Raw genomic sequence first — 72,089 nt, 5'->3', positions numbered from 1 at the left:
TAATTCCTGTAAGTCATGTGCTGATATATTTGTCTTTAAACTGGACACAGAAATCAATACACTGGAAATAGCAACTACTATAATCATAGTCTAGGAATAATAATACATAACAAATTAATAACTGATATATTCCAAAATTGGAAGAAGAAAAGCTGTTAAATTTTTCTGTGCAAAGTATTAAACAATAATACAGATAAAATTTTGAAGTTCAGTGTAAGAGAACATAAAAAAATCAGAAATGACTGCATCTGTAGATTTAGAAATAAGTGCAGTTTCTAAATCTGTGGATTTTGAATTAAATGTCATTGATATACTAGTAAAAGGAAAATAAAACTAATTGTAAGGAATAATTTAAAATTTAGAAACAAGTTCAGAATCCCTGAGTAGACTGATACAATATAATTAGGTAAGAAGATTCCATAAAGTAAGAAGGCTTAGGCCCCCTCCCTTCTCATATGTCTAATCTGATATCCAGGAAATAATAAATATCTATGAGACTACATTTAAACATAATATGAGAAATTCTCAATATTGTTGAAAGATGTAAATCATCTGTTTCATGTGGGACATTATATTCCAAGTAGGATGAAGAAATTCAGACATAGCACAACCAAACAGAAAAGCCAGATCACATGCAAAAATTGAATATTAGACTTAAATCATTTTTTAATAACAGAAAAAGATATTACAGCGATACCATCTAAGTGTCAGGAGAAAACAGCTGTTAATATAAAAACCACACACCTAGACAAGTATGTCAACATTGAGAGGAAAACAAACACATTTTCAGATTAATTTCAAACTGGTTAAGAAAATTAGAATAAAAAACTTAACAAATATTTTGAACACAAAGATTTACATCCAACAGAGTACTGAAACCACAGCTGGCAGAATGCTTCAGCTCTATGAGCTGCTTACTGGATGTAAGGATTTGTTGCAGATGGGATAACAGAAGAAATGCTAGTGAAAGGAACATAAATATTAAAATTGTAGGAAGAAGTTTACTAAATCTTGAAGAAGTCACATAGGTTCAAATGGATCTAAGAGCACTAATATCACTGTAATACCATTCTATTAATACTGTATATCACCTAAGACAAAGACAGTTATGTCTCCACAATATACAGGGTATTCTGTGAACACAACCTTTTGTGTCTGAGTTTACTATGAAGGTTTGTATTATTATTTTATAATGTTGTGTAAGTTGATAGAATATTGGTTTTGTAATTCTATTGGTCAGTATCAATAGTTGGATAATAGTATTAAATAAATAGTTTTTTTTTCTTTTTGAGAAGCAAAAGAATTTCTGACAGTCTTAAAAAATGGTTCTGTTTTTTAGGACAAATTCTTAGGTATGATTGTTTCTTTGAAAGACTATAAATTTGCTGGTGTTGATGGCTTATGCCTGTAATCATAGCTATTTAGGAAGCTGAGAACTGAGGACCGTAGTTCAAAGCCAGCCCAGGCAGGAAAGTCCATGAAATTCTTTTTTGTTGTTGGTGGTAGTGGTTGTGGGGCTTGAACTCTGGTCTTGGGCACTGTCCCTCAGCTATTCAGCTCAAGGCAAGCACTCTACCACTGAACTACAGTGCCACTTCCAGTGTTCTGGTGGTTTATTAGAGTTAAGAGTCTCACGACCTATCATGACCATGCTGGCTTTGAACCGTGATCCTCAGATCTCAACTTCCTGAGTAAATAGGATTACAGGCATGAACCACCGGTGTCCAGTCTGTGTAACTATTATCTCTAACAAACTACCAGAAAACTGGAAGTGGCAGTGTTGCTCAAGTGGTAGAGCACTAGCTTTGAGCTGAGAGACAGTGCCCAGGCCCAGAGTTCAGGCCTCATGACCGACAAAAAGAAAAAAAAGGCATTTTATTTGTTTTCTAAAATATGTATCTTTGGAGATATGCAGCATAATGATAGGATAGTGACAACTAATGATGCAGAATAACAACAATTTAATGAATTAAGTTTTATCAAAATGTAGCAGAAAATGACTGGAGTGAGACTGCATTAAAGTATGTCTTCTACAAGAGTGAATATTGACTTCATTGTTTCTTTCTTTATAGGATGCTCAGTATTTACTGAGTAGTAACAAAAAATTGGTAGTTACCAATAGTTACAAAATTTAGCTAGCACATTGTAAGTATTGAATATTTGTAAAAGGTATATTCACATTAATTATATATACATTGTTATATATAACTAATAAATATATGATCAAATGAAGTGGGTCAAGTGATATCTTCAGGCCTTTAACTTGTATTCTCATATCTCTACTCTCTTCTTAAAAACATGATATGTCCCCCATAACTTTCTACATATTCTCAACCTAGATCAGTCATAAGTAGTTGCAGTTTTTCAGGAATGCACGTGTATTGCATTGTATTACTGTAGTCACTTCCAAGGAATGTAATAAGGGATTAGGACAGTTAAACGTGTCCTCTTTCCCATCTCTATAATCAGAGAAGAACTAGAAAATGTTACAGAATTGAAATCCATTCTCTCTGTTTTTGCAATAATAATCTAAACAAACAATTCTAGAATGACAATGCCATCATATTTTCTCAAGTATATTTAGATAGCGTTATCCTAATTATATTGCATTTTCAGATAAACATTCATGGATTCCTAATTTATAGCCTCTTTAAATTATCTGAAACCTTAGCTCTAAAACTTCATTATTTTAGAGTTTTTTCTTCCTTTAGAGAAGGTCTTAAATTCTCTTTAATTTTCTCTGTTCCCAGTCTCATGAATCATTCAATGACACTCCATGTAGGCAGCAGACATCTCTTATTTGATAGGCAATAATATGTCTACCTGCTTAAATTGCTAATTAGTCATTATTACTTTTTTGGTTCTGAAGATTAACTTACTTGATTGGTTGGTTAAAACTTTATTTATTTATTTATCATTGTAAAGATAATGTACAGTGGAATTACAGTTTTTAAGTCAGGTATTAGATACATTTCTTTTGAACAGTGTCACCCTTTCCCTCATTTTCTCTCCAGTTTTCTCTCTTCAAAGCCTCTCCAGCCCCATGTGTTATAGCTCATTTCAAATGAAGTGTCTAGTGAGTATCACTGCTGAGTTAGTTCATCCTTCTTCCCACCATTTTTGTGCTTCCCCTTCCATGCCCCAAATCAGATCAAAGGCTCTAACTATGCTTGTCCTCTGGTGTGTTTATAACCCATACCTAACTGACTGGACCATAATGGGTGTTCAATGAACATTTGGTGAATGAGTGAATGAGTAACTGTTTCTCTAGATTACTTTAAAGTTTTTGAAATGGTTTGAAAATACAAGTTCTTTGCACTGAAGCATGAAGAATTTTTTTTCCTCTCCTTCATCCAGCTTTATAGTTATCAGACCTTTATTAACTAGAATTTCAGCACTTATTTAAAATGATGATAATGTGAACACCTTGATGCTATCTGACTTATTATCCATTAAAATCCATTCAGTACAATTTGAACAACACTTCTGATATGCTGTATTTAGATTTTTAAAAAGTGATATGCACAATAGCATTAATCCAAATATTTGATTAAGTATAATACCACATTTCCCTGTCATTACAGATAACAGATGATTCATTATACTTGTAGTGATATTAAAATTCTAAGTAAATGAGTCTATTTAAATCTAACATTAAACTTTCACTCTGTCTGATTAATATCCACTGGTAATTTCTGAGACTGAATTAATATGTTTTAATGAACTATATGCATTTCTTTCCAATGTGTGGAGAACATTTTCCACTTGATATATTTATGGAATGAGAGAATCAGCAACCAATAAACATTTCCCGTTTTCTACTTGTCCTTGGGAGTATATCATCCATATAATAGGTCCTTCCCACTTTCTGTGAGGTATTTAATACTGTGTTGTCCATAAATGTATCCCAGCAACAGTAAATGTTTCCCTTTGGGGAGGGAAAATGTTGCAGTGATATAATGGCTAATAAGGCATTGTGATTTCAAATCCAGGGATTCTGTGGGTAATGAGGAGGTAAAAGCAAATCAAATAAACTATGTTAGATGCAATAAAGAAGTAATCTGAACCCTCAACCAAGAAACTAGCTGGAAAGGGAAACCAGCCTGAGAAGAGTTACAGACCAGTCAGGCTTGGCCACTAAATTAATAAGTAATCAGACACCAGCAGAAGGAAAGACCTATTGATTAGGAGTAATCCACAAAGTGAAAAATATGCAAGTTTGAGCCCTGGAAGTATATAACTGCTCATTATGGAGAAAAATGTAAATGGATGTCATAGTATTATTTTAAATGCAGGGGTAGTGCTATGAATGTAGTTCTAGCTACAACAAATGAATTCTAGGAAATAATAGACAAAATATGACATGCTAGTGTTTTCAAGTTCAAAGCTGGCACAACATTATTCGTACCAAACAAACGTTTGAAATAATTTTAAGGATAGACTATGAGCGCTGAAAAACGACATTATTATTTCAATGAATATATCTGTTCACAAAGGAATTTTTAGGTGTGCAAAATGTCTCGTTTTCTTAATCTGGTTATCACCTACCTTTTATGGTGACTATTTAAAAACTCTGGATAAATTATTACTTTATTCATTAATTCCATATAATGATATGACCAGTTGTATTGTTCCTAGTATAAAGTTTTCTGGTTAGTCAAAAGGATATATAAGTTAGTTGTGGAAAATATATTTTTTGTTTTATTTTCCACTAGGGGCAACTGATTGCAGGGAATCAACGAAATATTTGATCTTCTTGTGAGATACTTGGCTATAAAAGTTTTAATTTAAACCTTGTTTCTTTGTTCCTTTCATTGCTTTAAAGTAATGGTGAAATGAGGCCCAACTAATGTAATCTTTACAATGTTGATTTCATCCAGAATAACCGCCACCAGCAAAGAGGGCTGTGCTGTCAGTGTTAGGTAGAGGTTCTCCAAATCATTAAACAAATGAAAGAGAGCTCCTGCATGTCCAAAAAGCTTCAAGAATGCCTTAAAAACATTCACAAGCAGAATTGTACAAATAGAGCATGATTAAACTGTGCAAACACAAAACAGGAAATAGAATGATTTTTTAAATTAGGATTCACTAAAATGAAAAAGTCATAATCTAAACAATGAATACAATCATTTATTAAATCTTCATGTTTATAAAGAAGATGCTAGTTGTAGATATATCACTTAGTGGATGCAGTTAACATAAATTTATTAATTCATCTAACTTCTCATTAAATTTTCAAACTCATAGCAAATATGACTAATAAACAATTTGTGATGTCCACAAAGAAAATTTCATATTACAATTTTCTTTTATTGACACAATTGTGATACCAAAATGGTCTTTTCCATTATGGGAAATAATTATAGTATCAATTCTGTTGACAGATGTTAAAACATTAAAGTATTAAAGAATAATTATTATTAATGAAAATAAGATGAGAGCTTTTCTTAATATTGCTTACTGGCTCTCCTATCCCCATTTTATACACAGTCATTTGGAACAAAAATAAATAAAATTTATTTCTGTTGTGCTGAAAACCATTATTAATCACAAATCTTCTGAGAGCTAAAGAATCAAAATGAACCCATCTTTCCTCTAATATATTTGCAAAAACTAGAAGTAACACGTTTTTATTTTTATTTTGTCTTGTTTAAAGCATACTTTTGACTCCTTTGTGACTTGAACTATCATTTTTGTGGACTTTCTTCGCTCAATAGCTTTATTGAAAATGTAATTAGATGATTATTCAAAAATATATGTCCTAGTGTCATATTTTGAGTGGCATATATCAATCATCAAAAAAATGAGTCTCAATACATATGATACGATGCTCCTGTATGAATTGTAATCAGGATATACAAGTACTTGGTTTGTTAATTGTGAGATAATAATATGTATGCATAGATTATTGTATATTATATATAATAATATGTTTTTTTAATTTTATTTTATTTTATTTGAGAACATACTGTACAGAGGGGCTACAATTACATGGGCAGGATAATGCATACACTTCTTACCAAGCATTGCAGCCTCCTCCTTTGTTTACCCTTTTTCATGTATACTATTTTTTATTGCCAAGGTGATGTACAGAGGGGTTACAGTTACATAAGTAACGTAATAGGTACATTTCTTCTCAAACTTGTTGCCGCTCCTCTCATTCTTCTACTCTCTCTCTCCCCGTCCCCCAACCCCTAAGTTGCACAGATCATTTGGGACATATTGTCTTGTGTATATCACTGTTTCACTGGTTCCTCCCTTGTTTTAGTCTTACCAATTTTTAAAAGTACTAAATATTAATTTTAAATAATTGGCAGAAACAACATTAAATGGAAAAATTAAAGTCTGATTGTGATGATTTAATGATCAGTATTTTATTCTTCACAGGATTATGACACAATTTTGATTAAACATTTTACACATGAGAAAAATTGGGTTTGGAGAATGTTAAGTTCTTTGTGCAGAAATATTCACATATCCAGAATTAATCTGGTCATTCAAACCAGAGCTCTCTCTATAATCATTGTGTTACAATGTTATTAATGGCATAACTCCTCTCCCAAGCTTCAAGTTCATTATGTCCTACTCTGCCTTATAGACAGAAAACTAATCACAGAAACACATAGCTTTATACATTATTTTGTCAGTTCATCAAAATGATAGGGAAAGTTAAATAGAAATAAATGTTTTAACTCTCATAATTTCATAGATATACTTGTTATAATACAAAACAAACTAATGCATTCTTGTGAAAGAATACATATTTGTAGACATGTTTTCTTTTAAATAAAATTTAACTTTGATTCAAAGACAAACAAATTAGATGAAAAAAGGTTTACAAATCAAGTTTTGACCTAGGTAGGTTTATAAAAGAAAATTGAAAAGTCTTCCAGAATATAGTTTTATCAATTACTGGTTCTGAATTTAAAAAGAGAAATAAATAAAAAAAAGAAATGTTAGAGTATAGGCTTCATTAGTAATATAGTTATTTTGGTTTTGATTTCAAATACAAGATGTCTATGTGTTGGACGTTTTCATAACTAGAATAAATGAAACTCAAATTATCTATTAACAGATTATAAACTCACTATGTTTTTCAATGCTTTTCTCCTTCAATATTTGTCTCAATGTTTAATTTTATGCTGAAATTTAATTTGCAGTATACTGGTAAGGGATTGGGGCCTTTAAGAAGTAATTAAACCATGAGGAATCTGCCTTCATTGATGCAATTTGTAATATTCAAAAGGACTTTCAGGCTTTGGTTCTCTCATACACACAGCCCTTCTCTTGCCTTCAACCTTGTAAGAATGCAGTATAATTCCCTCTATAAATGTCAGTAGTATGATAATTGATTTCCCTGCCTCCAGGAAAATGATATAATTAATATTTATTCCATATGAATGACACAGCCTCCATATTCTCTTTAACCAACCCAACATATACTAAGATATCCTGAACTCAAGAAACTGAGCAGAAAGAATATTAATATGTGTAAAGTTTGTCACTTTGATGTGAGATATGAGTAGAATGGTATATTTCTATGCTAAACAAACAAATCATCAGCCTTGGGTGTTAGGGCTACACTAAGGTCAGGAAGAAATTTTAGAAAATCAGTAAGTTCATGGAACTGTGAGACCAGACATTTGCTAACAAGATCCACTGTGGCTGCGGAATCTAGTATTGTCAGAATGTCTGACATTTCAAAATAATCTGCAAAAGCATATTTTACAAGGATCCATCCAATTTTTAAATGTTGGCTCCAAACAGTTGTATGCCAAACAAAATAAATCTACAGACTAAATCTGTCCTTTAGATCACCAGCATGAAATTTCTGAAATGTTGGCTTTGGTTGGAAACAGACTGTCATCTGTTGTTTAGAAGGCAAAAGAAAAAAAATTGAAATGTTATCAATCAAAGTCCTATTTATAATTCAGTTGTCAAAACTAGTCATTTATTTGTTTAGTCTCAGATACTCTGGTATGATACTCAATCCATCTTTATCTTCCGCCTGGATTACTGCCTCTGCTGCCAACTGCTCTGTCATTTTGCCCTGGCTTTCTTTGGTCTATTCTTCTCAAGCCAGGGAGAGTTATACTATAGGAGGCATGCCAGTCCTCTGTCTAAAACCTTGAATGGGTTTTCTTTTGTAGTCAATACCAAAGCCTTTTAAGAGCTCAGCTGACATACCTCCTTCTCTTATCTAAGCATTCTATGTATATCTCTTACTTTCCTCCTCTACTTCTAACTCATTGGCCTCCTTCACTTTCTCCAAGGCTCTTCTTTCAGGGCAATTGATATATATATTTTTTTCTGCTCTGGATTTCTCTTTCCCCATACATGTGCTTACCTGGTTCTCTAATTTCTCTGAGATATATTTTCAAAAGTTATTGTTTGACTTCTTTATTTAATATTTCAGTCCCCTATCCTTGGCTTCCAGCATTGTTCTGATTCATCATTTGATCATTTTTTGCCATAATCTAAATTACACACATGCAACACAGGTTTGTGATGTTTCCTCCCCTTCTAGTTTTCTTTAATAACATCCAATCATTGAGTTAAGAATGTAAAACTATATTTTAGAACTAAGAAGATTTTAGAACTAAAATCGTATGTTAATTGCCTATCTGATAATTTGAATAACATTAAACACATAATCTTAAATTCTGAAATTGTTAAAAATGTGGGAATAGTATGAAGCACTTTGACACTGCATAATAACTTACTTTTCTAAAGATTATTGAGTGAGCCAGGCTCTTTTAAATAATTAAAAAGAGGATATCTTTTTTTAAAGATTTAGAGTCTCTAGAAAGACTTGGTGATTGATTAAAATATGTTATAAATTGCTCAAGGGTATAATTAAATGAGAAAGGTCATACTAAATATTGAATTTAGCGGTCTAAGGGGATATTTTATTTTTTCATAGCCATAAATACATTTTATAAGTGTGTTTAAAATATTATAAACAAAACAGCTAGTATGATAGAGAGTAGCACATATCAGATCATGTCATTTCTCCTTTTAAGTCCTTCTAAATGCTTCTTTCAGTCAGTACTTTGTGTAGTCCTTGCCTGCAGCTCTTCCACAAAAATCACCTTCCAATGTTATATTCCTGATGATTCAAATTAAAACCGTATTTCTCCTCTACCCCCTTTTTTCTCTGTTTTGGATAATACTGACTTCTTAATGCATATTTCCTATCATATGTAGGAGATAGACACAGAGCTTTTCATTTAAATATTTTACTACAGTGTCCTCTATTCTAAAATATTATGAAATCAATTAATTTATTCAAGTATAAATGCCAATTTCAGAACACAAATATATATAGTATAAACATACATATATACAATATAAAATATATGCAATTACTCAACCTAAGTAAATAAATATATAAATAAATTTATAAACTAGTTAAGTAAATATGTTGATTAAGTAAAAGTTAGACAAGAATTTAATAGTTATGATTATTAGTTTTTAACTATAATTATAATAATTAAAATAATTATTAGAAAATGTGAATAAACTGCTTATATATACATTTGCACCAAAGTTATTTAAAGCACTTTAATTTGATACTTGAATTTCTGAAACATCAGGAAAGATTCTCAATATAAAAAGATATTCTGATCACTGAGATAAAATAAAATTCAACTAAAACTTTAATTTCTAAACTGTGTCAGCATTTTTTAACCCTGCAGTAAAATATTCACAAATTCATTTGTTAGATGATAGTGTGGTTTCCAACACATAAAATTTTCAGTGGCTGACATAGCACATGACGTTTTATTTGTGTTCTCTATGTACTATGGGTCTGAAAACATTAAAAAATTCTCTGTACATCACTTTGATAACAATAAAGTAAATTATTTTTAAAAATCATCTTCTCTTCAGATCCCTTGGATGTGCAGTGAAATGATTCATTTCAGAAGATACTTTGACAATCAACTAGATAATCACCAAGGGATCTGAAGGAAGCTGGCAAAGTGCAACTAAGTTTGAATTTGAATTCAAACTTATATTTCACTGACCTTATCAAATGATAGAGACATATCTAATTTGAGAGGGATATAAACATATGATTATATCCATGCTTGGAAGGATGTGATAAGGTGGAATGGCATAGAAATTTGTAAATGAATAATGTATAGAAAGAGCACTGAAGACAAGAAAAAAGGTATCTAAAATGTAAGGTTAAAAATCTAAGCTTAAATAATGCCAATGAATCTAGACTCATGTACAATATAGAAAAGAAAATATATTTTAATTTTTGGCAAATCTTTGTGAAATATCACAGATGAAATACAAGAAACACACGATTAGACAATAAGAGATAATAATAATGAATAATTAACAAAATTCATTCAACTTGCAACATTGAGTGTACAACTGAAATCCCAATGGGCTGCAGATCAGCTCACAGTTGGAGTCTTGTGATGAGAATTTTCAGAAGGTTAAAATATGGGACAGCTTGATTTCATGTTGTCGAGATTGAGAGGTATAATCTCATGCTTCTCCACTTGAATAATAATCTTCCTCGCTTTTTTCCTTCTGTTTGTAGCTATTCTCTAAGGTGGTAAAAGTCTCAACTTTAAATCTTATGGACCTGTATAAACAATGGCATAATCTAATTGTTAAGATGGGTGTAGGAAGAAGGGAATTGAAAACAAAGAGTGATAGAAGGAATGAGCTGAATCAAGGTACATTGTATGCATATATGAACAGGTCAAAATGATGTCCCCTTGTATAATTAATTGATGCTAATAAAATTTTGATTAAAAATAATCATACAGAAGGGCATTAAAAGAGTGAGAAAATGGGCAATTGTTTAATCAATACTGATTTAGAAAATCAAATGTCTTATGTGGGACTATAGGTGCCATTGCTGTAGAAATAGCATCCATCTTTACTGCTGATGTGGCTCTGATAGTCTTGTCACAGATCATTCCTGCACTCAGAATAGTCCACTGCAATGCTGGTATTTGGTAAGCATTATTTACTATACGTGGTAGGCAACAACATAATACAGCTGCCTGCAGAGCTGTTTCAGCTCTTCATTGACTTAGTTGAGAATGTATAATGTCAAAATTATATAAAGCCACCCAAAACAGAACATTTACTATAATATGATACCAGTAGGATTATACTGTATAGGTGTAATCTTAGATTGTGTTTTCACTGTGTCTTCAGTTTATAGTAATAACTGATGACAAGGATATATACATTTGAAATAGACCAGTTTGAAGTAGACGTGAAAATGTGCTGAGCTATATATCCAAGAGTGTTGATAGTGAATTTTGATTGCTAGCTTCATTGGATTGAACTATTTCTAAGAGATTACAAAGACAAACATCCGTTAATATCTGGAAGTATGGTTCTAGTGATAATTTGATCATGAAGCCTCAAAGATGACAATACAGTGATGGATTCAATTTTGAGTAGGTTTTTGGAAGAAAGAGGAACTGAGGATGATGAGTCCTGGTTGGAGGAAATACGTCATAGGCAGCATGTCCTAAGGAACTTAGGTCCTCTGTTGGCTGTCCACTATGAGGTGAGTAGCTTCTGCCTTACACTCCTACTGCCAAGAGTTCTGCTTCACCATGGCCCGAGAGCCAATTGAGTGAAGAATGTGGGCTGGAATCTCTAGAAGTGAATACTCTCTCCCTTCAATTCGTTTATGTCAGTCATTTGGCCATAGCAATGATGAAACTGAAGAACTGAAGGGATGATCAGAACTTTATCAGGAGGAAGTACATAAACTGAGTAAGCTTATTAAATTGTCCTGCAATTTCTCTATTATAGATATCTCTACATTAATCATTGTTTCTACGACAGTACTTAGAATTCAATGGCTGTGCATTTTCAAAGAACACAGGAAGTAAATTATCTTTAATTACGAGTGTTTCATGATTTTTCCCTGCTTTATAGATTTTTGTCAAGTTATTTGTTATACTTAGGCAAAAAGCTCACATTTACAGATATGTATTTAATAATTTCAGTACACATCTCTTAACACCAACGGAAATCTCCATGTAAGGATGTGGAAATAAGAGATCTGACTTTGTTGTTATTGTTTTAATTGTATGATGTGATTTTTTTTGTTTCCTTTGTATATTCTTCCCCTATGGTACATCCCCTGTTGTCGCTGTACTTCATTTTGGTATCCTGCATCTTTTATATACATTTGTCTAATCTGGGGAGGGGAAGGGGAATAACAAAATGCTGAAACAAGGATACAGGATGACCCATTACGTTACCTACAGGACAGTATATTGGAAATATACTTTACAACTTGGGTAGGGGGTAGTGGGTAGGGGTAGAGAGAAGGAGTGTAGAGGGGAGGGAAAGGATAGTGCAACAACAGGGAATGGGTAACAATTATTGACAAATAATGTACTCATTGCCTTACTGATGTTGCTGTAACCCCTCTGTACAGCATCTTTACAATAAAATATTTTTTAAAAATAAATGCTTCTTACATTTATAGCATTTATATATTCATCTATAGCAGTAAGTAGGATTACTTTTAAATTTCTCCTAATGTGAGCATAATGTTTCTTTTCTATAAATTCTGTTGAATCATTAAGTCCAAACACACACATACACAATCATACACAACACACACTCACAATTCTAAACAGAAATGAATATGTATAATGCTTCATAGAAAAGAATCAAAATTACTAACCAAATATATAGAAAACATATTTAATATTGTTAATAATGGCATGGATAATACAAAAACTATCAACCATATATTGTATTTACAAGTGAAATAAAGAGGTGCTTATAATTTGTAAAAGTCCTTTTAATATTTTCATAACTAAAATAATATACTTATAAATAACAAACTGCATAGATAATAAAGAAAACTACTTCTAATTCAGGGTTCTAGAATGAATTTTAATTCAATGACAGCCCAAAAAGCTTCAAGGTAAAATAACCAACATTTGACAAAAGAAGAAAGAGAACATTCAAAGTGAGAAGTTTAGGAAAAAAATCTGCCCTTGATTTGCTTGCAGGTTTATTGTAGAATTAGAAACAAGATTTGTAGGTTGCTATGTTGTTTCACGCAAACAATATCCCTCCTGAAGATATGAAATCCTAATTCTAGGAATCTAGAATTCCTGATTTGTGAATAAAACAATTCTTCTGAGTGTAATTAAATTAGTACTTTGAGTTGGGGGCAGGCATCCTGGATTATAGAAGTGGTTCCTAATTTATAAAATTGTTAAAATGTCTGTATTCTTACAATTTCAAATACAAACTTAAATTTTACAGCAAGGTATCATAATAACACAGCTGGAGAAAACCAAGTTAACCTGGAATGAATCTTTTTTTTTTTTTTCTTGCTAGTCATGGGGCCTGAACTCTGGGCCTGGGCGCTGTCCTTCAGCTCTTCAGCTCAAGGGTAGCACTCTATCACTTGTGAGCCACAGCACCACTTCCGGCTTTTTCTGCTTATGTGGTTCTGAGGAATGGAACCCAGGGCCTCATGCATGCAAGGCAAGCACTCTACCACTGAGCCACCTTCCCAGCCCCTGGAATGAATCCTTATAGAAATGAAATTCGAGCCAGGCACGGGTGGCTCACACCTATAATCCTAGCTACTCAGGAGGATGAGATCTGAGAATCACAGTTCAAAGCCAGGTTGGGCAGGAAAGTCCGTGAGACTATCTCCAATGAACCACCTGAAAACTGGAAGTGGGGTTGTGGCTCAAGTGGTAGAGCACTAGCCTTGAGCTAAAGAGCTCAGGGACGATGCACAGGCCCAGAATTCAAACCCCATGACTGACAAAAAATAAAAATAAAAAAAGATATTCTGAGAGGAAGAATTTATTTTTTTGTAAAGTTGTAAGTTAATTCTTTTTCTGGAAAAGAGTATTTATAAATATCTAATTAATTAATATTTCTATCGTGAGAAAATATTTTTTTCCAAAAGTAATTACAGAATGGCAGTCATGTCAATCAAAGTCTGAATGATTACTTTAAGGGGGAAAAACATAGTTGTGTTACATTTGTTTTGAAAATTATAGTGTTTACTAACAAAACCTAAAAATATCAATACTAAAATGGTATGAAATGGTCATACTCTAATATCAAATTGAAAGATATCTTCCAGATATAGTAATTTCAAACCATTTTTTTTAAAAACTTGTCTGGCATGAATGGTTCACTCTTTTAATTCTAGAGAATCAGGAGGCTATACCTGAGGGTCATTACTAAAAGCCAGCATGGTCAACAGAGTATAAGAGATTCTTATCACTAATGAACTTCCAAAGAGTTGGAAGTAGAGATGTGACTCAAGTGGTAGAGCACTAACCTTGAGCAAGCAAAGCTCAGAAACAATGTGTAGGCCCTAGGTTCCATCCCCAGAACCAAAATATAAAATAGGGTTGGATATTTATTTCAGTGGACGAGAATTTACTTGTCAGATTCAAGACCCTGAGTTAGGTCCTCAACTCTGGAATTAAAAAAAAAAAAAGGAAGACATGACAAATAATTTGATAAGGTTACTATTTAATAGATTAAAATGTCTTTTTGACGCATAATAAAAATAATCTATTACATCATAGGCTATTCAAAATGCTAATTCAACCTTGCAATTCTTTATATAATATTGACATTATGTAGCACAACTGAACACTTATTCAAATTATAACTAGAGGACAATTCATTTTTGGACTAAGAAGAGAGAAAATACATAAAAGAAAAGTGAGCATCAAGAAGACAAATATTATGCTGGGAGCCCGTGGCTCACGGCTGTAATCCTACGTAGTCAGGAGTCTGAGATCTGAGGATGGTGGTTCAAAGCCAGCAGGGCAGGAAAGTCCTTGAAACTCTTATTTCCAGTAAACCACAAGAAACCCAGAAGTGGCGCTGTAGCTCAAGTGGTAGAGCACTAGCCTTGAGCTGAAGAGCTGAGGGACAGTGTTCAGGCCCAGAGTTCAAGGCCCACGACCAACCAAAAATAAAAAAAAGGAGGACAAATACTTATGCCAACATTTACTATTTATATATACACAGAATTGATCTCTTCCAGATAAAGGAAGGAAAAGCAAGGAACACGTGTAAAAATATAGTAATCCAAAATAATTTAAATGAAGAATATCAAAAATAATATTTAGTACAGATTTAACATTCATATTCTAATTACACAAACCAAAAACATTGTGAAATAAAAAATGAGACAACGCAGCAGAATGTAATGACAATTGAGCTAGGCAAAGCAAGGAAGTGATTTAAGAAGAAACTACACAATTTAATACTGTAAAGTGGTAATGGAGCAGAAAAGAGATAATCAATAGGCTAGAAAGACAAATCATCTCCTTTCAGAACAGACTCAAGAAAAACACACATATTGTGAGACTAAAAAGCAAAGAAAGGCATTCTATTCATATAAGAAAACATCATAGGCCAGAAGAATGAGATATCAAATAGCAATCCTTTAGTTTATATACTGGAGATGAAATGAAACTGCAATTGCTAGAATAAAAAGCAAGACTGTTTTACTGAAATAAGGAAAATATACAGCATTAATAAAACAATAAGTTTGCATCAGAACAGAAATGATCGTAACTGAATATGTGGTTCATGTGGTAGAGCACCAGCTATAAGTATGGGAAAAACACAACAAAACAACAAAAACTAGAGCTCTACATTCCTAAATTCTGTCTCTATTTTTCCTCCTCTTCTCTCCTTCTTCCTCATTCAGTTATAATTTTAAACACATTTTCACCCTATACTGGTGTTGTTAAGTTCATAAAACAAATTTAAGTGAACACAAAAGAAAAGGTAGGTTCAGATGTGATCATAGGCCAAAGCATCTTTCTTTCACCAACAGATAGATTAATTAGACAAGATGATCATCATAGATACTCAAGAATGAAATAGAACCCTACAGAACTCTATAGAGTATTTCAATCTGTAACTTATGATAGCACATTCTTTTCAGCAGTCATAATCAATCTTAATGTAAAAAGTTAGAAAACACTATCAAGAAAATCTACAAAAATCTGTTCAAAAGCATGAAGATCAATCAACAAACCTTTCAATGATTAAGGGTGCCTGAATAAATTTGAATGAAGGAGATTCACTGTAATATATGCTTACATACATACAATGTTATTAAGTTCACAAATATTTGATTTCTTCCTACAGAAAACATAGAAAATGTCATGAGTGAAATAATAGCATATTTGTTTAATTTGGAAGGTCATTGAAAATGTTACATTTTAATCAATGAGCTTGCTTGTTTTCTGCCAATTTGTATTGGATGGCAGTGGTGATAAAGCTTCTAGCACATTCCTGTGTTTTATAGCCATTTTGAGAAGAAACAAAGCAGACAGAGTATATTGATGAAGACAGATGAAAAAATGTAAAGCAAATTCAAGATGTTCCTTTTTAATTAAGCAAACCACGTATTTTGAGAATAGACACTTCTTCATTAAGAATATCAACAATTTAAATATGTATTTTAATGTTTGCGTTTCTTTCATGCATGTGTTTCTAATGCATTTATAAGATTATTTCTTTGTTGCTTTGTATGTCCCTCCCCCACAGTGGAACCCCTGCTTTCACTATATTTGATGTCAGTATATCAAGTGGAGGAGATGGGGACAAACAAGTCGTTTAAGGATTCAGGTGGACCTGTTGCAACAATGAGAAGTACAAAATGTCATGTCAAAACCAGCTTTACAATTTCGGTGTGGGGGGGGGGGGAGGGGGGTATAATTGGGTGGGGGGAGGGGGGTAAAATTGGGTGGGGGGAGGGGGGAGGCAGGGAAGGGAAGTGAAGTGTAAACAAAGGAGGAGGCTGCAATGCTTGGTAAGAAATGTATGCATTATCCTGCCCATGTAATTGTAGCCCCTCTGTACAGTATGTTGTCAAATAAAATAAAATACAATTTAAAAAAAAAAAAAAAAAGAATATCAACAATTTAACTTGTTATTTATATTTAACTTGAATAATAACTTGATATAAACTTAAGTTATGGAATATATATTATTTTATGTCTTCTTCTGGATAAGGATGAATATATTACTTTCTTGACTAACCCTCTTCCTCTAAAAATGTGAAGTTAATTTTTTTTATTTCCAAATAGTCACTTGTGTTTGATCCATAAACTCTTATTAATAATTAATTTCTAAGTTACTTGTGAGATATCATACACAAGTCAAACTCTGGAAGTAAGAATTTAATTAAGGGGCTGGGAAGTTGGCTAGAGTGATTGCATGGCTGAGGCCCTGAGTTGGATTCCTCAGCACCACATAAGCGGAAAAAGCTGAAAGTGGCGCTGTGGCTCAAGTGGTAGAGCACTAGCCTTGAGCTGAAGAGCTGAGGGACAGCACCCAGACATAGAGTTCAGGCCCCATGACCAACAAAAAACAAGCAAACAAAAAAAGAATTTAAGCCAGAGTTTCACAAATTGTCCACAATATATATTTTTCAATGTTCCCTTCTACATCCAAATCACTTATAACAACACCATTTCACTCAATACATGTCAAGATATCAATATGTTTTATAGTCTTTCCTGTTTATAAGTTTCTTACCACTAGTTGATATATTAATAATGCTCATAAGGGAAGAGATTTTTTAATAAGTTTTTTTATTGTGAAAATACTGTACAGAGGAGTTACAGTTACATGAGCAAGGTAATGAGTACATTTCTTATCAAGCATTGCTGCCTCCTCCTTTGTCTTTCCCCTACTTTCCCTTCCCTCCCATCTCCACAACTACACTCCCCACCCCATCCCATCCCACCTAAATTGCAAAGTTCAATGTTCAACAGTGCCTTGTACATTCTTCTTTTTTTTTTAATTGTGAAAATACCATACAGAGGGGTTACAATTACATGAGCAAGGTAATGAATACATTTCTTATCAAGCATTGTTGCCTCCTCCTTTTTTTTGGGGGGGGGGCGTCTGGTCATGGGGCCTGAACTCTGGGCCTGGGGACTGTCCCTCAGCTCTTTAGCTCAAGGCTAGCTCTCTACCATTTTAGCCACAGCGCCACTTCGTTTTTTTCTTTTTGCTAATGTGGTCCTGAGGAATCGAACCCAGGGCCTCAGGCATGCAAGGCAAGCACTCTGCCACTGAGCCACCTTCCCAGCCTGCCTCCTCCTATTTTTCCCCTTTCCATCCCTTCTCATCCCCCCGCCCACATCCCCTTGTCGCCCCTTCCCCGTGCCAAAGTTGTAAAGTTCCTTTTTCTACATAACGTCTTGTACATCTCATTTTTGCAGTGGTTCCACCTGTATCCCTAATTAAACAATTTATTTTTTCCCTTCCCCTCCACAAATTACACCAACAGCATAGTGAAAGCAAGGGTTATACCGTGGAGGAGGGACATACAAACAACAAAGAAATCATCTTATAAATATGTTAGAAACAATGGCAAAAAAGAAAAATCATTTGAGTCTTTATCTTGCCCTATTTGTTAGGAAATGGAAAGACTTGGAAAGAGATTCTTGAGTCTCTTCCATTTAAATAGCATCTCTGCCACTCCACAAGTGTTCCACACTATTTGAGGAGGTTAACACCTCATGGGTCCTCATGGTATGGACCAACTGTCTGTTCACCAAACCATAGAAAACTCTGTGAAGAAGTCACAGTATTCGTTTTCTTTTCTTTCTTTCTTTCTTTTTTTTTTTTTTTTTTTTTTTGGTTGGTCGTGGGGCTTGAACCGTATTCGTTTTCTTTTTTTTTTTTATTTTCAATTTTATTTTATTTTATTTGAGAACATACTGTACAGAGGGGTTACAATTACATGGGCAGGATAATGCATACATTTCTTACCAAGCATTGCAGCCTCCTCCTTTGTTTACCCTCCCCCCCACCCAATCATACCCCCCTCCCCCCCCACACCGACATTGTAAAGCTGGTTTTGACATGACATTTTGTACTTCTCATTGTTGCAACAGGTCCACCTGAATCCTTGAACGACTTGTTTGTCCCCATCTCCTCCTGACATCAAATATAGTGACATCAAATATAGTGAAAGCAGGGGTTAACTGTGGGGGAGGGAGATACAAAGCAACAAAGAAATAATCTTATACATGCATTAGAAATACATGCATGAAAGAAACGAAAACATTAAAATACATATTTAAGGGTTCATTTTCCTAACATCACATTATCTGACCTTTTCCGCTTGACTCATACCTATACTAGATATTGCAAATTAGGGAAACCATGGGACCTATGTTTCTTTGGGCCTGGCTTACATCACTTAATATAATTTTTTCCAAACCTTTCCATTTCCTAACAAATGGGGAAATGTCATTCTTTCTGATGGAGGCATAGAATTCCATTGTGTATATATACCACATTTTCTTGATCCATTCATCTATTGAGGGGCATCTGGGTTGGTTCCTATCTTAGCTATGGTAAATAATGCTGCAATAAACATAGTTGTGCTGGTAGCTTTAGTGTGGTCTTGTTTGTGAACATTTGGGTAAATGCCCAAAAGTGGGATTGCTGGGTCATAGGGGAGATCTATGTGAAGTCTTCTGAGGAACATCCATACTGCTTTCCAAAGTGGTTGAACAAGTTTACATTCCCACCAACAATGAAGTAAGGTTCCTTTCTGTCCATATCCCCTCCAGCATCTGTTGTTGTTAGAGTTCTTGATTTTTGCTGTTCTAACTGTAGTGAGGTGATATCTCAATGTGGTTTTGATTTGCATTTCTTTTATGGCTAGGGATGTTGAACATTTCTTCATGTGTCTATTGGCCATCCTTTTTTCTTCTTCAGAGAAGTTTCTCTTTAAGTCTTTCACCCACTTATTTATTGGGCAGTTGTTTCTTTGAGGATTTGTTGTTGGGTGGTATAATTTTTTGAGTTCCAAGTATATTTTAGATATGAGACCCTTGTCCATTGTATGGCTAGTAAAGATCTTCTCCCAATCGGTGGACTTTCTATTGATCTTGATAGCTATGTCATTTGCCCTGCAGAAGCTTTGAAACCTTATGGAATCCCATTTGTCCAACCTTTCTTTGATTTGTTGTGCTTCCAGGTCTCTATTCAGAAAATTTCGGCCTGAGCCAAGGAGACCTAGGGTTTCTCCTATTCCATCCTGTAATGTTTTCAGAGTGTCTGCTTTGAGTTCAAGGTCTTTGATCCATTTGGAGTTGATTCTGGTGCAGGGTGATATATAAGGATCTAGCTTTAGTTTTCTACATGTAGTTAACCAATTTTGCCAGCACCATTTACTGAAGAGGTTGTCTTTCTTCCATTCTATGGTTTTAGCTCCCTTATCGAAGATTAGATGGCTATAGGTCTGTAGGTTCATTTCTGGGTTTTCAGTTCTATTCCATTGGTCCTGAGGGCTGTTCTTATGCCAATACCAGGCTGTTTTGATTACTATGGCTTTATAGTAGCGTTTGAAATTTGGTATTGATATTTCTCCAGCAGTGTTCTTTCCGTTGAGGAGCGTTTTTGCAATTCGGGGTCTTTTATTGTTCCATATAATTATTTGGATTGCCTCTTCTATTTTCTTGAAGAATGAGGTTGGAATTTTGATAGGTATCACGTTAAATTTTTAAATAGCCTTGGGAAGTATTGCCATTTTCAGGATGTTAATCTTGCCAATCCAGGAGCATGGGAGGTTTTGCCATTTTTTAAGTTCTGTGTTGATTTCCTTTTTCAAGATTTTAAAGTTTTCATCATAGAGGTCCTTCACTTCTTTAGTTAAGTTAATTCCTAGGTATTTTATTTTTTGTGGGGCTATTACAAATGGAGTTGCTTTCCTAATTTCAGCCACACTTTTCTCATTGTTGGCATACAGAAAAGCCATTGATTTTTGGGGGTTAATTTTATAACCTGCTACTTTGCCAAAGATTTGAATCAGCTTGAGTAATTTGGGAGTGGAGTCTATGGGATTCTTTAAATACAAGATCATGTCATCTGCAAAGAGGGAGAGTTTTATTTCTTCTTTCCCTATTTGGATCCCCATTTATGTCTGCATCTTGTCTTATTGCTGTAGCTAGGCATTCTAATACTAGATTGAGGAAAAGTGGAGAGAGTGGGCATCTTTGTCTTGTTCCTGAGTTAAGAGGAAATGCCTTTAGTTTTTCACCATTGAGTATAATGCTGGCTGTACGTTTGTCATATACAGCCTTTATTGTATTGAGGAATGTTCCATGGATTCCTAATTTTTCCAAAACCTTCATCATAAAGGGGTGTTGGATCTTGTCGAATGCTTTTTCTGCATCTATTGAGATAACCATGTGGTTCTTGTTCTTGCTCCTGTTGATGTGATGAATAATATTAATTGATTTGCGTATATTGAACCAGCTTTGCATCCCTGAAATGAATCCTGTTTGATCTTGGTGTATGATTTTTTTGGATGAATTGTTGAAGTCGATTGGCCAAAATTTTGTTGAGAAGTTTTGCATCAATGTTCATCAAAGAAATGGGTCTATAGTTCTCTTTCTTTGATGAGTCCCTGCCTGGTTTTGGGATGAGGGTTATGATGTCTTCATATAATGTGTTCGGTAGTGAGCTTTCTCTTTCAATTTCATTGAAGAGTTGGAGGAGTATTGGTGTGAGCTCTGCTTTGAAGGCCTTGTAAAATTCTGCTATAAAACCATCTGGTCCTGGACTTTTCTTAGCTGGGAGGTCTCTTATTGCTGTTTTTATTTCAATGTTTGATATGGGCCTGTTAAGCTGGTTTAACTCATCTTGGTTTAGTTTTGGCATGTCAATATTTGCTAGGAAAAGGTCCATTTCTGTCAAGTTGTCAAACTTATTAGCATAAAGTTTTGAGAAGTATTCCCTTATAATGTTCTGAATATTGGTTGTTTCCGTGGTGATGTTTCCATTCTCATCTCTGAGTTTATTAATTTGGGTGTGTTCTCTCCTTTTTATGATAAGGTTTGCTAAGGGTCTGTCAATTTTGTTAAGTTTTTCGCAGAACCAACTCTTTGTTTGGTTGATTCTTTCTATAGTTTTTTTGGATTCTAATTCATTTAATTCTGAGTTAATTTTGATTATTTCTTTCCATCTACTGGATTGGGGTTTATCTTGCTGCTCTTTTTCAAGGAGGTATAGATGTGTCATTAAATTGCTATTTTCAGATCTCTCCAATTTGTTGATGTAGGAGCTCAGAGCTATAAACTTGCCTCTGAGTACTGCCTTTGCTGTGTCCCAGAGGAGCTGGTAATTTGTGTGTTCATTTTTGTTGAATAGCATGAACATTTGAATTTCCTTTCTAATCTCTTCCATGACCCACTCATGGTTCAGCATTGTGTTGTTCAGCCTCCATGTGTTATGGGACTTTCTTTGGTGGCTTTTGGTGTTGAGTTCTAATTTTATTCCCTTGTGGTCAGAGAGAATGCAAGTTATAACTTCAATGTTTCGGAATTTAGACAAGTTTGCTTTGTGGCCTAAAATGTGGTTTATTTTAGATAACGTTCCATGTGCTGCTGAGTAGAACGTGTATTCTGATGCTGCTGGGTGAAATGTTCGGTAAATGTCTGTTAAGTCTAGTTGATCTATGCAGCTGTTTAGATCTGCGGTTTCTCTGTTGAGTTTTTGCCAAGTTGATCTATCTAGTGGGGAGAGTGGTGTGTTAAAATACCCAACAATTAATGTCTTTGGATCTATATGGGATTTGAGGGAAAGTAGTGTTTCTTTGATAAATTTGGGTGCTCCATTGTTTGGCGAATAGATATTTAGAATTTTAATATCCTCCTGAAGGAGAGATCCTTTAATTAGTATGTAGCGACCTTCCTTATCTCTTCTCACGAATTTTAATTTGAAGTCTATTTTATCTGATATTAGAATTGCAACTCCTGCCTGTTTATGAGGGCCATTTGCTTGGTAGATTTTGTTCCAGCCTTTAACATTGAAAATGTGTTTGTTTTTACGGGCAAGATGTGACTCCTGCAGGCAGCAGATAGAAGGGTATTGTTTTTTAATCCAACTAGACAGTCTATGTCACTTAATTGGAGAGTTCAGTCCCTTAACGTTAAGAGATAGGACTGAGAGGTATTTGGGAGTTCCTGCCATGTTATCCACTTTCTTGGGGGCTGTGAAAACTGGGTTTTTCCTAAGGTTCTTGGATTCTCAGTTTGGGTGCAGTTTCTTGGCCTTTGTTGCGGTCTTGTTGGTTTTCTATGTGTAGGACATGTTTAAGAATCTTTTGTAGGGCTGGTTTGGTGGATATGTATTGTTTCAATTTTTCTTTGCTATGGAAGATTTTTATTTGGCCTTCAGTTATGAAGGAGAGTTTAGCTGGTTACAGTATTCTTGGTTGATAGTTGTTTGTTTTTAGGGCATGGCATACATTATTCCAGGCTCTTCTTGCTTTGATTGTCTCTGCTGAGAAATCTGAGGTAATTCTAATTGGTTTCCCTTTATAGGTGATTAACCTTTTCTCCTTGACAGCTTTAATGATCTTTTCCTTGGTCTGGGTTGATCTTGTGTGGATTATAATGTGACGGTGGGATGTCCTATTCTTGTCTGGTCTATTTGGGGTTCTAAAAGCTTCTTGTATCTGAATAGGCCTATCTTTTTGTATGTTTGGGAAGTTCTCTGCTAGGATCCTGTTAAACAAATTTCCTAGACCATTAACTTCTGTTTCTAGGTGCTCCTCTACACCCATTATCCTTAGATTGGGCCTTCTGATGGTGTCTTCCAGGTGTTGGATAGACCTATCATATTTCTTGGACTTGTCATGGATGGTTGTATGTTCTTTCTCTATAATATCTAGGCTGTCTTCAATCCCTGAGATTCGATCTTCTGCATGGTCTAACCTGCTGTCAAGACTCTCTACTTTGTTTTTTATCTCTTTTCCTTCTAATTGGTCAGCTTTGATGGCTTCAAGTTCTTTGTTGAAGCTCTGTTTTAGGTCTTGTATGAAGTTCTTTACTTCCTTAATTTGGTGTTCAGTGTTTGTTCTCAAATCACTTAGTTGATTGGTTATGGTTTCTTTGGACTCCCATTCCTTCTGTTGGGTTCCATTCAGCATTCCCTTTGTGGTCTCCCTGACTTCCTTCAGCTCTTTGTTAATGGATTCCATGAATGCCTTTAGTGATCTTTGTGTATTCTCTACCTGGTCTCTCAATTCCTGAATTACTCTTTGATTATCTTCCTCCTGCCTGTGGGATTCCTGCAGTTCTCTTTCTTCCTGTTCCTGGGATTCCTGCAGTTCTCTTTGAGTGTTCTCAGCCTGCTCATGCCATTCCTCCCTTTCTCTTTAAGTATTCTCAAGTTGTTCATGCAAATCCTGTATCAGTTTTTGAGTAACTTCCTCACGATTATGATATTCCTGTATAAACTTCTGGGATGCCTCCTTTCTCTCCCTATCACGCTCATACAGAGTCCTTTGTACATTTTCAAACTTCTCATTTATCATGTTTGCTAGTAGTGTTTGTAGAGCTATTTGGGAACTCTCCTCTGGATTATTCTTTATCTGTTCTAATCCCTGATTATCAAGATTGGGAATTGAGATACTCGAATTTGCCATTTTTCTTGTGTTTTTCCGGCTTACTCTGCCCATTTGAGATGAAGATAGCACCAGTTTTGTGCTAGAACACTATCTTAAGGCAACCATCAAACAAAGTTTGCGTTTGTACAGTCAATAGTCTACAGATACAATCTAGTTCAACAGATACATCTATTCAACATCAAACAATTATATGTTATAAGACTTTGAACCGCAGAAAAGAATTTGGAAAACCAGAAATTATTAGGATTAAGGAGAGATGTGGGTAAAAAATAGGAATAGATTGGTGTGGGGAGGCACAGGGAGAGTTAACTATGACCTAATCACAATGCAGGAAATGGGTTGGGTAGGATGCAAATAGAGAGAGAGAGAAAAAGAAGAGATGGAAAGGGGAATGAAAAGAGACCAGAAAAAAAATAGAAACGTAAAAATTAATGTTATTATAGAGGTTAAAAGACCTTCTATTTAGAGAGGAATGTGAATATGTTGAGAGAAAGGGAGGGACATAGAGGAGATGTGAAAAACTTTAAGGATGGGAAAGGGAGAAGAAAAGATCAGAAGTTCTGTAGAGCTAGACAAAAAACAAAAAGATAATTAAGAAAGAAAGAAAAAGAGAAAGAAGACAAGAAAAGAAAGGAAAATGCTCATTCACATATTCCTAAAATAAAAATTATAAGTGGAGAAAAAAAATGTTACTGGAAAACAATTAATTTTTTCATAAGAGGCAAAAAGTAAAGATTAATAAAAGTTTTAGAAGAGAAAAAAAATTATATATATATATATATATATATATATAAGGTAACATATATATATATATATATATATATATATATAAGGTAACAAAAAACAAAAAACAAACAAAAAAAAGAAAAGAAGAAGAAGAAAAAAAAAGAAAAAAAAAGTCTTTTGATTTTTTGGGGGGGGAGGGGTGGGAAGAATCCTGTATCTCCCTTTTGTCTGTAACCAGTCTCTTGTTGGAGTCTCTGGTCAGCTTGAGGTCCTGTGGCTTTATTGGTTTCTTAAGTCGGTTTGTTGGAAGAGGCAGAAAAATGCTCTGCTTTACCCAAGATTTTGAGATCCCCCTCCCAGGTTAGTTTTCTGGGAGGGTGATCTGCTTTGAGAATCACAAAAGAGGGGGATGCAGTGATGAGGCTAGGTTCTGGGTAGAGTTGAGGCCTTTCAACAAACAGTAGCTTTTCCCTGGGGCTATTTTGTGATAAAGCTCACAGTGCCCAGCCTGGAGCCATTCTCAGGGTTTCTGTTTTTTAATTGATTGTGGTGGCTGCTAGAGGGAGGGGCAGCCTCTGGCTCTGGTTACCCAGTGAGGCAAGCCACTCCAATGGCTGGCGCCTGAGCTGGGTGACTTTTCCCTGGATGGAGCTGAGTCTGGCAGGTCACTTCGCCATTAAGTTCTTGTGACCTGCTAAATGACTCGTTTCATTCCAAGGCCTGAGCTGGAGCTAACAGCTCCTCCTAGCTTTGTTGGTATCCAAGATGGAGATCACCGGTGCTGGGGGGGGGAGGGTTGGCCTTCCCTCCTCTGCTCCCTGAGAAGGAGTGAGGACATCGGGCTTGTACTCATGCCGAGTCTTGGATCCTGGGTCGTCTCTGGTCTGCAAACTGCAGGATGAAGATGTCCGCTCCTTGTCGGTTCTTGTTGGTGTTGAGTAGAATCCGCTAGTCCGCTGCGTCTGGCTCCTTCGTCCCGGACTCTCTGTGTCTCAGATATGGCCCCGCGGTGGTGGTCGCCGCCACGACCCTGCCCCCGCAGCAGCAGCTGCTGGCAGGCGCTCAGATGTGTCTCCTTGGCTTCCCCTCTCTTGACTAACTCTCTGTCCTGTGATGGCACACTTGGTGTGATTCTCTGGCTTAGGACTGTTCACTGGAACTCTAAAACTGCTTTCTATGCGAGAGCTTGTTCAGATTCCAGCTTCTCCTCCGCCATCTTCCCAGTATTCATTTTTCTACTCATGCATGCTTAGAATTTCTCTGGCACACAATAAGTATAATAAAATTTGCATAATTAGCCAGGCACCACTTGCTCAGGCCTGTAAGTCTAGCTACTCAGGAGGCTGAGATGTGAGGACTGCAATTGAAACCAGCCTGGGCAGGAAACTCCATGAAACTCTTTTTTTTTTTTTTTTTAATTAATTGTCAAGATGATGTACAAAGGGGTTACTCACTATGTAAGGTAGTGAGAGTACATTTCTTGTCCAATTAGTTACCCCCTCCTCATGAGTCTCCCACTTTCCCTCCCAACCTACTCCCCTCCAAGTTGAATAGTTCATTTCCAACATATTGTCTTGTGAGTATCACTCTTGCATTGGTTCCTGTTTGTCCTTTGTCTCCTCATTTTGTTGTTCCTCTTCCCTTCCCTAATTCAGATAAGTAGATATACAATACCCAGGTTAACAAAACCAAACACATTGACAACAGGGGGATAATCCATAGGACAAAGAAAAAAATAAATAAAAAGAAATCACATAGTACATTAAAAACAACAACAAAAAAGAAAAACCTCATGCGTTCATGTCTTGGAAATCATTTTGCTTAGCATCATCTTAAATGGTCATACTTACTTAGCTATTAAGCTATTCTGTGAGACTCTTATCTCCAGTACACTACTTAAAAAACAAAAATCAAAAACAATAAAAAAAAACTGGAAGTGGAGCTGTGGCTTAAGTAGTAGAGCTCTTGCCTTGAGCAAAAGAAGCTCAAGAACAGAGCCCAGGGCCAGAGTTCAAGCCCCAAGACTAGCAAAAAAAAGTGTACTTTAGGGAATATACATTTTTTACATTTTATTGCTATTATACATAGTACCAGGAGCCTAGCTATAAATAAGGGAAAGGTGATTAAAAAAGAAGGGAGGACAGGAAAAAGAATGGGTGGGAGAGAGGAAGGGAAGAAGGGAAGGAAGGAGGGAGAAAAGGAGGTTGGGAGGGGAGAAAGGAGGAAGGAAGAAATGGAGGGAGGGAGAAAGAAAGAAAGAGAAGGAGAGAAGGAAAGAAGAAGGAAGGAAGGAAGGAAGGAAGGAAGAAAGGAAGGAAGGAAGGAAGGAAGGAAGGAGAAAGGAAGGAAGGGAGGATGGAAATAAAGAAATAAGAGTGGAAGGAAAGAAGCAAGGACCGAGAGATAAAGAGAAAAAAAAAATCTACCACTTACAAAGCAAAGCTCCACAAGTGGCAGAGAGCAAGCCTTGGATACTAAAGCTAATAGAAGTACTAAGCCACATGATCAGCACCAAAAATAAATGTCCACTGATTGTTCCATAGGTCACAATTTCCAACAGAGAAGGCTGTTCTGTTGAGGATCTCACAAAACTAATCTTCCTCCATCAAGGTGTAATGTGGGAGATATGTTCTTATCTGACACTTGCAGAAATTCTTCCATCATCACATAATACATACAGATTTCTTATCCTTATTATTTTCTCTTTTTTGTACATTTTTATTATAAAAATACTGTACAGAGGGGTTACAGTTACATAAGCAAGGAATGAGTACATTTCCTATCGAGCATTGTTGCCTCCTCCTTTGTTTTTCCCCTTACCAACCCTTCCTTCCCCACCTTCAAATTAGAGAAGTATATATAGAAGATACAGGACACCAATGTCACATACAGTGAAAACAGAGATTATACCGTAGGGGATGAGCATACAAAAAAACAAACAAGCAAAAAACACGGTACATTATAGATACGTTAGAAACAATAGTAAGAATGAAAAAAAAATTGTGTCCCTATCTTGGGGTTCATTTCACTTAACATCATCTTACATGGTCATATGTAGATAGCTTTTGAACTTTCTACTTGTCCTACAATGTACTAGATATTGCAAATAAGGGAAATCATGGGACCTATGTTTCTTTGGACCTGTCTTACTTCACTTAATATAATTTTTCCAAGTCTTTCCATTACCTCACAAATGGGCACTGTCATTCTTTTTGATGGAGACTTAGCATTCCATTGTATGGAAGTTCCTCAAAAGACTCCACATAGAGCTCCCCTATGACCCAGCAGTCCCACTTTTGGGCATTTACCCAAACAATCACAAACAATCACAATACCCAAACAAAAATAAACATACTAAGGCTACCAGCACAACTATGCTTTTTGCAGCATTATTTACCACAGGTAAGATATGGAACCAATCCAGATGCCCCTCAGTAGATGAATGGGTCAAAAAAATGTGATATATATATATATATATATATATATATATATATATATGTATAAGATCCTTATTATTTTCTCGTTATAAGGTTTCTCTTTTCTACATATCATCCGTAATTACATTCAGCTCCTAATATTTATTTGTTTTTCCCTGGCACATGGCCTATTCAATATCAAAGTTTAAATGGAGAATCAACCTCCCATCAAATCATGTTTGGAATTATTTGACTTTATGTCTCTGTTCTAGAATCAGCTTCAGTCTTGTCATAGTTCATGACAGTCTTCTCATAGTTCTCATCACTGGAAATGACTTGTTAATGATAACTATACCCTAACACAATCATTGGGATGATATTCTTATCTTATTGATAATTTTCCCAGAGATTCAATTCAAGCATTGTTTAAAGGCATGGATTATTATTTCTTTGCAAAGCCAGCAACTTAAGTAAATGGTTGATAAGTAACATGCAAATAAAAACAACATTTAAAAAGCAAGCTACAGATTTTACCTTGTTCTAGAGATCTTACCTTATTTTATACTAAAATTAGCAATTCAGGTACTGGGAAAGGTGCTCAGTGGTAGAGTGCTTGCTTTGCATGCATGAGGCCCTGGGTTCTATTCGTCAGCACCACATAAGCAAAAAGAAAAAAGCAGGAAGTGGCGCTGTGGCTCAAGTGGTAGAGCGCTAGCCCTGAGTTGAAGAGCTGAGGGACAGTGCCCAGGTGCAGAGTTCAGGCCCACGACCGGACCAAAAAAAAAAAATAGCAAGTCAATTTTGACACTAATCAGAAAACAAAGCAAAGTAGCGATAAAAATTGGACCTCCACTTTTCTGTATGCCAACAATGAGAAAAGTGTGGCTGAAATTAGGAAAGCAACTCCATTTGTAATAGCCCGACAAAAATAAAATACCTAGGAATTAACCAAAAAAGTGAAGGATCTCTATGATGAAAACTTTAAAAACTTGAAAAAGGAAATCAAAACAGAACTTAGAAAATGGCAAAAACTCCCATGCTCTTGGATTGGAAAGATTAACATCGTGAAAATGGCAATACTTCCCAAGGCTATCTACAAAGTCAATGCAATACCTATCAAAATTCCAACTTCATTCTTCAAGGAAATAGAAGAGGCAATCCAAAAATTCATATGGAACAATAAAAGAACCCGAATAGCAAAAACGCTCCTCAACGGAAAGAACACTGCTGGAGGAATATCAATACCAAATTTCAAACTCTACTATAAAGCCATAGTAATCAAAACAGCTTGGTACTGGCACAAGAACAGACCTCAGGAACAATGGAATAGAATTGAAAACCCAGAAATGAACATACAGACCTATAGCCATCTAATCTTAGATAAGGGAGCTAAAAAAATAGAATGGAAGAAAGACAGCCTCTTCAGTACATGGTACTGGCAAAATTGGTTAACAACTTATAGAAAACTAAAGCTAGATCCTTATATATCACCCTGCACCAGAATCAACTCCAAATGGATCACAGACCTAGGATTCAAAACAGACATTCTGAAAACATTAAAGGATGGAATAGGAGAAACCTTAGGTCTCCTTGGTGCAGGCCGAAATTTTCTTAATAGAGACCCAGAAACATAGCAAATCAAAGAAAGGTTGGACAAATGGCATTGCATGAAGTTGCAGAGCTTCTGCATGGCAAAGGACATAGCTAGCAAGATCAATAGAAAGCCCACAGATTGGGAGAAGATCTTCACTAGTCATACAACAGACAAGGGTCTCATATCTAAAATGTACTTGGAACTCAAAAAATTAAATGCCCCAACAACAAATCCTCAAAGAAAGAACTGCCCAATAAATAAGTGGGCTAAAGACTTAAAGAGAAACTTCTCTGAAGAGGAAAGAATGGTGACCAATAGGCACATGAAGAAATGCTCGACATCCCTAGCCATAAAAGAAATGCAAAACAAAACAACATTGAGATACTACCTCACCCCAGTTAGAATGGCAAAATTCAAGAACTCTAATAACAACAGATGCTGGAAGGGATGTGGAAAGAAGGTAACCTTACTGCATTGTTGGTGGGGGTGTAAACTTATTTAACCACTTTGGAAAGTAGTATGGAGGTTCCTCAAAAGATTCCACATAGAGCTCCCCTATGACTCAGCAATCCCACTTTTGGGCATTTACCCAAATGGTTACAAACAAGACCACACTACAGCTACCAGCACAACTATAGCTAAAATATGGAACCAACCCAGATGCCCCTCAGTAGATGAATGGCTCAAGAAAATGTGGTATATATACACAATGGAATTCTATGCCTCCATCAGAAAGAATGGCATTGCCCCATTTATTAGGAAATGGAAAGGCTTGGAAAAACTATATTAAGTGAAGTAAGCCAAGCCCAAAGAAACAGAGGTCCCATGGTTTCCCTTATTTGCAATATCTAGTATATGTATGAGTCAAGCAGAAAAGGTCAGATAAGGTGATGTTAGGAAAATATACCCTAAGATATGTATTCAAATGTTTTTTTTTCTTTCATGCAATTGTCTCTAACGCATTTATAATTTCTTTGTTGCTTTGTATGTCCCTACCCCACAGTATAACTTTCACTGTATTTTATGTCGGTATAATTTGTGGAGGGGAAGGGGAAAAACAAGTCGTTTACATAGGGATACAGGTAGACCCATTGCAACAATGAAAAGTACAAGTCTTTAACTTGAAATCAAACTTTACAACTTTGGTGGGGGAGGCGGGGAGGATTGGGTGGGGGGGGGCGGAGGGAGTATAGGAAAGTATGGGAAGGAAAAACAAAGGAGGATGCTACAATGCTTGATAAGAAATGTACTCATTATCTTGTCCATGTAATTGTAACCCCTCTGTACAGTATTTTCACAATAAAAAAATTAAAATAAAAAAAAATGGACCTCCATTCTGTAACCCAAGCTACTCAGGAGGCCGAGATCTGAGGATCTTAGTTCTAAGCCAACCAAGGCAAGAATGTCCAAATCTGTAAGACTCTTACCTCCAATTAATCATAAGAATACCAAGAGTGGCTCTGGGGCTCAATGTGGTAGAGACCTCCGCAAAAATTCTCAGGGATAGTTGCCAGGCCCTAAGTTCAAGCCCACAACTGGAAAAAAAAAACAAAGTTGGCCTTCAAATTAAATATGACCACCAAAATGAAGACACAAATGTAGACAAAATTTTACTGCTAGAATTGAGTGGGCTTAATGGAAGTATCTAATATTTGGTTTTGACACCAATCATTTAGCTAGATCATCAAATACATTATACCAACTTTATATGAACATAAGCAGTTCAATTTTTATTTCCTCTTTTGCATTAACATATTTATGCTCTCTCTTACTTTCTAAACAACATAAGCACAGCTTAACAATTTTTATGCTTTACAAATGAATGTAATGTATCTTTAAAAAGATCTATGACAACGTATCTGGAGAATCATCTAATAATATTGCAATAGCTTCACAGGTTTCTTCAAAAGACTTCACACACTTCAGTTAATTTCTATTCAAATCATTGATCAGCTTCTCTCTCTTCATATGTTGAAAACTGTCTCTGGGAATGAACTTTAATTCTCACCATCTGTGCATTATCCAGGAGTGTCCATTATTCTTTTAATGCATAAATACATTCTGAATGTTTTTCATTCTGTTGGTAAGAGCCCCAAAATACAGAAAATCCTCTATCAGAGAAAAAACATGTGGGATCATTTATTGCTCTAGCACTTTGAAAAATCTATGAAATTCCTTTATGGCTTCTTCATTATATTTTCAACGGAACAATTAGTTTGAGTGGCTACAATCTCTGAATGTTCATGATCACATTAGCCTTTGAAACCAAAATTGTTGTGTGTATTATTCTCTATAAAAATATAGTGAGATGTGCTGAGTTTAAGATTAAAAAGCATAAGTGGCATTCAACTGGAAAACTAGGTTTAGAGTTAATTTTCTAACCACCTATCTGGTCACATTTTAAAAACCAGCAGTTTACATATTTTAGTAGTTTGCTCCAAGGATATATGTTGCAAGTCTTGAGTGCAGTAACTCTGGTTTGTTATTTTCTTTTTATATTTAGTGAAGCTTTTGTAATGAATGATAGCATCTCAAGTACAAAAGTAGTCTCTTGAAAACCTGAGTTTCAGTCTCTAAAGGCCATAAGACATCTTTCTACACATTTTGTTCAACATCATAATGTAGTTACCTTAGAATGATGAAACTGCTGTGTCCACGAAGTCACAAGGTAAGTAGATCCACATAATGTGACTGAGTAAAATTATGGCAAAAAATATCTTCAAATAACATGGTTTTGTCATCACTACTGGAACTTACCTCTTTCATGTTTTTAAATTCTGTGAAGAGAGATTTTGGCTCCAGTTTAGAGACAGGAAAATAATTTCTGTAAACATCAACACTGCTTCATGTTGTCTCGGGGCCAATTAATTTGTTTTATTGTGAACTATTTGAATCTAGTTTTGCAGCAGGTCCGTTGCTATAGATGATGCTTCAAGTTTTAATATGTAAAATAAGTGGTTGATGGAATTTGGACTTCTGATTCTGGTTTTCTAACTTATGCCCAAGAATGATGTCTCTCATTTCTCAGGCCTAATCTATTTTCCTGATTGAAGCAAGTAGCTACAGTAAGAATTGAGCCCAGAGCTATGAATTACTTAATGACTGGATGTGTTCTGTGTAAGATATTACTAGGCAGTTCTGTGGTTGTGCAACATTTTCTATTAGGCTTGCAGAAACCTAGATGCTAGGGCTTAGTGAATACTTAGACTCGGTAGGACAACCATAGTTCTGGGGAAAAATATAATAGATTACTTGCATAAAGCCCTTAACATCAATGGAGTGTGCGGCCTGTTGCTCTTGATGAATCAATGAATTAGTGATGAGTGGAGGTGAAGATCTAGGACATCATTTTATCACACTGTAGACTTTATAAACACAATACAGCTGAAAATACAAATGTAAAAAAAGTTATTTTCTTCTTTAAATAATAAACTATAGCTTCCTGACTCATTTGAAACAAAACTTAGCTTAAATATAAGCAGATTGTATGGTTGTAACAACTATTTTCTTTTCTTTTTACACCCTTACTCTAAGTTGTCTTATTTATTTATTTTTTGTTGTCAACATTTTCCTTAGAAACTAAGACAACAAGCATAGAGGCATAGAGATCAAGCTCTGCTTACACGGGGTCTGAGTACTTTATATTACTCTTTTTACTTTACATTTCAATCCACTGGGAAAGTGTCCAAGTACATGAATCTTTCTCCACCTCTGAGGACAATGCCTTCTCCTGGATCTCTCCCCAAGGACACACCTGAGACTCTTATGGAGCAGAGTCATTCTATTCAGGAATGTATCCCTAGTGTTTTGTTCCATCTGTTTCCTTTTGTAACCACAGCATGTATGCATGCAGATAATGCCGCATGAACCCTCCTCTATATTGACAAAAACCTTAAAGTATTAGAGTGCATGTTTTCAAACTCTTCAAAGTATTTACTGTAGTCTGCATTTGTTTCTACCCAGCCATCATTCTAAATTTTCTCATAGATCTCTCCCCCACCTGTTTTTTTTCTTCCTTATGGTAGGTATTTTGTTCTCTTGCTTGTTCTTCAGGTCTAGTTCCATGATTCATCTTTAGCAGAATCCTCAGAAACTACCATCAAGCATGCTGCTATGTCATCTGCCTCTATATCTCGGATCACACTGTTTACTACCTTAATCATCACTTTGATTTTTTTTTCTTACAACCTTTGCATCCTTCACAAATCCATTGAGGTTACAGATAAAATGCTCAGTGACTTCAGTAAGAGTTGACCAAGGCCACATGCACCCATTGAGACATTCACCCAAAGTACAAGAAACGACTTACTGCAGTTATGGCTACTTTAATGCTTCCAGAGTTTCCACCTCTTTTTCAGAATCTTCAAAAGTACCATCATGAGCCCTGGGAAAGGTCATTCTCATCAATAAGAGGAAAATTTAAGAGCAAAAATGTTAACATCATTAGATCTTTCTGTGTAAATTGCTTCTTCATTCTGTTTTTATTTCTCATTTGAACTTGATCTTCATTTGTTCTAGGCAGATGCTTTACCTCTTCACAGAACTTTTACTTAATAGATCATCACATATAAGGTGTCATGTTTTGCTTAAGGCTGGGTTGGTCCTTGGCCTTCCTACCTATGCCTTTACCCAACTGGAATAAAAGATATGAAACACCACATTCATCTTATTTGTTGAGATGGAGGGCTCATTAATATTTTGCCTGGGGTGGCTTTGAACTGCAAACTTCCTGTTAAAAAGCTTCAATTAGAAGTGGATTCCACCATGCCTAGCTCACTCATGAATTTTATTGTTCTGTGCACAGTGGCAATGTGTACAAACTGATATGCTTGAGGCTAAACCACTAGCCCCTGTGTGAAACTGCTATCCTTAACTCAGATTCCTTCTGAATTAATGATTTTTCAGTGTCGTTTCCAGAATGTTTTCATATACACTGAAGATTGACTTTGCCAAGTTCTTTTCCCCATAAATTGCTGGTTTAGATTTTCCAAAGTCTTTAGCTGACCTACCATCAATCCACACATAGTAACTCAGAACTTTCACTTGTGTGTAATGAATGTCACACTGTGCATAAATCATTCATTGCTGGCAATAAATTCAACATGATAGTTGGGTCTGGCCTTTCATTTCAAAATCACAGTTTGCTCTGGCCATCAGTATCAGCACCAAGAAGGAAATGCTTTGGTACCTGGTGTTTTATCCCTCAATCTTGCTTCCTTCAATGAAGCAGATCTTCTTTTTTTGTTTTTGTTTTTTTTTTTTGGGGGGGGTGTCTGGTCATGGGGCTTGAACTCTGGGCCTGGGCGCTGTCCCTCAGCTCTTCAGCTCAAGGCTAGCACTGTACCACTTGAGCCACAGCACCACTTCCGGCTTTTTTCTTTTTTCTTATGTGGTGTTGAGGAATCGAACCCAGGGCCTCAGGCATGCAAGGCAAGAGCTCTACCACTAAGCCATCTTCTAATAGCTTCCTTGGTATTGTTATTCTTGAGGATTTTAAATATAATGGAATGGGAAGTAACTGAAAGTGTTCCATCACTACATTTCCATCCTTGTATTCTTTAGTTTGTTATATGTTAACAGTGTTTTTAGGTTATTTTAGGTCACTGCGGCCTCATTTTTTCATAGTACTAAAGTTTGAATCCAGGGTCTTTCAACCTGTTAAACAGGCACTCTTCCATGTGAGCAAGATTTTTTTGCTTTACTTATTTTTAGTTTTATTTTTTAGTTAGTCATTTTTAAATTTAGTTTTATTTATTTTTAGTTAATTTTAGTTACCTACTGGTGTAGGTAACTTTTCTACAAGGGGTGCCCTCAAACTGCTATTCCCTTATTTATGCCTTGTAGGTATGTGGGAATAAAATCATGCACCTTCAGACCTACCCCTGAATGGGACCTTTTCATGGCACCATCAGTAATGGATTCCATGTGCTTAATGTCAGGATGAATAAAATGAATGAAATTAATAGACAGTAACGCAATCAAGTGTCTTAGTATACACAGTAGATATGAAGCTTCTGCCAAGAAATACAGCATTAGAGTAAAGTAAGAATATACTGTAGAGTAACAAAGAAGTAGATGCATAAATCAGTAGTAGTCATTTCTTTTGAGCTTTAAGGATTATTCATTGCACATAATACTTCAGGCTCAAGCAAGCAGCAAAACAGTTGGTCTGGTTATGCCAGCATCATCACACACATGTGCTACAATGTTGAGATGCTCAGGAACGATTGAGCATGATCACAGGAATGTACTCTTCAAAATACATTCTGTATTCTTTGTGGCGCACCTACTTTACTTAGGGTACTTGTGATAGATACTGTCATGTCTCAATTTGTTTAGGGCTTGGTACGTAGACATTTGATCTAATACTTGTCTATGTATGGAGGCAATGATATTGGTATAATGAAATGATCATTTATCTATAATTAATATAATTATTAGTGAATCAAGCACCTCTATGAGCTATGAATGTGTAGATGCATTTAGGAATATGTATGTGGGTAGGCACATATTGTTGTAGAAAGTTAATATCATTTTATAAAAAGTATAATAATAAAAAAGAACTATGAATATAATAATTTCCAGTTTCTGCTGGGCGCTGGTGGCTCACACCTGTAATCATAGCTACTCAGGAGGCTGAGATCTGAGGATCGCGGTTCAAAGCCAACCCGGGCAGGAGAGACCGTGAGACTCCTATCTCCAATAACCACCAGAAAAACCAGAAGTGGCGCTGTAGCTCAAGTGGTAGAGCACTCGCCTTGAGCTGAAGAGCTGAGGGACAGCGCCCAGGCCCAGAGTTCAAGCCCCACGGCCGACCAAAAAAAAAAAAAATAATTTACAGTTTTTCAAAGTCTTTGCTCCCTTGTATACCTAATTGGTTTGTCAAGACATTACCTCCACCCTCACTTAAGTCAAAGTAATGGATTTTCCTGCATATACTCTCATCAAGTATGTAATATGTGACAAATCCTTTTCTTAGCTACAGAAAAATCAGATATTTCTTCAGTTTATGTGACTTAAACTTTAGTGTAATAAGCATATAGTTATGTCCAATGATGTTTCAGCTGTCCATTTAATTTATGAAATCTAATAATAAGACTACTACAAGACATATAATAAGTATTTCTGATCTCATATCTGAATATATGAGTATTATAAATATAAATTCAGTTGCAAAATTAGACATTCAAAATAAAATCATTTTTGCAGTAATACAAATGTACACATTATCATAACACTCTATCTTAGTAAAAGTATTCCATTACATGCAGAAATTGTAAATAAATTGCATTTGAAATTTTATGTATGTAATTATATCTAAACAATTTGTAATGGTAAATAAGATGCAAAGACTATAAAGCTCTAAAATCACTTTATCATATGTAGTTTAAGAAATTAAGAACAAATGTAAATTTAAGGTATATATTCCTGCATGAGTGAATATTTGTCTTCAGTAAATGTTGTCTATTAGACTTCAGAAATACATATGTCCTTACTGAGCCGCTATGTAAATTGACTGCAGATAATTGTATTTGTTAAAATGGCAATTGGATTGCATTTTTAACATTTCAAAATAGTTGATTTTTTTTTTTAAATTTTATGATAGATAATGGACCCCAAAGCACTTCAAGGGTTTGCCTAAATTAATTTAAGGAAATAATCAAACTGAATCACATATTTTATCCCTGAAAACAATAAGAAAAGAATTCTGAAATACCAAAATTGAACTTTGTGCTTTCTCAGCTTTCAAAGAAAAATGTTTGAAAATAGTTTTTTTTATTCTAGACCATTTTCACAATTTTGAAATTTTCAGTAGGTGTTTCTGACAACTTGTTCTATTTCACTTGCAAAGCTATATTTAATATTTATTCCTGTTATAAAGTATCCACATTTCCTTTCTTTGTAAGTCTGAATAACATGGGATTAAAAGTTGCAGAATATTCCACATTTTGCTTAACCATTCATTTTTTGATGAGCACTTGGGATGCATCTACCTTTGGATATTTGGGCAACTGTGAAAATTTCTAGCAGCAAAACTGTTATATCTGTTTGAGTTCTTGCTATTTAATTTATGGGTTATTTAACTTGTTTTGAACTTTTGAGGAATTGTCACAGTGTTTTCCACAAAAGCTGCATCATTTTACCCTCTCATTTGTTGTGTCCAAGATCTCCAAATCTTCCATATCCTTGTTCAGGAAAAATGTAAAAAGGAATCCCACAGTGATACTGATTTTCATTTCCTTGATGAGTGATAACCTTGAGCATCTTCCGACTGCATATAGGAGTATCTGTCCTCAAACTTCCTTTGTCCATATAATGCTTTATTCTGAGATCTCTATTTTCTCTATTTTATGCCATCACTTCCTCTTTTTTTCTTATGCTAGCATTTCATCATAGCATCATAGTATTGAAGTGTGTGTGTGTGTGTGTGTGTGAGAGAGAGAGAGAGAGAGAGAGAGAGAGAGAGAGAGAGAGAGAGAGAGAGAGAGAGAGAGAGATGGAGAGAGAGAGATGGAGAGAGAGAGAGAGAGATGGAGAGAGAGAGAGAGAGAGATGGAGAGAGAGAGAGAGAGAGAGAGAGAGAGAGAGAGAGAGAGAGAGAGAGAGAGAGAGAGAGAGAGAACGGAGTTGGAACTTGGGACTTTACTTTCTAGGCAAGAGCTTTACACTTGAATGACTTGTCAAATCCTAAGTAACTTGAAATCTGAAGAGGTGAGACTTGTAAGGTTCTTTTCTGTTAAGGTACCTTAAGATTCAGCATAAATGTGAGAATGAAATTGTTCTGTTTCTGAAGACAAAAAGTGCTGAGGAAAGAGTCATTTTAAATTGATTATAGCTCAGCATTAAAATAATGTAAATTGAGAAACACTGTGATATATTAGATTTTAAAGGAAGTTTTCCAGAATGAACTTGCCCTTGTTTTCACTTGGAAAATATTTATATGTAAAATCCATAACTTTCATCTTCCTTGTATACAAGAATTGTCTGTACTTCTCTCAAGCATGGCATGGGGAACACAAAGCATTGAGGAATCTGCCCTGTCTTTACATGTCCAGGTAAATGAAATGATATTTATGAAGATTCATGTGAGATTCTCCAACATTTGGAGGGCTCTATTGTGATATACGGAGGGACAAAAGACCTACTTTCCAAGATCAGGGACAAATTTGACCTTATTCCATTTTCTAGCAAAACAATGTGATGTGTGATATGTACGATATGTGTGTGTGTAAACCTATATGTATAGATACAACAAGAGTGTCCCTATCATTCTGCTACATGTCCTCAGAGATCAACATTCCTACCAGAAAGTTTTAGTAGATTATTTAACAGATTATTTACCAAGTTAAGGGACAGAGTGAAGCTTAGGATGGAAGCTCACCTCCATAGAAAACTAGCATGTTTCATTAATCCATAAAGCAAGCTTCCTTTGGTACTTAGAGGTTTCAAGGGTGTAGAGAATTGAGAGAGCCAACATTTCTGTTAAAAATAATTAATGTCAGATGTAGAAGAGTACAGGCAGAAAATAGAGCCCAACTCTGGAGTCTAAACTAGGATTCAAAACTTAGATGTTTTATATCTACATTGACATAGAAAGAAATGCTGAAAGTAAAAACATGAAGACTACAAACTTTTTAAATAAAATATTTAAAGACATTGCTGGGATTTGTAGATCTCTCAAACTGTCAATTATATCAACCCAATTAAAAGTCTATAGCCACATCTTGCCTCAGTTCTATGAAATGATTGCTTTTATAATTTATAATAAAACACATATTATGCTTAATGTTTTCATCCTTTACCTTTCCTGATTCTTCAATTTTAATTGAAATATATTTATTAATATTCATATAGAGTAAATCATATATTATAAGAACATGTACTAGAATGTGTTAGGAGAAAAATCAAGAAACTTTGATTAATCCAGTCATAGAAAAAATTGATATTAAAATATTAATTATTTTAATTAAATATTAACAATTAAAATTAATTATGAATTGACATTAATTAAATATTAAATGTTACATCTAAATATGATTGCTTATATTTTTATCATCTTGTTTCCATTTCTAACACATGTAAATTATTTTTAAGAAGTAAAATCAGCAGACTACACAGACTATTACAAGTGAACTGTATAAAGGGAAAGGAAGTTTTTTATCATTTTTCTTATAAATATTAACAGAATCTTTTACTTTTTTTGTATTTACTAAGTCATCTTTGGAAATACAAATAATAGAAAGACATTCCTACTTAACTAAATGATTGAACTCTTATTAGGCATTTTTATTTCAATTTCTATGTACAATAATAACTTGGAATTAAAAGCTGAGTTATTATTACTTGATATCATGTTATTACATGTGTCTTTACTATCTAAGCAGTTGTTCAACCTCATTTCTTTTCTCTTCTCACAAACTTCTACCCAGACTTAATTATTACGACCTGCCAAACAAAATTCTCAGAGAATGGAAAATAAAAATGCTCCCTGCTTTCCATATTACAACATAAATTTAAAAGCAGTAAGACATGAAATAATCTGAGATTTTTTAACTGTGTTTTGTTTCTTTAAAAAGTAATGTCCAAAAATGCTTTTAAGAACACAGAACACACAATTCTATTAGATGATTATTTTCCTCCTTAGTGAACAACAATAATTAAGTGTTCTGTTTTAGGCAATAAGTGTATACCCAGGTAATAGAACTATGTAATTTCCTAAAATAGATTCCATTTTCTCTGGAAGAAGATCTGATTGATCATTCTCATATAACCTGTAGCAAAATTTTCCTACTGATATTATTTTATCTTCTCAAGTATTCCATGTGTGTCTTGAGCCATTCCTTATTGAGATATTAGATCTAAACAAAGCCAAGGGAAAAACAACACCTGGAGACAGTCTATCTAATATGGGAATTTGCACATCAGGTTTTAAATCACAGAAAGAGAAATAACACTACTGAATACTGTAGACCATAGCTGATTACCAATTAAGCCATTAAGTAGTTTCTGCTGGAGTAACAAATTTATTTACACATGTATTTCTCAGTTTGTTTGGAAGTCTTCTGAATTATTTCAATTGAAATAAAAAATTATTGTACACTCTATATTGAAAATAATTTATTATCTCTGTAGTAAGTAACCTGTACCCAACACATTATTGTTCAACTCTTATTTATTAGGAATTAATTAAGAAGTGCTATCAATATGATACATTCATATTATATATTGTTCATTTAGTTCTCAGACACAGAGGAAACCTCAGGAGAGGAAGTAAATACATTTTCTAGGAAATCTCATAGCAGAAACACAAATGAACAAAGAAGCAAATAAATACTTTCATGTGAGTATAGATCGATGTTGCGTTGATTTCTGCAGCAGCATGCCCTTCTTTCATTTTATCCTGTACTGTTCCACAAAACACACCAATATGACACAAGTTCAAGTGTGTTTACAGTCTGTGGCCACAAAAGTCAGCTTGCGTTACAAATTCTGTCAGAGTATTGGTTTATTCCTCTACCTTGGGAATCATTAACAGAACAGAAGATGATGTTAAGCCATAGACATTGGAAGAAAACTGAAAATAGTCATAGATTTTGAACATAGTCTTACCTGAAAATGTGTGACGTTTTTTGATCCAGCAATATTAATTTATTATACAATTATAATGGCTGTTATCAAGTAAACTTACTATTTTTCATAAGAAAAAAATACCTTTTTTTCTTTGGGAAAATAGGGGTGTGTGTGTGTGTGTGTATGTGTGTGTTACTAATTTATTCTCAATCTATATTTTGATCTAGTGTTATCTTTTATCAGGATTGATAATACAAAATAATGAAGTTGATTCCAATTATTAGATATGTTATTGAATATTTCAAATATATTTCTAATTATTAAATCATTCAAGTTTAATTTAACTGAAATCATTATTTAGTATTTCCCTCACATATTTCATAAATATAAACATCTGATACTTAATTTTCTTTTTCAGTAATCGCACTTTGGGCATTTACCTACATGATCACAAACAAGGCCATAATAAAGCTACCAGCACAGCTGTGTTTATTGCAGCATTATTCACCATAGCTAAGATATGGAACCAATCAAGATGCCCCTCAGTAGATGAATGGATCAGGAATATGTGGCAAATGAATTCTATGCCTCCATAAAAAGAATGACACCACCCAATTTGTTAGGAAATGGAAAGACTTGGAAAAAAATATTAAGTGAGCCAGGCCCAAAGAAATGTAAGTCCCATGGTCTCCCTTATCTGCAATAACCAGTATATGTCTAGGACAAGTGAAAAGGTCAAAAGCTATGTACATATGACCATGTAAGATGATGCTAAGCAAAATGAACCCCAAGATAGGGACACTACAGGTTTTATCTTTGTCGCTGTTGTTTTTAATGTACTATGTGATTTTTTTTGTTTCTTTTGTATGTTCTTCCTCCATGGTATAACCCCTGTTTTCACTGTATTTGATTCCAGTGCCCTGCATCATATATATATATATATATATATATATATATATATATATATATATATATGTATATATATGTATGTATATATATACATACATATATATACATAAATATCTATATCTATATCTATACATACATATATATATTTGAATTTGAGAAAGGGAAGGGAAATAACAAAATGCTAAAACAAGGATACAGATTGACCCATTGTAACAAGAAGTACAAGAAACTATTTTGAAAATAAACTTTAGAACTTGGGGGCAGGGAGGAGTTGGGGAAGTAGGGCAGGAAGGGATGGTAGTGGAAAATCAAAGGAGGGGGTTAAAACGCTCAATAGGAAATGTACTCATTACCTTACTCATGTAATTGTAACCCCTTTGTACAATATCTTTACAATAAAAATATATATTAAATAATCTGATGCTTTACAAAGGTAACAACTATTAAGGTAATAGCAATGATGGAAATCTGAAGTGTTTGTTTAGTAGGCCTCCTTCTTATAAATCACATCACCCATCATTCTGACAAGTGAAAGAGGCTTGCAGAGGAAAGATCTGGTACTTGTGGTTATATAATGTGATGATGATTTTGATCTGGTGACATTTACATGGCCTAAGTTACAAGATAAAGTATATTTTCCTAAAGCTGGCTGAAATTAATTCATTGGTTTTGAAAGATGATTAATAATGTTGTGACAGGAAACAAGAAAGAAAATATTTTCTGTAGATCCTTTCTGCTCTTCTCCAGGAGAAGGTGAGAGGTTATTCTTGTTGGGGACAGAATGCTCTTAGAGATGTGAGAACGATGCTAACGTCTTTATGGGGTAAGGTCTTTTTGGGGTTGTTACAACTTGCTTGAAGAAAGGCATTATATTTACAAGTTTGTCCACTGTAACAAAATGTTCTAGCTACTAGGTAGCTTTTTTTCAGTGATGGAGACCAGAAGTCAAAGATCAGAGTGTTGTTGGATTCAGTTTTGTATGAGAGTCACTTTTCTTATTCTTGTCATAGTTTCATATAGTGTACAAAGACAGGAGGAGTGGGGGAAGGAGGGAAAGAGGGCAATCGAAAAAAGAGAGACCGAGAGACAGAGCAGAATTAGAGACATAGAAACAGATCTCCACATGAATTTATTTAAATCTAATTACTTCCTGAAGACCTCACTTCCAAGTTTCACCACATTATGATTAGGATGTCAATATGTTAATTTCATGAAAATAACAACCAAAATTTAAACTGTACTAATTTATTACTTCTTAGCACTAGAAAGTAAAAAAAAAAAAAACTCAGTGTAGATCCTGGGAAATGATTCACACCTGTATTCCCAGGTATTCAGGAGGCAGAGTTGGAGAATAAAGATTCAAGGCCAGCCCAGGTTAACATTACTGAGACTCTGTCTCACAGAACCAGCTGAGAAAAATGTCTGTGGCAAATAATCCAGATATAAGGTAGAATAGTGGTTCCAAGCTAAAAAAAATGTGATCCTATTTGTAAATAAGCTAAATAAGTAAACCAAATAACCAAAAACGTTGTGCCTGGAGGAGATCCTATGGTCTGGAAGAGAGACTCAAAATGTAAAGGATTTGCCTAGTAAATGTGAGGCCATGGATTCAAATCCCAGCACTGTTAAATAATATAAATAAAAATAAATTAAAATTGCAGTGTATTATTTCATAAGTAGCAACACACTAGCTGTATTCTCCAGATATTTGAACCAGCATCTAGTTTCTCAGGCAGAAGTTGCAGTTTCATACTTTTATTCTACACAGTTATACAGTTTTACACCCTTCCCTTGCAAGCATTTGATTCACATAAACAATATCAGTTCTTCACGTATCTTCATCTAGGTAATATATACTTTGCTTTATTTTTTATTTATTTATTTATTTTTTGGGTCTGGTTGTGGGGCCTGAAATCTGGGCCTGGGCGCTATCCCTCAGCTCTTCAGCTCAAGGCTAGCACTCTACCACCTGAGACACAGCACCACTTCTGGCTTTTTTCTTTTTTTATTATGTGGTGCTGAGGAATCGAACCCAGGGCCTCATGCATGCAAGGCAAGTGGTCTACCATTGAGCCACCTTCCCAGCCCTATATATACTTTGCTTTAAAATGCAGCACCTTAGTTTAAAAACCTTTGTTAATGTTAGGTTTTTTTTCTCCTCCCCCTCACCACCTCCCCCTGGTGTAAGTTTTAACATCCTATTTTCAATATGGTTGCATTTTAATTTCCACCGCAAAGGTCATGTGTTGGGAACTTAATCTCCAATGTCATTAATTAAGGATAATTATAGGGGAGATCTTTTAAACTAGGATTAGATATGATCATGAAGATGTGGTCTACAGTAACATTAGTGGTCTTATAAGAAAAAGAAAGAGACTAGAACTATTGGTGTTTATTCTATCTCAGGATGTAACTGATGTCTTCTTCCATGTTATCATTTAGCAGGAATTGTTTCACTAGGTGCTGAGCAGATACCAGTATCATGCCCTTGGATTTGGGGTAAATAAACTATTAAGTAAATAAACTTCTCTTGCTTTTAAACTACCAAATTGCTGGTATTTTTGTCGCAGTCACAGAAAACTCACAAGACAGTCGGCAAAGTGACCATGCTACTCAGAACAATGATTATATTTGTTTAGTGCTCAGCATAAAAACTCTGTTGATGTATACTGCAATATTATATGAAAATCCATGAGATTATGTGTATGACTCTCAAAGGAAAAAAACAAAGTATGTAAAATGATGGACTGAATCATAGGTACTCTATACCATCAGCATACTTCATCATTGACATGTTCTTTATTTGTAGATAGTAAAGTTCCCTGTCACTGGGAGTAAACACCTTCTTCTGCATGTCAGTGTGTCAGTTTTGGCATCCCACCACTAAAATCAGTAAATAGCTTATGGGTGAAATCAGATACTCAAATTATAAAGCAAAGTAGGGTTTTCACAACAGAAGCAAAACAAAGAAAATTCTAAGCAGTACTTAGTTCCTTTCTAATTAGGACTTTGGAATGTGGAAATGACTCTTAATAGCCATTGTAGCCTCCAAAATCTATCAGAGTGAAGTGTTAGGCTATATTAACTAAGCTTTTTATATATGTGTTATTTATTGAATGGAAATGTGTACTTAGATTATTTGATTTATTCTATCAGATACTTGGTACATCCAATGGATCCTAACTAATTTTGGAAGCTGAGGACTGATTAGTATACTTTCTTGTATTAAGAAGCATTTCCTAAAAGTAATACAGTATATATCTTCAAAAGAAAATATAATAATATGACAATAATTACACAAAGAATACATCCAAGTAAACCATCAAATACAAATCCTACCCAATTTAAGACCTTACTTTATTCCTACAGGAGTAGAGCTTATCATCAAGAAAAAAAACTTCTCTCTAGAATGGTAGAAGGAAGAATTCTCACACACTGTAAGCTAACACATAAGTGTTTACCACACTTAGGAAGAACAGTATGACAATTCCTCAGAATTATAAAAATAGAACTATTACACAATATAAATCTAACCCACCCCCCATGCGCCAGCATGGCACACCTGTTTGTGTGGTGAAGAGGGTGGCTACCCCAGTGCTGCCTTCCCCAGCAGTCCCACGGGGACTTAACCAAGTTTTCTCTCCCGGTCTAGCACAGTGGTTGACCAGTTGACAAGGTTGTCAACTTAAGAAATAACTGTAGGGACTGGGAAGGTGGCTCAGTGGTAGAGCGCTTGCCTTGCATGCCTGAGACCCTGGGTTCCATTCCTCAGCACCGCATAAGCAAAAAGAAAAAAGCCGGAAGTGGCGCTGTGGCCCAAGTGGTAGAGCGCTAGCCTTGAGCTGAAGAGCTGAGGAACAGTGCCCAGGCCCAGAGTTCAGACCCCATGACTGGACCCAAAAACAAACAAAAAAAAGAAATAACTGTAGTATAATGTACACTACAGCATTATTCACAGTAGGCAGAATATGGAATCAGCATAAATATCGATTGATAGCTGAATTAATAAAGAAAATATATATGTTGATAATAGAGTTGCAGTTAGCCTAAAATGATGCAAAAATGCAATTCGTTAAAATATGAATTTCAAGATACAGGGAACCCTCACCTATCTCTGGAGCTCTGTTCTAGAGACTTCCATGAGAAGTGAAAATCTGCTAAGTAGCAGCGCTAGATAGTCGTCCTTCGCTGTATCATTGTCTGCTTACTGCTACTTCCCTGGTGTTCACCTATCATGGGCGTCTCTGGAACTTAATTCCCTTGATAGGTGAAGGACCACTATGTATTTTTACAAAAATCCTGCAATGCAATAAAGTAGCAATAAGTGAACCGCTATATAGCGAGGGATGACTGTTGTCACATCTTTAGTCCAGTTTACCTCCACATATATGTATTGATCTGTGTTATATAATAAACCATTTTACTAAAGGGACATAACTACACATGTGTCCTATCATCTGTTATTCTGATAATACATAAATATATGTTAGCTTTTCAAGTAACCCAATAATTAAAACAATAAATTGGATTATTTAAATGTTCTTGCTATTGAGTTATTTGTGTTTCTTATATATTCTGGATGCAAATTTCAGATATTTGCTCGGCAAAAAAATTGTCTTTCATCTTATTCTATGTCAAGTCTGAAAACCTTGATGTCATAGAAATTGCAAGCAGAATGGTAGCTATCACAAACTGAGGAGAGCAGGAGGGAATTGAGAGAAGAGGAGGTTGGTCAACACAGTAAGTTTGAAACTCTATTGCAGAATAGTAAAGAGAGTAAACAATTCATATGTCATATATATGTATATATTCTATGAGGATATTGAATTTCCTAATAATAAAAATAATAAATTTCCTTCTCTAAAGGAATTTAGAATAATAAATACTTTTCTACTGCTTGGAGAAACAAAATCTCTCATTATACTGGTTGTTAGTGAAATATTTCTTCACCACATTAATTAATTAATACTCAGATCTCATAGCTTATTTATGCCTCAAAAGCCATAGTATTTCAATGGTTGAAGTGAATATAGTTGAGAATACTTGCAAATTTTCACTGGCATATTTAAACACAGCATTCTTAAGAGACCAATATCTACTCACTATAGCTTTTAGATTAGAGTGCTGTAAGAAATAGAAAAATTAAGCTTAAATTCATGCTCTTGGGAAAGCATATGCTTTTCCAGAAAAATATACCTCCAGAAAAATACATTTTCAAACAGATATGACTGAATTATGTCTAAACTGCATGTTATGGAAAATTAGCCAATCATTGCCAATGTGAATAAGAGATCCTGAATTTTAAATGATTTACCTTTTATAGTCTGAACCAAGGCTTATTATTTAAAAAAAATCATCTCCCAGCATTATTATGTATAAATAAATTGATAAAATTGAACCATAATTGGCCAGATGCTGGTGGCTCATGCTTGTAACCTTAGCTACTCAGGAGGCTGAGATCTGAGGATCCCGTTTCAAAGCCAGCCAAGGCAATAAAGTCCGTGAGACTCTTATCTCCCATAAACCACGAGAAAACCAGAAGTGGTGTTGTGGCTCAAGTGGTAGAGCGCTTGCCTTGAACTGAAGAGCTGAGGGAATGCACACAACCCTACACTTCAAGACCCATGACGGAAAAAAAAGAAATAATTAACATAAATGTGAATTTTAATAAGAAAATTAAGATTTTTTTCTTTGAAAGAAATTAATCCTTATTTAAGGGACAGACCAATCTCTTTCTGGGCTTTGAGGACAACATTCCCCTTATCAAAGGGTGAGTAAATAGAGGCTTTCTATTAACAATAGACAAACTTAACTATTATATTTTTGTTGAAATATATATTTAATACTGTATACTGTTAGATACACTGCAATAACAGAATTTAACTGTATAGGTAGAAGACATTTTCTATCTTGAAACATTAGATTTTACTATCTTTGTATATCGCTATTTTAGAATTTCCTCATTTTAGTAAAATATCAAAAAACATGGGTAAAAAATTCAACTGCTTTCATAAATCTTTGTATGCTCTACTATTGCTTAATATCTAATTTCAAAGAATTTCAAAGCATTGCACATGTTGATAATTATTTGTTTTCATTTATGCAGATCTGAAAGTCTCTTTTGGGTAATTGGATCACAAGAGCTTCTAAAACTGACATTGTTTCAATAAAAACTTTAAAAGATGTATTTGAAATATGTGTATGCATGTTTACTTATTTTAATTCTATCTTCCTACTATAAATGACAGGTAATAACATATCTATTTATATTAATGGACTGAACATCAGATATGAAAGTGAGAGTTATGTAATTAAAATGGTGAGAAAGAGGACAAAGGGGAAACCAATGCACCACTGATACTCACAAGAAAATTATCGCGGAAATGATCTGTACAACTAGGGGTGGGGTTGGGAGGAGGGAAAGAGGGAGAAAAATGAGGGAGAGGGTAACAAATTAGACAAGAAATGTAATCACTGCCTTACTCATGTAACTCATGTATCGCTCTGTACATCACCTTGAAAATAAAATTAAAATAAAATACAAAAAAACATAAGCTTTGGATATGAAAGTAATAAATGGAACTGTTCTTTTCTACTCGTACTCAAAGTAGCCAGGGTACTCCTTCCAAGGCCATATAACTCTAAAGATTGTACCTGTTTTGCTCAGCAGAATTATCTAATCATCAGGAGCTGCATGAGGTAAAATGTATATATGGAACTTCCAATAGATTCTTCCTCACCAATGCATGTTGATAAATTACAGACCAACAGGAATTATGGAGTATACTGACTAGGTTAAACTAAGTAAATTGCAAGGAAAGAATAATAGATTTTAAAATATCTTTTTAAGGAGGAAGCTTATTAAAAATAAAACCAAATACTCAAACAAAATAAATACCAAGGCATACCAAGTATGACATTATACAGATGCTAGCAAAGACTCTTTTTTCTGTTGTGCCACCAAACAATTCAATGCTAATCCTATTATTTGATGACAGGATAATAACATATGGGAAAAATAAAACTTCATGTGCTAAGAGGTGCATATGTATATTCACTACATTTATAAAGTGAATTATTCCTTAATCTCTTTCTGTTAGAAATGCTCTGAAACTTTTTTGATTAGAATCATTTTATCCAAACTTCCATTATCCCCATTTTAAGTGCTATATTTTGAGTTTATCTTTTGGTTATAAAACTTATGTAAGAATAATCACCTATATATGAAACTTATTTTAATATTTACAATTTGAGTAGTAGTTGGAAATTATTTGATGGGAGAGGTATACGATATTTTAAAGAAAATGTTTAAAAATCATTATTCCATAATTAAAACTTTGAAGTGTTTCAATGAGAATATGAATTTAAATAAATCTATTCATTACAGAGCTGAACAGATTTTAGCATAAATCTAGCAGAAAGTTTATTAAGTATAATATATTTTTATAAAACAGATTAATTAAATAATGTGAATACTCAAATTCTGTACCTTTGTTACACACAATTAATATGACACAAGTTTTCTCCTGCCACACTATAAATGAATTTACCTGTTGTAACAAATTCAATACTCTGTAGATAAATAAACATTTTTGATTTTCAGAGAAGATGCATTGAATATCTTTGTTGGCTAACATATTGTTAGAAAGTAATTTCATATTAATTAGGAACATCTGTCCATTTTCTATTGAATGTATTACAAGAAAAGAAAGAGAAATATCTCCTTTACTGTTCACCTAGTTTCCTATTTGTGAGTATACTACTTGCATCTAACCTATGTAATAGTCTACAACTAATATTTCCAAATAATAATCATAAATTTCCTTTCTAATAGTCCTGCAATTTCCTTGAAATTATGAATGTGTTCCTTGAGTTATAAAATCTTTCATTTACAGTAACATAGTGTTTAGTAGCACAGATTTTTGAGATTATGACTCAGGATACATATTATGTGTGCTTTTTAAGAAAGAAAGCTGAAGTGACAAAATTCAATCACTGTGGATGCTTTGTATTAACATTATTGACAACTTGTAGGATTCTGGAGAACTGAAAGTACCAGCAAAGCTATTATCAGTAGACTGGGGCTGACTATACTACACATGTTCCTCCCAGGAAAGATGAAAGGCCCTGGTTTTGTGAACAATATTTGGCTTGGAATGAAGGCTTGCTGTAGTACAAACTCCAGTTCTGAACCTGCTAATGCTGGGCATGTTTGTCCACTAAGATCTTAATTAAACATTATTTATTCTTGTTATTTTTTTAACCAGTGTTCTTTCTTTCAACTAGACTATTTGATTTAAATGTATATTTTTAACCAGTGTTCTTTCTTTTCAAGTGAGACTATTTGATTTAAATGTATACTATTTCCTCTTGCTGTAGCAGTCTTGAAACCTACTTACACAAATTCACAGATTTACACAGATATAATTAAACTCCTGTGATTTTCTTGGTATATAAAGCTTTCTTGGGAAATACATTAATGTACCTTAAATAACTTATAAATAATAAATTTAAAATCAGAGTAATAAGGAGAATGGCAATGTAAATACTGAAGATAATATCATTACACAGATAATCAGTACTTTACTGCATTTGTAAACTGGTAGCTTCTATGGGCAAGAAAACACTATAGAGCTTCAGAAATGCTTGCTGATTTGGGTCCATCAAAATATCTTAATTACAATATAGAGGACTCTTTTTAAACTGAAGAAAACATTAATTTTCATAAAAGCACCCTGATAAAACTATTGCTTTAAACCACACACCTGTGCCATTGATTTACCCTGATAAGACTATTGCTTTAAACCACACACCTGTGCCACTGATTTATAGCAGTTTTATATTACTCACCAGCAGTTTGCTTTCTAAAATAGTTATGTATTCTATTTTTTTTAACTTACTCTTCTGGTCTTTCATCTACAAATGAGAGTTTCTTTGCTGCCTAGTAACTCAATCATGTTAGACAGCCATCACTAATTTCCTTTTTTTAAAATATGTTCTAATGCCTTAATCCCCTTTAGATCAAAATTACCAATCATATGAGGGTAAGAAATATGAGAAATATTTCTGTTCTTTCCAAGTAGTATCAGGTAATGAGATGAATAATTCAGAGTATCTTTTGGAGTAGTAAATTGATTAACTCAAACATATTGCTTCAAAAGTCACATTCCTAAAGTCAAATTGCTTCTACTTCTATTACTACATTGGCGTACACAAAAAGTAGCTATGGTTTCTAGTAGCACATTCCATCTGCATAATGTACACAAAAAGTAGCTATGGTTTCTAGTAGCACATTCCATCTGCATAATGCATGTGCAAGCACAAGCTTTTCTAAGGACACATGCCTGCTCCCTGCTCTCTGAATTGCTAATGTAAGAGGCAAAATTCTCTATTAGAATCTTTCTTAAATCATATGGCTAAAATTTTCTCCATTTCATTTATAAAGTTCTAAATAATATCCATAAATCGAGTCTGCAAAACAATGATTTTTGTGTGTGCTTTTTCCTTCTTCTATGTAGTAGAAACAAATAGAAGTCAGTTTGGTTCCCCAGATTATATATCTAACATGATATATTGGATTCTCTAATGGAAATCAACTCTCTGAATACTTCCTTATTTATTAGAACAATAATTAAAATTCAATTATTTCTTTTTTAATACGTTTTATTATTGTGAAAATACTGTACAGAGGGGTTACAATTACATGAGCAAGGCAATGAGTACATTTCTTATCAAGCATTGTTGCCTCCTCCTTTGTTTTTCTCCTACCATCCCTTCCCTCCCATCTCCACAACTACACCCCTCCCTGCTTAGCCACCGCCACCACCCCAGCGCCTAAATTGTAAAGTTCATTTTTTGACATAATGTCTTGTACATTTCATTGTTGCAATGGGTCAACCTGTTTCCCTATATAAACAATTTGTTTTTCCCTTCCCCTCCCCAGATTATACCAACATCAAATACAGTGAAAACAGGGGTTATTTCTTTACTCTGACCATTTAAGAGTTTGTATATGTGAAATCCCGTTAGGGGATTACTTAGAAAATGCACACCATTGTCTTTTGAATATAAAATTGCACCTACAAAAAAATTGCATATGTTGAAGTCTTGGTTTCCAGAGAAATGATTGGATCATGCAGGAGTTAACTTTAACATGAATCGATGGTGGGTACACTTTTAGAAAGGAAGTCTAGTTGGAACCTGTAGGTCCCAGGGAACATGACTCAAAGGTAATCTTGTCCCCTGATCCTTCCTTACTCCCTCTGTCTATCATGATGTTGTTTCTCACTGCCAGCCCCAAATAATGGGATCAATGGTAGAATGAAAACTCTGAAATAGTGAACCAAACTAAATCTTACTACTGTTTTATAAAATTTATTTATTTTATCCAAGGGCTTGAACTCAACCATAGTAATTTCCCATTTGAGGCACAGTTCTACTTCCACTTTTTGATGATTAATTGGAGTTAAGAGACTTGTAAACTTTTCTGCGTACATTAGCTTTGAATCCCTTTGAATCCTGGTTGGCGAGAAGTATAGACATGAACCACTGGCACTCAGCTAATCTTTCTTCATTTAAGTTATTTTTCTCAAATATTTCATCACAACTATAGAAAGCTTCTTAGTACAGTGCATTATATATTATTTGAATATTATTCATTCATAAATATTTATGTAACATTCCTCAGAAATCAATAGGGCTTGGATATTCCATTCAGTAGATACTGGGAAACTCTAGCCTAGTTGGCACCTCCTGAAACAATTACATAAATGAAATGTAGTACTTAAATCCCTCAAAACAGGAGTAAATAGCTATGGAAGCTAGAAAGCAATACATGCAAGTACATAAATGTTTACAACATTATGTGTGTAGGTAAGATGTTCATATAAAAAACAAATGTATGGAAAATGAGGCAGATGGCAGATGAGATAAGGGAGAACTAGAAGAAATCAAAAATACAATAATAAAGTTGATACTGGATATATATGTGTGTGTGTGTATATATATATATATATATATATATATATATATATGTGTGTGTGTATATACTGCCAACTAGAGAAAAACAAGATCAAAAGACTAAACTTATGAAGAAGTTGTTTAATACAAAGAACTTAAACAGGAAAGAGCTTAATGCGATTATTCTTTTAGCCATTCCATAGTAATACACAAAAACAAAACCAGTAACATAAATATTTATATTATAAACACTTCCTGGTGTGTTGAATCATGAGATTATGCAATTTGGAAGTGCTGACAATGTAAATATATCTATGCAGTATAATATTTTAGAACCTTAATAATTATAAAATATGCTAGACATTTTCAGATTGAAAGTAGGAAATATAGACTTTTCTCTAAAAGAAAAAATATTTCACAGTTTTGAGAAACATGAAATGCATAGCTGTATGCAATTTTTAACTATAGATTTTAGGAGAAACAAAATTTCAAGAATTTGTTATGTGTACAATTTACTTTTCATTTTGAATGCAACTGTATGTTATTAACAGAAATGCAAGTACTCAGTAAATTTGCCACCTACACTGCATTTATAAGCAGATGATTTGCTCTTAACTCAACTATGAAATGAATAAAGTTCTAAGTTATCATCAAGTATGAGGGAAAGCTTTGTGCATATAAACTGATGTACTCTTGCTTGGGCATTTGATCTGAGATCTAAATGAGAAGGATTCAGCCATTCAAAGTTCTGAAAGAGGATGCACAGGGAAAGTTTAGTGAGTGAGTGTTATGAAAAAAGGTAGAGACTCTGGTAGAGACTCAGACCTGTCTGGAAGGTGATTCAGGCCAGAGGAAGATGTAAAAATTTTATTTTCTTGCAACACAAAAACCACTGTAATACCTTGAATTGAATAGTAATTTCATATAATTTATACTTTGGCAAGATCCCTGAGCTTGAAGGATGAAAGGTATTTCTGAAGTCAAAATAAAAAATAGAAAGTCTATTTCGAGGCTGCTATGAGTTCAAGTGAGAGCTGATTGTGGCTTAGATGAGATCAGTAACACTGGACAGAAAAAGAAGAATGTGAAACACAGAAAAAAAGATGATATTTTATATGGATTGGATTCAGGAATTAAACCAAATTGAATATTATTTTTTATTGTGAGAATAACATACAATTACATGGGCAAGATAACGAGTACATTTTTTATCAAGCATTGTGGCCTCCACTTTGTTTTATGCCAATTCTTGGACTTGAACTCTGGGCCTGGGCACAGTACCTGACTGCTTCCTGCTCAACTATAGTGTTCTACTGCTTGAGCCCAGTTAGAATGTCCAGTATCAAGAAAGCAAATAATAATAGACGCCAATGAGGATGTGGCCAAATTTTAAACTTGTTCAACCATTCTGGAAAGCTGTATGTAGATTCCACAAATAAATATACAACTACTTTACGAAGCAGCATTTCCAATCTGGGGCTCTTAACCAGAAGATTATAAACTAGCACACAGAAAAGCCACCAGCCCAACCACATTCAAGCACTATTCACTATATATAGATGAGATCATTCTAGATGACTCTCAATGAATCAATGCATAAAGCAAATTTATTCATTCAAAAGAACAATATTGTACCACCCTGAGTAAATTATGTTAAATTAATTAAGTCAGTGCAGAGAGACAATAGATGGTTGCTTTTTATTGTATGTGGAAGCTAGATTTAGCTTATAAACTTGTATGTAAATATGTTGGGTGATATGCAAGTATAAATAAATATATTAATTAAAACAGGGTGAATACAAAGAGAATTCAAATAGTGTAATTCTTTAGAATGTCAAAGTCAAAGTTCAGTAAAATAAATACAAGGAAGTGGATATTTGAAAGGGATGGGATTGAGCTAAGGAAAAATGAGAAGATGAAGAGGAGTAGAGAAGGAGAATACTGTAAGGAATTCAGTGTACATCCTACAAAATTAAGACGAGTTTGGGAAGGTGTGACTAGAGAAGGGATGGGTGAGAATAATAAAGGTGGTTTTATTGATCAAGATGCATTTTATTTATAAACTGCTCTCTAAAATAGTAACTCTGTTGGACAACTATATAGCTCTCTCTCAGAGAAGGAGGATATTTCATGAAAAATACTTTGATGGAGTAAAAAAGACAAAAGCTTACTTTTGAAAGGGTTGATGTCATTGTGTGATAGTGTTTTGCACTGCACTGAGGAAAAGCGGGAGTTACATTCTCAATATCTAACAAATGTTACTTTTTAGGAGTACAGTATAAAGTATTATCATGTGATGAGCCAGATCAAGGGAGGGAAATACCATATTAAGGTAGTTTAGCTTCCCTAAGTTATCAGAAACACTGAGTGAAATGCATGCCACAGGAAGATTGATTATGAAGCCAGACTTATGACAATGAAAATTGTTATCAGAACTAGCTGAGCTTGATACTGCAAGAAACAGATTGCAAGTAATTTTTGAGAAACTGTAACTATTGGCGTAAACCCAAATTCTAAATATCTGTCTTCTACCTGATCAAAGTTTTACTTCTATCAGGGTTCAGACTGTGGAGTAGAAATGTCTCTGGGCCCAACAATGTAATAAACGCGAGCTCTCCAATTCCCAGAGTGCTGCTTGCTCCTTCCCAGAGTATTTTCTACAACACTATATGTCCTGAAATAAAGAAGTAATTGAATTATTAAAATTAAATTTATTAGCTATTTCAAGAACAAGGTAATGAATTTTCTAAAGCTGTTAAAGTAAACTAGTATATAAATTGCATCTCAGTATCATAAAAATTGCTTCAAATAATCCAAAAGTCCTATCATAGTAGGGCAGTACATTAACAATAGTTGCTCCTAAGGGTTAGAATAATCAATTTATTAGACTTCCTTTATTTAAAAATACTACTATATTTATTTTTCCTTTCAAATATGTGTATAATTTTTATTTTACTTTTATGAAACAAAATAGAAAAAAGCTAAAATAAGTCAACGTTGTTCATACTGAACTGGAACTAAGATATTAACTTCTAGATTTCCATTGTTAGGTCACTGAGAAAACAGGTTATAATAGTCTACCTGAATTTTAAAGTAAATAAGAACTAGAAAACATGGACTGTGTGATATCAGAACATAATTTATTGCTAGTAAAGCTAATACTTAATAATCATAAGCTGGTTAATTTGGGTTTATATGTTTTATATTGTAAATTAACTTGTGAGAACTAAATATCTATAGGGCAGTATGCAATTTCTTTGCATTTTTCTGCCCTTGCTTGTTTGCAATTTCAACTTCCTCTTCCTGAATAGCTGAGAGTAACAGATATGAGCCATCAGCACTCAGTAAAAATACTCCATTTTCCAAATAATGGTAAAATTGTCCTTCCCCTTTTTATTTTTATTTTTTGGTCTGGGCTTGGGCACTGTCCCTGCACTCTTCAGCTCAAGGCTAGTGCTCTACCACTTGAGCCACAGCACCAATTCTGGTTTTCGTGTGGTTTATTGGAGATAAGAGTCTCATGGACTTTCTTGCCCGGGCTGGCTTTGAACTGTGATCCTCAGATCTCAGCCTCCTGAATAGCTAGGATTAAAGGTGTGAACCAATGGAGCCTGGTTTCCCTCCTCTTTTTAAAAATAAATAATACAAATCCTCATCAATTGCTTAAGCTTTAGAAAGAAATTAATGATATTCTAAAGTTTGAAATGTTTAACATCAATTTACCTTGAATAATCATCTCAGAAGAAAATAAGCATCAATACATTTATGTGACATAAAGGCAAACTTTGCTTGAATAGCCATATTTTGCTTTCTCATCTAATTCTTTTATGGTGAACAGTTAAATATGGACAGCTCAAAATGCAGGAAATATAGTTTTTTTAAGTGTATTTCTTCAGTTATCAGATTATTTCCGTAGTCAAAGTAGTACAACAAACTTATTAAGAAAAGAATTTGTGGAACTTATTTTGTTAATTAGATTTTTACTCTTAAAGTCTTAATAGAATAGCTTTTGTACCAACAAAATGATTACTTTAGGTTGATTGTCAGTTAATTGGAAGTATTGTTTGTTTTAGTTTTACAGTATCTGAATACAATAAAAATGATTGAAGCAATTTGTTGAATTATCATGTTATTCTAGCAGTATTTTCAATCTAGAATAAAAAGACAGGAATATTAGATTAGATTTAACAATTATAGTTGTGCAATATTTCAGGATAAATTGAGTAAAACATGTTGAATGTTTTTATGCAAAGTAATTTAAAAGTTTCCAATTGAGGCACTTAATGTGCTTCTTTAGATGGAGGAATAAAATATTACTTTACTCTTTATCATATTATCAACAGAACTACTTAAAAAAGGAGTTCAGTATCCTGAAATTCTCAATTATTCAATTTTATACAGAAGTTTCATTTTGTCTCAATATATTTTGTCCATAACTTTCTAGCAAAGGACTCATATTTTCATATTATTCCCATTATACATTTAAAACATTTCTTCTCAGAAATCTGAAATATATTTAGGGTAATCTTTAAAATACCAATAAACATTTAAACATCTAAAAGTAATAAAGAAATAAAAATTATTTCTTTATATATAACACATAGTATGAAGATAAATTTCATATACATTATTTGTCACTTACACTGAGGTACATGGAAGTAAGCATTACCTAGGAATTTGCTTAAGATAGAAAGACTCACAAGATTCATTTTAAAGCACCTCTGATTTAATGTCATAATAAAATAATAAAAAACAATCCTGTATGGAATTTTGAAACAATATGATAAGGTTAAAATTATGAATAAGATGCTGAAAAGAATAGGCCAAAAAGAAGACACACATCTTTCATAGTAGAGAAGGATGAAGAACTGAAGTGCCTGGCAGATACACTTCATCTAGCTCTCTGTTGGGATACCAAATATCCCAGGGGCATTCTAAGATATTTATGATATACTCCTCTGGAAGCAAGGAAACAACAACAAAAAAATCTTTCTCGTGTTTAAAACACCTGCCAAAATTATATCTTTTTCTAAAGCAATGAATATCTTAAAGTCAAAAATTAATTGCTATTATTATTAACTACAACCTTCCTAGAGTTATGTATTCATGATGCAAAAAAACACAAAAAACAAAACAAGAGAATCAGGTTTTTGTGGGGGGGAGGGGAAACCACTGGGCATCTGACACCTGCCCATTCATAGTATATGGATGTCTCTCTTACATGGAAATAACTAAACATCTTCCAGGAGAATTATTAACACCCCATTTGTACTACTGTAAAAATTCTTTTATGCCTTGAGAAATATCTGCCTGTCTCTTGAAGAGATAAGACCCTTAAAAACAATAACCAGCTTCTTCTGTCCAGTAGTTTTATATGTGTCATGATATGTCGATTTCAGGTACTCAATACCTGAAATGATTTAATAATTGAAATAGAGGTGATTTCTGTTTTCATCATAGAATAAAAAGGTGAAAAAGAGAGCCCTGGCCCCTCAGCAGTTGTATGCTCATTAATTTTTTGATAGGCAAGTGGTCCTTTCGCTCAGGAGGTAATGGCAGTGAGTTTATCACTGTTAGCCCCAGGGATGGTCTCTTAGGACATAAATACCAATCCAGGGGAATTTACATTTTCAGAAGATGCAGACTTCATAGACTGTCAAAGTCTTCATTTAGGTTTCAATTGAAGTACCAACATAAATAACTTTTTTTCTGTAATATATATATATATATATATATGTATATATATATATATATATGTAGTATCTAGTTGCACAGTCTGCAAGAGTTGGGATTATTAGATAGTGTAAGTGCACATCATAGAATTACACAAGATCACTTGAAAATAGATAAAAGAGAGAAGTAGCATTATGTAAGTAAAATCATAAAATGGATTTTATATATCATTAATGCTGATAACTGATTTCAAAGCTTGGAAAAATTATTGCATCAGTCTCATAGAAAATACTTAACCTAATTAAAATTTAAGGACACAATTTTTGTTAAATCACTAGAAGCAATATTTTTAATCAATGAAGTGTATCTAATTTGGATTTCAAATGCACAAAGAAAGAAGGGAAATAAAAGTTTCCTAAGGTAAGCACTTTGTAGTTCACAGCTGTGTTTTAAGAGTTGTTTCAAGGAACAAAATTGAATAATGACTTCCTCAGACTGTAAGGAAACCCACAAAAGATCAAAGTCTAAACTATTTCCTAAATGGCATGTTTTAATTGATATGTTTATATACTCGCTAGGAGGGCTGGAACTACTTTATTACCTCAAAGCTGAATGCCAAGAATTGTATGATGAATCTTAGCTGTGTAGCAAATATTGTGTCAAGAATGACAAGGGTAATATCACTATCACTTTATCTAGCCAATAACTTAACCTAAATGTGTTATTCTATTTGTTTAAAGTTTAAATCAGAAAAATAAAATCTCAGAGCTTACAAAAGTATATTTTTTTCAGTTAATTTGGATTCCTTTGGTGTTATCATTCTTATCAAAATCAGGGTGCATCAAATATTTATGGTATTAATATGAGTCTGGTTAATCTGAGAAAAGACAATGGTCACATTAGTTAGTTCAGTTCTTTCTATGAATCATAGGCAGTATTCACAGAACCCTGGCTGCATTTTCTTGCTTTATTTCTTCTAGACCAATCAGTCATGACACTAGCAAATAAAACTATCCCTTGTGTTCTACTGATATCAAGCTTTTTCAAGCCCTTTTAGACACCAGCAGCAGAACTCATTCTAGACATTATCATGCTCTAGTTTTGCATTAAAAATATATTCAAATTTTGAGAAAAAATAATAAAAAATGAAACATCAACAACCAACAGTTAAAAAGCACACTCTCATATATTTTAGCAGATGAATTTGACAGGTCAATTTTATGTTTTCCTTTAAATTACATGGAAACAGATGATAAAACTCAACTTCCCTCACATAAGTGCACAATGATTTAGAGAGAAAAACTGATTACTTAACAATGATATCAAATTGATTTCTTAGTAAACAGACAGAAAGCTTATTACCCCTCGTAGCAAGACACCCTTTTATAGAACCTTAACCCAGCTGCCCCTTAGTAGATGAATGGATCAAAAAATGTAATATACTATATACACACACACACACATACACACACACACACACACACACACACACACACACACACACACATACACAATGGAATTCTACACCTCCATCAGAAAGAATGCCACCGCCCCATTTGTAAGGAAATGAAAAGATCTGGAAAAAATTATATTAAGTGAAGTAAGCCAGGCCCAAAGAAACATAGGTCCCATGAATTCTTATTTGCAATAACTAGTATACATCTAGTATAATCTTACCAGACAAGCAGAAAAGGTCAAAAGCTATGCATATAAGATGATGCTAAGCGAAATGAACCCCAAAATAGTGACACAATAGGCTTTTTCTTTGTTGCTGTTGTTTATAAGGTATTGTGTGATTTTGTTTGTTTGTTTCTTTTTTATGTTCTTCCACCATGGTATCACCCCCTTGCAATGTATTTGATTCCTGTGCCCTGCATCTTGTACATACATTTCTCTAATTTGCAGAGGGGATGGGAAATAACAAAATGTTGGAACAAGGATACAGGTTGACCCATCATAACAATGATAAATACAAGACACTCTGTTGAACACTAACTTTACAATTTCCGGGACAGGGAGAAGAAGAAGGAGAGGAAAGGGATGGTAGGGGAAAAACAAAGGATAGGGTAACAATGCTCAACAGGAAATGTACTTACCTTGCTCATGTGACTGTAATCTCTCTGTATAGTATATTTACAATAAAAAAGAAAAAATAAAATAAAATAAAAAAGAATCTTAAAATCAAACAGGAGAGATGTGTTTATTCACAAATGCATCATCTGTTCTATGGAGAGCTGTGGATTTCTTTCAGGGAATCCTTGTACATTTGCAAAGAGAACAAAAGGTTTCCAAGACATCATACTGGTCTCCTGATAATTTAATCTTCCTTGAACCAGAACATATTTCCAAAAAGGAATAGAAAAAGTTTGAAGCAACAATATCAACTTAAGAAGATGATAATTAGACACAAACCCCCATATCAAGAAGACATTACTTGAAGTACCATCATTTTGTTCTTCAAAATATTAGAGGCCATAAAGGAAGTGAATCTCAGTTTCTTCAGAATGTATTAAAACAAGATGTTTATTAAAACAATGAATAATTCATAATCAATATAAGAGATTGAGATACACTGATTTATTCCAAAGGAATATCACGATTTTTATTTTAGTTATATATAGAATCTCATCAGTTCATCTGAATGTGCCATTTAGATAATTTCAATACACATTTATTAACTACCTTGTCTAAAATAATGAGACACTATGTATTTTACCTATATTATTAAATTCTTAATTATTTTAATATTATTGATTCAAATGAGCAGAATTAGCCACTTACATTAAAATTCAGTAAATTTTTATTTTCAGCAAAAATGCAGTTGAATAAACAAAGAATTAGGCCACAAAACAAGTCAAATAGGAAGAAAATAAATTCATTGTTTCTCTTGCCCAGACAAAGATGACTTCTATTGTTATGGTTGTGTTCTCTCAAAGGCTGAAAGATAGACTTTATCACTGTAACTTGTAAATATGATTCAGGCAGAAATATTCAAACAGAGAATATAATCTAGTGTTTGCATGATAATAATGGCCAGAGAGAAATTAATCAAAAGCATGCTATTCCTTTATAGGGAGCCACCAGGGAAAGCAGATCACGCTGAATACTTACTTAAGAGCAGAAAATCAGTGTGGATCATTCGGAGACAAGGAGAGGCAGAGATTTAAAAGAGATGCTCAGTAATAAATAGTGAAGACATAATCAGACCTCAAAGTAAATGTGAAAAACTTCAATTTCAAAATATCTGCAATATGAATAACTGTGGAAGATGACTCTGTGTAGAAATAAGGTGATTAAAGTGGAAAATCAAATATATAGTATGTAAACCATCTTTAATGGCACTCAATGTATCAAATGTTTGTGATGATAGTAGTTGTGTTTATGTCTTAATAAAACTGTGAAAGAAGAGGTTCTAAGATGAAAGTGGTACTGACTTACTATCATCTATAAATATTTATTTAAAAAATACACAAGGCATTCCTCAAGCCATTGAGCATATCTGTTGGTTGCTATAATCCAGTAATCTACAAAGCTTAGCCCTAGTGGTTAATGACTAACCACAATTTGCTATGGATTATAAACCAATAAAATATGTAACCTGTTAACCATAGAAATTTATATAACTTAATGGAAATGTGTGTTTTAACTAGAGTATTAGAGAACTCCAGGGAAGAGAAAAGATAAGAGATGGCCATGGAAAAGGATAAGTGACTCATATTTAAACCTATCTATTATTTGATAAGGGAGCCAAGTACACAAATTGAAAGAAAAGCAGCCTCTTCAACAAATTGTGCTGTCAAAATTGGCTATCCAAATGCAGAAAACTGACACTAGCTCCTTGCATATCACCCTGAAGGAGCAATTCTAAATGGATAAAGGCCTCAATGTAAGGCCAGATACCATAAAAATATTACAGGAAAGGGTAGAGGCAACAGTAGGGCTCCTAGTCACAGGTCCAAAGACTCAGAATCACAACAAATCAAAGAAAGGCTGGATCAAAGGGATTGCTTCAAACTGAAGAGTTTCTGCATGACAATGAATATTACTAACAGGATAAAGAGAAAATCTACAGAATGAGAAAAGACATTTTACCACCTATGCATCAAAGAAGGATCTCATATCTAAAATATACTTAGAACTCAGAAATATTAATCCCCTTAAGAATAATTTCTCAAAAAAAAAGAAAGAAAAACAAACTTTACAATTGTGGCCGGGGGTGGGGAGGGTGGGGGGGTGAGAGATGGGAAGGGATGAGAAGGGGAAACAAAGGAGGAGGCAACAATGCTTGATAAGAAATGTACTCATTATCTTGCTCATATAATTGTAACTCCTCTATATGGCATTTTCACAATAAAAAAACAAATATTAAAAAAAGAATAAACTCTCAAAGAAACAGTAACCCTATTAATGAATGGGCTAAAGACTTAGCAAGACTTCTCAAAGAATAGCTAATAGATACATAAAGGAATAGTCAATATCTCTAGCAATCTAAATCAAAACAACACTGAGATTCTACCTCACCTGGGTGAGGATGGCTATTATCAAGGAAACTAGCAATAACAAACGCTGGTGGGGATGTGGCCAAAAGTGAACACTACTACACTGTTGGCAGAAATGTAAACTTATTTAAGCATTATGGTGGTTCCTCAAAAGACTAAAGCACAGAGCTTCCCTATGACCCAGCAATTCCAATTCTACTCTAGGGAATTTATCAAATTGATCACAAATGAGGCCACATTAACACTACAAGAACAATTGTGTATATTGTAGCATTGTTTACCCTAGCTAAGATAGGAATCAACCCAGATGGCCATCAGTGGATGAATGAGTCAAGAAATTGTGGTATATATACACAGTAGATTTCTATCCTTTCACAAGAAAGAATGGAATATTCTTAAGGAACTGGAAAGACTTGAAATGAATATTAAGTGAAGCAAGCCAGATCCAGAGAAACATGGGTTGTATTTGTGCTAACTAAAACGTGTCTATAAAACTAGAAAAAAACTCACCAGATGGTAATAGAAAAAAACATACTGTAACATGATAAATTCTACAGGTATCTAGGCATTAGCACAGTGACACTTGAGGTTATTTTAAGAAGAGGATCACAAAGGCATAATAGCCATGTGCATTTGACGATATAAAGTAATATTATCAAATTGAACACCAGGAAAATGAAACGAGGGATTTTTTTTCCCCATTCTTTTTTGCTGCTGTTTTTGTTTTCATTCCCTTTGTCTTGCTTATCAGTCTTTGGGAGGATATGGGGGAAAAGAAGTGGTACAAAGGGTGAGCAAATGCCCAGTGATACCAGGTACTATGTTTAAAAATGAACTAAAAAAAATCATGATTGACGACAGGAGGGAGAAACTGGGAGAAAGCAAGGGAAGGTTGATATTATTCGAAAAGAAATGTATTTTTATAACGAGTACATTTCTTATCAAGCATTGTTGCCTCCTCGTTGTTTCCCCTTCCCATCCCTTCCCATACTCACCCCACTACCCCCCACCCCATCCTCCCCCTTCCCCACCAAATTTGTAAAGTTCGTTTTCGACATAACGACTTCTATATCTCATTGTTGCAATGGTCCATCTGTATCCCTAGTTAAATGATTTGTTTTTGCCCTTCCCCTCCATAAATTATACCAACATCAAATACAGTATCTTGCCCATGTAATTTTAACTCCTCTGTACGGTATTCTCATAATAAAATTCGAAATGACAGGGACACAAGTGGTTTTTTCTTTCTTGCTGTTGTTTTTAATGCATTTATAATGTACCATGTGATTATTTTTGTTTCTTTCGTATGTTCTTCCCCCATGGTATAACCCCTGTTTTCACTGTATTTGATGTCAGTGCCCTGCATCTTGTATATACATTTTTCTAATTTGGGGAGGGGAAGGGAAAAAACAAAATGCTGAAATAAGGATACAGATTGACCCATTGTAACAATGAGATGTACAAGACACTATGTTGAAAACGAACTTTACAACTTCGGGCAGGCAGAGGGAGGATTTGGGGAGGGAAGAGATGGTAGGGGTCAAACAAAGGAGGAAGTAACAATACTCTATAGGAAATGCACTAATTACTCATGTAACTGTATAATATTTTTACAATAAAAATATATACAAAAAAGAAATGTACTTTTTATATGTCTTTTGTAACTGTAACTCCTCCATATATCACCTTTATAATAATAAGCAAATTTTAAAAATTGCCATTTTTATTCAGATCAATTGAATAGTATTTATTGAATAAGTATCAGTAAGAACTATTGATATAGCATATATTTTCATATTGTTAATTTAAAAAAAATTACATTTTTGTTTTCAGTAAGTAGTCCCTCATCTACCAAACCCCCAATTTTTTTTGGGGGGGGGTCCGGTCATGGGGCCTGAACTCTGGGCCTGGGCGTTGTCCCTCAGCTCTTCAGCTCAAGGCTAGCGCTCTACCACTTGAGCCACAGCGCCACTTCTGGCGTTTTTCTTTTTGCTTATGTTGTGCTGAGGAATTGAACCCAGGGCCTCAGCCATGCAAGGAAAGCGCTCTACCATTGAGCCACCTTCCCAGTCCCTAAACCCCAAATTTTATAGTCTTACAACTATCCTTTCATCTGAAGAGAATTTCATAACTATTATTACCCACACCACTGTATGTAATTACTGAAAGCTAAGTCTCTGTGATGTCACTTTTTACAGATTTTAAAAGTGAATATTGAGTGTAAGTGTGGTTAGGTCCTTTTCATTCTAATGCCAATTGCAATTGCTGGGTGCATCTGAGCTCTTCCTGCCAACTTCCACAAAACAGCTTCAACCTGACTTATGTAACTCTTGCATTTACCCTGTACTCTTTACTCTCTGTAATGTTTCCTTAACTACACAATTCTCTTTTTTATATCTATTTTTTTGTAGAATTGATGTTTCAGGATCCTGTCCTGAGAAGGTACTGAGAAGACTTGGAACACTCTAAAAACCTTATTTTTATGTCCTAGTTTGCCAAGCTTCATAGAATCTAGGAGTCACATTGAAAGAATTGTTAGTCTTAAGCTAAATGAGGAATCAAATTTTCCGTATGTTCTATTTAAGTAGTACATTACAAAAATTTCTAAAGTCTCCTTTCTATTAACAGACTTCTAAAAATCAACTTTCAGAACAATTTGAATTTTTCATATTCCATGATAGGTGAGATCCCCATTTCTATTTTACTGATGGTACTGATAGTTCATTACTGAAAGAAATATATTCATTCACATGGCCATAAACAGTCAGCTAGTCAATTTTCTTTATAATAAACAGTGACATGTTTGTAATATGTGTTTGTTTGATGTTGGAATTTTTTTTGGTAATGATGATTGAACCATAGCATTTCTCTTGCTAGGCAAATGCTTTGCCACTGAGCTAAATCGCAGCCATGGAATAATAATTTTATAGAGCAGATACATTGTTAGTCAAATTTATAAAATGTTTAATAATTTGCTATTTCTATCAAGCCTTTTAAGTTACCTTGAAAACTAATTTTGGAATTAACTGAATAAACTATAGTTTATTAAATTATTTCACACAATAATTTTAAATATGTATCAGGTTGCTGCATTATTGAAATGTGAGTCTTAAAGACATATTAGGTTGTAGTGGTCTTTATTGCAGCTTTTTTAAAATTCAAAATTACCTACAGCTTATTGGGAATAGCTCAGTAAATAAATTCTTGCAGCTTTAAGTTATGTTTGCTTCATAGTAAATTAATCTTTGCTCATACCATTTTAAATGGTTTTCTAATAGTATGTTGGAGATATTTTATAGTATCTATGGTAAACAATTTTCATATATATAATTACATAGATATACACACATATATTATCTATCTATTTATCTATCTATCTATCTATAATTTGTCAATTGTGGGGCTGGATGCTGTCCTAATCTATTTTTTGGGGGGGGTCGGGTCGTGGGGCCGGAAATCTGGGCCTAGGCACTGTCCCTCAGCTCTTCAGCTCAAGGCTAGCACTCTACCACTTGAGTCACAGTGCCACTTCCGGCTTTTTTTTTTTCTACTTGTCTGGTGCTGAGGAATCGAATCCAGGGCCTCAAGCATGCAATGCAAGTGCTCTACCACTGAGCCACCTTCCCAGCCCCTCCCTAATCTCTTTTGCTTTCCACCATTTTGAGCCACAGTGCACTTCAGTTTTCTGGTGGTTAATTGGAGAGTCTTACAGACTTTCCTACATGGGCTGCCTTTGAACTGCAATCATCAGACATCAGTTTCCTGAGTAGCTAGGATTAGGGGTGTGAGCCACCAGCACCAAGCTGTTTATATTTCTTAAACTAGAATTTAATTTTGATAACATTTTGATAACTCTAGTCAGAGACATCAAGATCAGGAGAAGTTACAATGTCAGATTCCATTTGACCTTCTGCTCATTAAAATTTGCTTCATGCAAAGGTTCAATTGTACTTATTTTGATCCAAGTTTTAGAGTTGGTTACTTCCTTCACTGCCTAAATTTGATACTTTCTTATCCTGTGGTTTATATAGTGAACTCTTGCTCTAAGCTTATCTATCAGTCTTATGGATTTTAATACAACATTATTCACATTTTACTTGGTCTCTTAGAGACCCTTGGGGCACATGTTTGACAGGAGAAAATTATACTCAGAGTTACAAAATGTGTGCCAAACCTGGAGAGCACATAAACAGTAGCATTATTTCTGAGATTTTCTTTCAAAATTTAACTCTTGTCTTTCCCAAACAAGTTTGTGTATGATAAACCTTATTACAATGACACATGTATTATTATAAATTATTAGCTTAAAATATTTCAACAAATATAATCTTAATTAATAATTAAGTTTATAGGTAGAAAAAAACTTACATGCTATGAAACTTGTTAATATACATGTTTAAATGGCTAAAGGAAATAAAAGCCATGAGATTTACCAAAACACAAAGAACATCTTTCCAGAATGTACACTTCATAAATGCAATGTTTCCTGGGCAATCTAGAGATTCAGGAATATTATTTAAATTAGATACTTTTTCCAGAAGATATAAAGTATTAAAAACACTACCATTTTAATGTAACTATTTAAAACATAAAATTCTACAGATAACATGACTGACTCATGTAAAAGCTCTATTATGAGAATAAAATTTATATTGTTCAAAGTGACTATTAAAAAGTTGTATTAAATCACTAGTTTAGAAATATTTATAAAACTGTGACATAGCTTTGATGTGTTGAAAGCAGTTTTACTGATGTTTCTCACTTCTACAGGGTATTGTGACATCTTGGAATCCCATTTATTCTAACAGGTAGCATTTAACACCTATCCTGTAGACTTTTGGGACTTTATAGGTTCTATGATGAAAAGTATGAAAACTTTTGACTTCAAAAGATTTTTCAAACTGTAGAATTATAAAAAAATCTAACACATCCTTTCCCTTCTCTAGCTCTTGTACTTTGAGAAAAGATTGTGCTATAAAACAAATCGGCCCACTCATTTTAATAACAGAGCACTAGCTTTCTCTTGTGAATGGAAATAAGTTCTCTATTGAACGTTTAGTTACATTCTACTGCAAAAAATGTTAATTGTGGGTAGAATATATGAACCTGTTTGTCCATTCTTATTTTAGGGTTGAAAAAATAATTTTCAATTATACAGTGCTTTAGTCCTTTTCCCATTGTGTAATGCAATACCTGAGAATAGATAATTATGTGGAAAAGAGATAGTTTTGCCTCATGCCTTTCAAGGCTGAAGTCCAAGATAGTCGTACTAGTATTGGGTTGGCATTAGGAGACTGACAAGTTTATTGGGCATAGAGAGGACCCAGACAACATCATAACATGACAGAAGAAAGGACAAAGCAGAAGAGCAAAAGACAAAGGAGATAGTCACCTTTCCTGAGAACTAATCCATTCTTATGTAAAGTAATTCAGTTTGAGAAGAAAAACACTAATACTTCTACATGATCTAATCATCTTTCATATTTATTTTACCACATCTCCACTTTGGCAACCAATTTCAACATCCACTTTATAAGACTAAATTATAATACATAGAAAAACAACTTACCGAAACTGCTTTATCTATGCTTTTGCCCTGTAATTACCAGGCCCAAACTGTTTGTCATTCAGCAAAATATAGTGCTGGACCATCAACGAAACATATTAAATTGACTTATTGAGAAGGGCGATTTTCATAGATATGACATTCAGTCCTGACAGAAGATTAAGAGCTCAAACCAATCCCAGCTAGATGTTGATGGCTCATTCTTGGAATCCTAGCCACTCATGAGACTAAGATCTAAAGACAGAGGGTCAAAACAAGCATAAACAGAAAAATCCTCTAGATTCTTATCTCTAGTTAGCCAACATAAAACTAGATGTGAAGCCGTGGCTGATGTGATAAAACTCCAGTCAAACAAGGGTAAGTCACTGAGTTCATACCCAACATACTACTTTCAAAAAGGAAAAGGCATGATGTAATGAGAATCTTGACTTATATAACTCAATTGTGCCTCTCAAATTTTTATTCACATCTTACATAGCCTTATTCTAGATGTAAAATACATAAATGCTTTTGTAAATAGTATTTAATCCAGCAAGACTGTTAAACCAACATTTCTGAATATGTTTATAAATATGTATATATAAATCTAACAATATATGTTAATATATATTGATGTGATTAAATATTTACAAATATATATAAATGCTACCAGAATTCCAATAATGAGTACCATATGTAAACACAGCCTTGTCTATATACATACCCAAATTGATACTAAATTCCTGGTATGACATATGTACTATATTTTTGCAATTTGAATAATATCATAATTACTTTTCCTCTTTTCTTTTCTTTTCTTTTTTCTTCTTTTTTGGTCGGTTGTGGGGCTTGAACTCTGGGCCTGGGCGCTGTCCCTATGCTCTTCAGTTCAAGGCAAGAGCTCTACCGCTTCAGCCAGAGCGCCACTCCGGTTTTCTAGTGTTTTATTGGAGATCAGAGTCTCACAAACTTTTCTGCCCCAGCTGGCTTTGAACGGCGATCCTCAGATCTCAGACTCTTGAGTAGATAGATTACAGGCCTGAGCCACCAGCGCCCGGCTAATGTCATAATTTCTTACAACAAAGACTTATCAAGTTAAATTCTTAACAAATATTGAGAGTATAAGCTTGTGTTTCATTTTGGGTATTTCCTTTTATTTTCATTTATTTTTATTATTATTAAATAGTTGTACAGGAGTTGCCATTTAATAAAACTGCTTATTAGTATGATATATCTTGATCAATGCCACCCCTTCCAACATTCTCACTTATCAATTCCAACCCATTTTTCTTCTTTCTTTAGTATATCTTATTGTAAAAGTGATATACAAATGGGTTGCTGTCACATAAGTGAGGTAGTGAGTGTATTTCTTTTTGAACAGTAGTATCTCCTCCCTCATTTTTTCCCACTTCCTCCCCACAAATATCCTGCCCCCCCCCCAAGTTGTAAAGTTCACTTACAGCATAGTGTTTAGGGAGTATCACTGTTTTAGTGGTTCACCATTTGTCCCACCATTTCTGTGATTCCCCTTTCTTTCCCAGACCAGATAAGCTTATATAAAAGACAAAGATTACAGAATAATTTGTCCTTATACACTGAATCTTCAAAGCATTATGCCCCCTTCTCTTCTTCATTTGTTTAGAAAGCTTTCATTTCCAGATAAGAAGACATGAGTTTATTTGGTTTTCATTTCCCTACTATTGAGATAGTTTTTTTTAATACATGTTCAATTTTGTTGGCAATTGATAATTTATTGTCTTAAACACATTATTTTTATTTGCTTATTTATTGTTTTTATTATCATTAAGTAGTTGCACAAAGGAATCACCTATAAATACACTGCATCTTGATAAATGGCACCTCTTTCTACATTCTTATGTTTCTCTTCCAGATCAATACTTTCCCTCACTCCTCTTAATTTTGAGCGTAGGCATTGAGTCCTTCTTTTTGTAATAACAATAGCAATGCTATTTATTATAAACATATGCATTTATCAACATTAATTTTTGTTAATTGACTTGCATTTATTCCATTTCCAAATTATAAGTATATTTTCTCAACTTAGTCTACAATAAAAAAACACAAAAATTGTATGAATGCATTCTCTCCCACTCTTTCTCTTTATTCCTCTACCTGTTTCCCTTTGACCCTAATCTATCCCTTTCAACTAATGGCTTCTTGGTGTGGTATTTGTAAAATCTTGGATACTTCTTATTTTTTAATTTGTTATGCCTGTATTAGTATGTGAACCAATCATTTATTACAAAAATATTTAACAAACAGCAGACATCCAATAGAAATCAGTAACGGACTTGAAGATAACTAATTCTACCACTCTGTCCTCAGTTTCTTTCTTTCTTTTATTTTTTTGGGGGGTGGGGGTCCGGTTGTGGGGCCTGAACTCTGGGCCTGAGTGCTGTCCTTCAGCTCTTCGGCTCAAGGCTAGCACTCTACCACTTTAGCCACAGCGCCACTTCCGGCTTTTTTTTTTTTTTTTTTGCTTATGTGGTGCTGAGGAATCGAACCCAGGGCCTCAGGCATGCAAGGCAAGCACACTACCACTAAGCCACCTTCCCAGCCCTGTCCTCAGTTTCTTATATTGTGTGATATATCAATTAGATTACCTTCTAAGACTACCTATGTAAGTATGTAACATTCATTTGGAAGGCCTGTATTTGAGTTTGTTAAAATACTAATAATTAAGTATTAAACTAGTAACTGCCAGATTTCGGAGTATATATTT

This window comes from Dipodomys merriami, unplaced genomic scaffold (genome assembly GCF_024711535.1).
Source record: "Dipodomys merriami isolate MVZ:Mamm:240054 unplaced genomic scaffold, mDipMer1.0.p SCAF_9, whole genome shotgun sequence".
Classification (NCBI taxonomy): Eukaryota; Metazoa; Chordata; class Mammalia; order Rodentia; family Heteromyidae; genus Dipodomys; species Dipodomys merriami.
Note: the sequence above shows the minus strand (reverse complement) of the source record.